This window comes from Diabrotica virgifera, chromosome 9 (genome assembly GCF_917563875.1).
Source record: "Diabrotica virgifera virgifera chromosome 9, PGI_DIABVI_V3a".
NCBI classification, from domain to species: Eukaryota; Metazoa; Arthropoda; class Insecta; order Coleoptera; family Chrysomelidae; genus Diabrotica; species Diabrotica virgifera.
Window position 1 is genome coordinate 125,201,565 of NC_065451.1, and position 72,089 is coordinate 125,273,653.

At 32.9% G+C, this 72,089-nt stretch overlaps 4 protein-coding genes across 5 annotated transcripts; 2 read left to right on the forward strand and 2 right to left on the reverse strand.

The window, feature by feature from the left end:
- Window positions 1-5,937: 5,937 nt before the first annotated feature.
- On the forward strand, window positions 5,938-16,362 carry LOC126892676 (uncharacterized). Of its 2 annotated transcripts, none has more exons than XM_050662316.1 (2): window positions 5,938-6,189; window positions 15,820-16,362. In XM_050662316.1, the coding sequence occupies exons 1-2, from the start codon at window positions 6,095-6,097 to the stop codon at window positions 16,295-16,297; spliced, it is 573 nt and encodes a 190-aa protein (XP_050518273.1). In that variant the 5' UTR covers window positions 5,938-6,094; the 3' UTR covers window positions 16,298-16,362. The 2 variants fall into 2 exon arrangements, with proteins under 2 accessions (XP_050518273.1, XP_050518272.1); XM_050662315.1 differs by lacking the exon at window positions 5,938-6,189 and adding an exon at window positions 15,517-15,771.
- Window positions 16,363-26,317: 9,955 nt separating this feature from the next.
- Window positions 26,318-27,544, reverse strand: LOC126891318 (uncharacterized). The gene has a single exon (XM_050660494.1). The coding sequence runs from the start codon at window positions 27,542-27,544 to the stop codon at window positions 26,318-26,320; it is 1,227 nt and encodes a 408-aa protein (XP_050516451.1).
- A 15,134-nt stretch (window positions 27,545-42,678) lies between these two features.
- Window positions 42,679-45,270, forward strand: LOC126892674 (uncharacterized). The gene is made up of 2 exons (XM_050662314.1): window positions 42,679-44,510; window positions 44,753-45,270. Exons 1-2 carry the CDS (start codon window positions 43,649-43,651, stop codon window positions 44,815-44,817), a joined length of 927 nt encoding a protein of 308 aa, XP_050518271.1. The 5' UTR covers window positions 42,679-43,648; the 3' UTR covers window positions 44,818-45,270.
- Window positions 45,271-53,305: 8,035 nt separating this feature from the next.
- Window positions 53,306-54,520, reverse strand: LOC126891319 (uncharacterized). The gene has a single exon (XM_050660496.1). The coding sequence runs from the start codon at window positions 54,518-54,520 to the stop codon at window positions 53,306-53,308; it is 1,215 nt and encodes a 404-aa protein (XP_050516453.1).
- Window positions 54,521-72,089: the final 17,569 nt, after the last annotated feature.

Here is a 72,089-nt window from a genome sequence, read left to right on the forward strand (position 1 = left end):
AAACAAATATGCCACAACAGACCAAAGGAAACAGTAATTATCATTGTTTTTAATATTAATACAAGATTTTTTATTTTTAATAAAATCAGGTAATTCTATGTAACTAGAACAACCTACTGCTATGGGTATATACTGATTTATATTTACTTTTAAATTCAAAATTTCATACAATGCAAATTCTGAATCTCTCTCCTGAAAATCTTCAATTTTTGATAATATTCTATTAATGACGTATTCCTCATACCACTCTTTTAAATTAGTAGTGTGATCAATTATTTCGTTTTTTGTTGCAAAATGTTTAATATCAGTTTCTAAATTATGAGGTTTAATAAAATTTGCTAAAAATACAGTATTGACTTTTAAAAGTGTTTGTTTTAGTGCCTCTTTAATGTTTAGAGAAAAACTTCTAAATGCCTTTTTCAAAAATGTTTTAGGATCTTTAAAATTTAAATTAATAATTACACCAGTTTTGATTCTTTTATTAAAACTTGACTCTAAATCACGCCATATTAAATTATTATTAGTTTTTTTTTTAGATTTTTGTTTTTTTGACTGTAGTTTTAATAATTTTCGATGTTTCAAATTGTGTTTGTGATAATTTAAAAGACCCAAACCCGTTTCAATTCTATTACGATGTTTAATATGGTGAGACTTATTTTGAATTGCTTTCTTAACTAAATTTATACTTATTTTGATAAATCTGATCCACTTGTTAAACTCCTCAATTGTTCGTAACAGCATTACAACTTTTTCCACTTTCTTCACCATATCCAAAACAAACATATCCAAAGTTTGTGAAGACATGGTATGTTTTATATTATTTTCAAAAATACTGACAACTCATTGGCACTTCTGCTACACTGAAGCTACCGATTCTAAATGAACCGCAAGCAGTACGTAAATGATTGTTTGATCATGTTTGTGCATAGTAATTATTTGTAAGTAGGTATGCATGGTCATTAGATAACAACAATGTTGCAAATAACCATTATTTTAATTATTCATTAAAACATTTTTCTTCACAATTAGATAGATAGCAACAAAGTAATAAATAAGGTATTTTTACAATAATTGGATTCTAATTATATATATGCAAAATTATTCATTAAAACATTTTTCTTGTCAATTAGATAGATAGCAACAAAGTAATAAAATAAGGTATTTCACAATAATTGGATCCTAATTATTTTAAAATAAGTGGAATTGCATAGATATGCTTAAACAAAAAAACAATTTGTAATTAATGACCATTAGATAACAACAATGTCACAAACACCAATTATTTTAATTATTCATTAAAACATTTTCTTGCAATGCACTTATTAGAAAAAAATATGTAATATAATTGCTTTGTTTTCCAATAAGTGCATCTCATTAAAAATGTTTTATGTAGTATTTTAGTAGGTAATAGATAAAATTTTGATATATATATATATATATATATATATATATATATATATATATATATATATATATATATCAAGCAGTGATTCTTGAGGATGCAGTCTATTTTGGCCCACAAGACAAAGAAAACTCTTTGACTTACTGTCAAGCTTTCGAATTTATTTTAATTCTTTTTCAAGACATCTGTTGACAAAAATATACAATTATAAAAATTATGTAGGTACTTACAATTTTCTTAATTACTTACTAGTCATGAGATTACATTGAAAAAATTTGAAACTTTACTAAAAGGACAATTATGCACATAGGTATGAAAAATTATTTTTAAAAACTTCAGTTATGTTGTCATGTTTGAAATATGTCATGAAATATGTAAAGTGTATACACTTTATATAGGAGGAAAGTAAAACTAGTAACAACATATTTTTTATTTTTTTTATATTAGATTTTATTAGATTGATCTATGAAAAAAAAATTAATAACATCAAACCCAATTAGTCCAGTCATTTTTTAAAGCATGTTGGATTTTAATGTTGGATTATATGATAGAAAATCAGATTATGATGTACTAATTTTTTTGTTGATATGCTAATATGTAACAATAAATGTTACTTAATTTGTCTATATCTGATTTTCTATTTATACATTTTTTATTTTTCTGTATATGTGTCATTTCTATAAATAACCTTTTCTGTTCATTTTTTACCCTCTGTAGGATTGACGCTTGTGAAAAATTAAATGTATGATTTAAATTAATCGAGTGGTCGGCTAACGCACAAGCTTGTGATTTATTTGTGTTAATATCACTTCTGTGAGATATTATTCTACTGTGCAATGTACGAGAAGTTTCTCCTATATAAACTTTATCACAGTCTGAGCAAGGAATTTGATAAACAACTTTTGAACTTTCTTTGGTCGTTAGAGGATCCTTAGTTTTAGTGTATAAATTTGCTATAGTTTTAACATTTCTAGTAGCAATTTGTATGTTTTCTAATCCTTTAAATAATTTTAGAAGTTTTGGTGTTAAGAATGGAATATAAGGTAAAGATCCAAATGTTTGTGATGTTGCTGGTACTAAGGTGTCAACTGGAGGGTTATTGTTTTGGCTATTATTTATTTCTTGGCTTGCCGTGATGGAAGGTGGAGAGGTTGCAGTACTAAAAATTAATTTATTAAGTAGGCCTACCGGATAAGAGTTTTCCATTAATATGGTTTTTAGTCTCTTCAAACTCTGTTCTCTATATGTTGGATGAGATATTTTTATTACTCTACTTTTTAGTCCCAAAATTAAGTTTATTTTCATTCTTGTAGGATGTTCTGAATAATAATTTATGAATCTATTGCTAGAAATCGGTTTTCGATACCATTCTGTTTTGAGACTATTATCTTCAGTGCGATGGACTATCATATCCAGAAAAGGGAGACTGTTATTTTGTTCTCTTTCAGCAGTGAACTGTAATTGGTTACATTGGTTGTTAAAAATATTTAAAACCTCATTCATTTTGTCATTAGGTACTGCTAGGATTAAATCATCTACAAAACGTTTAACAAACGGAATATGAAAAGGTATTATTTTTAAACAATCTTCAATAAGATCGTCAAGAGCGTAGTTGCAGATGATTGGCGATAATGAGCTTCCCATAGGAGTGCCTGATGTTTGTTTGTAATAACTATTATTAAATTTGCAGATGTTGGTATCAAAGATGAAATGTAATATTTCTTTTAGTGTATTTAAATTTAATGTACAATGTGATTGGATCTCATTCCAGTGTTTTTCTATGCTGTTTAGAATTAAATATGATGGGATATTGGTAAATAGAGATACCACATCAAAACTTACTAAAATGTATGTATCTGGGATTTTTTTATTATTTATGAAATTACTAAAAACAAAAGAATCTCTAATTACTATGTTGTTGTTAAAATTGTATGCATCTGTTAAAATAGTTGTAATAAAATTTGCCAATTTACTGTTGGGAGAATCTATTGAAGAGATTATTGGTCTCATTGAAAGAGTGGGTTTATGTACTTTAGGCAATGCATAGAATCGTGGAGTTACTGAATTGTAAATTTTCAATGATTTTGATACACTAGCAGAGATGAGGTCATTATTTGCTAATTTTGATACAAGTTTATTCGATTTTTGTTGTAATGTGCATGTCGGATCGTTTGTGAGTTGTTTGTAATATTTGACATCGTTTAGTAATTTAATAGTAATTTTAATAATAACGATTCTATGCATTGCCTAAAGTACATAAACCCACTCTTTCAATGAGACCAATAATCTCTTCAATAGATTCTCCCAACAGTAAATTGGCAAATTTTATTACAACTATTTTAACAGATGCATACAATTTTAACAACAACATAGTAATTAGAGATTCTTTTGTTTTTAGTAATTTCATAAATAATAAAAAAATCCCAGATACATACATTTTAGTAAGTTTTGATGTGGTATCTCTATTTACCAATATCCCATCATATTTAATTCTAAACAGCATAGAAAAACACTGGAATGAGATCCAATCACATTGTACATTAAATTTAAATACACTAAAAGAAATATTACATTTCATCTTTGATACCAACATCTGCAAATTTAATAATAGTTATTACAAACAAACATCAGGCACTCCTATGGGAAGCTCATTATCGCCAATCATCTGCAACTACGCTCTTGACGATCTTATTGAAGATTGTTTAAAAATAATACCTTTTCATATTCCGTTTGTTAAACGTTTTGTAGATGATTTAATCCTAGCAGTACCTAATGACAAAATGAATGAGGTTTTAAATATTTTTAACAACCAATGTAACCAATTACAGTTCACTGCTGAAAGAGAACAAAATAACAGTCTCCCTTTTCTGGATATGATAGTCCATCGCACTGAAGATAATAGTCTCAAAACAGAATGGTATCGAAAACCGATTTCTAGCAATAGATTCATAAATTATTATTCAGAACATCCTACAAGAATGAAAATAAACTTAATTTTGGGACTAAAAAGTAGAGTAATAAAAATATCTCATCCAACATATAGAGAACAGAGTTTGAAGAGACTAAAAACCATATTAATGGAAAACTCTTATCCGGTAGGCCTACTTAATAAATTAATTTTTAGTACTGCAACCTCTCCACCTTCCATCACGGCAAGCCAAGAAATAAATAATAGCCAAAACAATAACCCTCCAGTTGACACCTTAGTACCAGCAACATCACAAACATTTGGATCTTTACCTTATATTCCATTCTTAACACCAAAACTTCTAAAATTATTTAAAGGATTAGAAAACATACAAATTGCTACTAGAAATGTTAAAACTATAGCAAATTTATACACTAAAACTAAGGATCCTCTAACGACCAAAGAAAGTTCAAAAGTTGTTTATCAAATTCCTTGCTCAGACTGTGATAAAGTTTATATAGGAGAAACTTCTCGTACATTGCACAGTAGAATAATATCTCACAGAAGTGATATTAACACAAATAAATCACAAGCTTGTGCGTTAGCCGACCACTCGATTAATTTAAATCATACATTTAATTTTTCACAAGCGTTAATCCTACAGAGGGTAAAAAATGAACAGAAAAGGTTATTTATAGAAATGACACATATACAGAAAAATAAAAAATGTATAAATAGAAAATCAGATATAGACAAATTAAGTAACATTTATTGTTACATATTAGCATATCAACAAAAAAATTAGTACATCATAATCTGATTTTCTATCATATAATCCAACATTAAAATCCAACATGCTTTAAAAAATGACTGGACTAATTGGGTTTGATGTTATTAATTTTTTTTTCATAGATCAATCTAATAAAATCTAATATAAAAAAAATAAAAAATATGTTGTTACTAGTTTTACTTTCCTCCTATATAAAGTGTATACACTTTACATATTTCATGACATATTTCAAACATGACAACATAACTGAAGTTTTTAAAAATAATTTTTCATACCTATGTGCATAATTGTCCTTTTAGTAAAGTTTCAAATTTTTTCAATGTAATCTCATGACTAGTAAGTAATTAAGAAAATTGTAAGTACCTACATAATTTTTATAATTGTATATTTTTGTCAACAGATGTCTTGAAAAAGAATTAAAATAAATTCGAAAGCTTGACAGTAAGTCAAAGAGTTTTCTTTGTCTTGTGGGCCAAAATAGACTGCATCCTCAAGAATCACTGCTTGATATTTGAATATACAGTCAAGAATACCATAATCTTATATATATATATATATATATATATATATATATATATATATATATATATATATATATATATATATATATATAAAACATAAGATGTAGATCTTTGAAACACACTCAGTGATCATAAAAAATCAAACACACATAAAAAAAAAAAAAAAATTTCCCAGCCCGAAATGGTGGATGTGTGAATTGTTCGTAAGGGGATTTTTCCACATTCTCTATTTCATCTGTTTGATATATATATATATATATATATATATATATATATATATATATATATATATATATATATATATATATATATATATATACAGGTGCCTGCAAACGGATATGATATTATACCAATAACAGGTTGAAATAAGTACTAAGTGAGTAACATTTTGTCATTGTTGGTGTATTCATCGTGGTCTCATTTATTGTCACTGTTTTATTTATTGTTTATTGTTGTTCTTTTCTATATATAAAATGTCTGGTGTACCATGTACAATTTTGGTATCCATAGAAGATAGATTAAATTTCCCCACGAAAATGGCTCTAGTAGTCATAAGGCAGCTATTCAGGTATGTTTTTTTTTTTTAACAATCAGTTTTTGCATTCCATTTCAGATATGGTTTAAGAAGCATATCTCTCCGGAATGATAGAATCTTAATAGACTTAGTATATACCCCAAAGTCCACAACGCTGTCGAGAAAATTTGGTAACTTACCAGTAAAATATATCCGTATGCAAATAAATGATTCTAATGAGATAGGATTGTTTGAAAAACAATGAAGAGATACTACTTTGACTTAGAGGAGGAGACAGAAGCTCTTCCTCCTCCTCCTACTACTACTCCTTCTATTAAATCAATTCAGAAGGAACCTTTAAAGAAAAAATTGAAGAGGGGAGTAACACAGCATGTTGAGTCCATTGATCTTGATCAAAATTCACAAGTGTGGTCATTTGAAGAACACATTATAGATGATGATGATGATAAAGAAGATCATACCAGAAGAGCGACAATAAGTGAGACCAGAAATGACTACGGCGACGACGATGACGATGACTGCACCACCACATTGATACCTCCTACGGAGTAATTTTGTATTAATATATATATATATATATATATATATATATATATATATATATATATATATATATATATATACAGTGCTGTTTTTGTGACGGTACGCGCCGGTACGCCGTACCGGCACCTTTTGGGACAAAAAAAAAACAAAAAAAAACAACAAATATTTTGTAACTTTAGGTGAGCCATTATGCGATTGATGCGATGTAGAACTTACAACTTTGTATTTAACGCGAGACAGGTGGGATCACGATCGGTAGAATTCTATTTTGCTGACGTCACAAAACGAATTTTACAATGCGAGAATCGACGGTTGCTAGGCAACGTGACGTCAGCAAAATAGAATTCTACTCATCGTGATCTCACCACTGTACTTTCTTCTACCCTCCCCGCAGTCTCCGCGTCTAATTATTTTAACCAGCCCAAAAAACGAAAACTAGATGAACAATCTCAAAAATGCTTAACATCGCCAGTGATATTGAACCAAACGGCTTCACTAGTGTCTAGTTCATCCAGCGTTAATTTGTCTTCTTCTGTTATGGCGGCAAAGAAGGTGATAAGCATTGGCCAGACTGTTGGACTTTTGAACAAAGGAGTGAACATTGTAGGAAAAACGATTGGCTTATTGTACAAAACAAAAAGTTAGGGTATGACGTTTGCGGAAAAGTTGGAAAAAAATGGTATGAAAATGGCCAAGCAGTGGACTGAATGTGATGTTAGTAGTTTTGGAGAGAGTCGAGCTCAGCAGCAAACTTCACTAAGAAAAAAGATATTTGATTACAAAGTTAGTGCTGCTCATGAAGCTGCTGTTAAGATTTTTGCAGATTCACAGAAAGAAACTTAAGAAAGGTTTTTTTTAAAACAGTGTCAAAAGAAAAAGAAGTAACGGCGCGAGTTTTTCGAACTGCTTATAAGGTAGCAAAGGAAAATCAATCTTTCAACCACTTTTAGGCGGAAATAGATGTTCAAGAGCTAAACGGGTTAGATATGGGCAGAATTTTATATTCACGGAACGCTTGTGCTAATATGTATAATTATTACTCACATAAGTTCAGAAATGAAGAAACAAGTTGTACAGGAAATAGTAGAAGGGACTGATAAAATTGCGGTTATTATTGATGAATCAACAACATTAAGTAAAAAATCAACATTGATTTTGTACCATATAGTGTGCCTAAAAAAGTTTAATATGGAGTCACCTGTGAACTTGTTTTTAGACCTTGTGGAACTGGAAAATGTGCCGTCTCGTGAAATTTTTAATGCTGTTATGAAATGCCTTGAAGGACACAAAATAGACGAAAACGTTTTAAAAAGTAGACTTGTTGCTTTAGCATGTGATGGAGCAGCAGTGATGCTTGGAGCGAAGTCTGGGGTTGGTGTACTGTTGAAAGAGAAGTTTCCATCTATTGTTATTTGGCATTGCTGTAATCATAGATTTGAGTTGTGTGTGAGTGACGTGGTAAAGAAAATGGCAAGTATAAACCGGTTCAAGGGATTTATAGACAAACTATACGTACTGTATCACGCCTCGTCCAAGAACAGTCGGGAGCTGCACGTATGTGACGATGAGCCTGGTGTACAACTGTTAAAAATCGGTAGAATTTTGAACACGCGGTGGGTCGCATCAAAAGTTTTCGCACAGATTCGGCCGTTTGGGAAAATTATGAGGTCTTAGCCAACCATTTTGCAGCAGCCAAAGTAGATCAGACGCGTGGTCCTTTGGAAAGATCCAAATACGAAAGCCTACACAGAAAGTTTCATTTTGGATTTGGGACTGATGTGCGACGCACTGCAAGAACTGTCTGATGTTAGTGAGGAGTTACAACATGGAGACCTTGACCTATTTCGAGCTAACAAGAAACTTCAGATTTTGATTAACACGTTTGTTTCTTGGAAAGGCAGTCCTGGAATGTTGTATGCGCAAGCTGAGACAGCTGTCAACAACAGAAGTTTTATGTAAAATCTAAAGAAGACCCCATCAATGCTGTTGTGTTTTATGACCACCTTGCTCAATCAATCGAAAAGAGGATGCTCAGTGGAAACGATGCAGTGTTGGCCAATTGTGCCCGCATAGTTGACAGAAGCACGGCCCAAAAACATTAAAGACAATACTTTTGGGGAAAGAGACATTGAAGCGCTCGCAGTTCGTCTACAAGTGAACAAACGAGAGGCAATTAAATCCTTCAGAAAATATGTTTTTGACAATTGTAGAAATTTGGATAAAATTATGAGAACAATTAATAGCTACCCAGAAAATTTGCTACGTTTGACAACAGCTTTAAAGACAATACCAATATCTTCCAGTGAGTGCGAAAGGGGATTTTCCCAAATGAACCTGATAATTACTGTTGGCAGAGCTTCCCTACTCACAAAAACTGTTTCTTCATTAATGTTTGTGAAGTTAAACGGCCCACCTCTTACTCGATTTGAACCCTCGAAGTACGTGAATTCGTGGCTGCTTCGGGGACGGCACTCAGCATTGGACACAAACAGCAAGGAAAGAGGCAGAGAAGAGACTTACGACAAAAACTTCTCCAAACTTTGGACAGTTCTATAAACTGTAAGTTATCAAATTTATTGCTTTTTCTTGTAAAATGTAGCTATGATCTAAAAACTTACACTGATTAATTTGTTACTGAATACTGACTAATTTGTTACTTTTGAACTGTTATTTGGAAAATTATGCAATAAAACATGTAAACTAAGATTTTGTGCGTTTTTTATAATATGCCCTTGAAATGTGTACAAGATTAAATTCCTACAATAGGCCAGTTAGCAAATACAGTTTTTTCCAGTACAAGCAGACATACCTGTTAAGAAACCACAAGTTTAATAGGAGTAAAAAATTTCAAATTTTCTGAGAAAAATAATCTTTGTACTCTTATTTTATCAATGATGTAGCCAAGTAGAGATGGTCTTAGATTTTTTATAGTATTCAGGTCAAATTATACACAAATTCTTAAATTTGTTCTTGTTCCCAAATAGCTTTAAATGCCCTTTTTGAGGCTAAATTTACAAAGATTTCCCGGGGCCTGACCCCTCTTCTGAATACCCCCAGGCTCCCGGAACATTGCGTACCGGAACCTATATTGTTACAAAGACAGCACTGTATATATATATAACTGCAATTTATTTTTTGGTTTTTTTTTTTGTTTTAGAGGTACAGTACTGTGTGGAGTAAAAATTGTAAAATTTTTTTTTGTTTCTGCAAACTTTCCTTAAGAATTCACTTAACTTCATTATATTGTGAGGAAACACTTCCAACAAGTGCAGAATGGTAAATGCATCAGAAACTGAAGAACGAGCTAAAATTCAGAAAATAGCAGTTGAGATTATAAAGGCACCTATGATAAGACATATTTTTATAACACTACTGGCAGTCTGTAAAAATCCACGAACGTTAAGCCCTAACGATTTAAGTAGGATTATTAATCACCACTCACATCGTGTACTCCCAAGTATTGTAACAGATGCATTTTTTCGAAACTTCAACTTACCAGTTGAACCAGAAGAGTCCGATTATGATTCTGATGAAACAATTTGTGAATAATAATAATGATAATTGCAGCTATATTATACATATATATATATATATATATATATATATATATATATATATATATATATATATATATATATATATATATATATATATATATATATATTTGTTTGCGTTATGCTTTGTACATGAGGAAAAAAAAATTAAAAAAAATTTTTGACAATATGAGTTTTATTTGTCACAAGTAACATTTTCAATATTAGTAATAAATTTATTCATTAACCAATCATGTATTACATTTACAATTTCTAGAGAACAACTTAAGGTATTGATAGTATGTACATTGCAATGGATTAACATATTGCATGAATTTTGTTTTAATACACATAATTTTGGACAGTTCATTGTAGCTTCTATATCTATAATTTTATTACACAAAAACTTTTGGAGTGTCTTCTTTTTCGGACTTCCTTTGACTACAATTGTATTGGTTCCAATAATATTTTTAATGTACTCACTAATAGTTTCCATTGAAATATTATTGGGATGTGAACTATTCCAATTTATTCCATGTATATTGTCGGTTATCCACTGAAGATGGTGTTTATGTTTTTCTGCAAAACAATCCAAACTCACAGGATAATTGACAAATGTATGATGCCACACACGTGTATATATATTAAATATACATATTTCTTTAATAAAGAACTCGCTGTCTTTATATTGGAAACCTTGGATATCTATAATAAACATTATTGCACTTTTACTAAATTTGATAATGGATTGTAGATAACAGTACGATCATGAATTATTAAACAGTATACTGAAGTGTTGTCTGGAAAGTTTTCTGATGATTCTAGTTCTAATCGCACATCTATAGCACCACCTTTTACTGCTTCGTTTTGGTGACTACAATCTATGATGAATATCGGTGCTTTTTGTATGAAATTGGTTAAGGATAAGCAAGGTTCGCTTTTACCTTGAAAATAATATGATTCTTGAAACCTTGCATACATTTCATAAGCAATGGCATAGTGTTTCTTTTTAAAATCAATATTTAAATTATCATATGGATAAACCTCAGAATTCAAATACACTTTTAAATTAGTCAAATTACAATGATCAAAATCGCTATTATCTCGTGTTTTACTATTTTCTCTATCTGTCTGAAAACCTACAATCATGTATCGAGGCACTTCGCTTTGTTTAACTGTCATGATGGTCCAATCGTAAGATTTTGTTTTTGGTAGAACTGGTAACTTTTGTAAAGACCAATTTCTGAATGAAATTATTATTATATAAGAAAAAGTTAACTACTCTACACACCCTCCATTTTACAAAAATGGAGGGGAATACCCCTTCTCGGGGGTGAAAAATATAGAGTTATTTGCGAGTGAATATATTCATTTTTAACAACAAAAAACATGTTTTAGACGGTTTTTCGCAAATAACTCAAAAAGTAAGTATTTTATCGAAGAAGATATTCTTAGTAAAAATATAGCTTATAAATAGTGAAAAGAATGGAGTACGCATGAAATCTGTATACCCAGTAGAAGCGGAGTTGTAACTAATGAAAAGTAGGTCCTTATTCGCCCAATTCCAAATCGAATATTTTAAAGTGAAATAACCAAAAAACGGAGAACTTTCCGGGGAAAACTTATTAAAAAATTTTTTAAAGTGTTTAAAAACAGGCTTATTTTTGTTTTTTTTTAACTTCTAACATTAAAAGTAAGTGAGTTACGCTCAAAATATTTTTGCTCCCTTTTATATTTTGGTAAAAACAATCGCGAAAATCACCCCCTAATTAGCATCCCAAATAAAATGAATCGTTACTGCTTCACAAGGTATTTTGTTTATGTATTCTTTATAATGATCTATAAGTTTTATTGGTTCAAACTGTTCAATTTTGAAAAAAATTGGTTTTAAAATAAAACATTTTTTCTGATTTTGAAAAAAATTCCTTTTTTTTTCAAAATAACTGAAAAATTATTAGTAATACCAAAAACCTCAAACAGTAATAAAATGTACGTTTTGCTTTTCTGATTATTTTGGATTTTTTGTTTTCCTGGTAGACAAAAATTGGTTACGCTAAGACTGTTCAAAATTTGCATACACTCGTGATTAGTGACTTGTTCAAGCCATTTTAACTAAAGCCATTTCAAAAAGAAGCACTTTGAACCGATGAAACTTACAGATCATATAAAGAATACATAAGAAAAGTAAAGTGTGAAGCGGTAACGATTAAATTTATTTGAGATGCTAATTAGGGGGTGATTTTCGCGATTTTTATACCAAAAAATAAAAAGGGTTTAGCCCTTTTATTTGCGTAACAATATTTTGAGCGTAACTCACTTTTAACGTTAAAAGTTCTTTTAAAAACAAAAATAAACCTTTTTTTAAACACTTTAAAAAAGTTGTAATTAATTTTCCCTGAAAAGTGCTCCGTTTTTTGGTCATTTCACGTCGAAACATTTGATTTGAAATTTGACGAAGAAGGACCTACTCCTCATTAGCTACAACTCTGCTTCTTCTGGGTCAACAGACTTCATGTGTACACCATTTGTTTCACTTTTTTTATAAGCTATATTTTTGCTAAGAATACATTTTTCGATAAAATACTTACTTTTTGAGTTACTTGCGAAAAACCGTTCATAAGCATAAAAATGAACATATTCACTTGCAAATAACTCGAAAAGTATTGACTTAGTGAAAAAACTCTATAGAACAAAAGTTGCTTAAAATTAGTTATTTTATCCAATTCCGGACTTATTTTGAATGTATATTTTCAACCCCAAGAAGGGTGTATTCCCCTCCATTTTTGTAAAATGGAGGAGATGTAGAATTGTAAACATTTTCTTATATAATAATAGACAATTTCAACTACCTATTCCCAAATTTTCATCCTTAATTTATTTTTTGGAAGTTTTCGATAAGTTTTGTATTCCTTGATCGGGCAACAGATCTTTACACGAGTGATATTTGATATTAGGTATGAATACTGTTTACGCTATATTAATTATGTAATACAAATCTGTTCACATCTTTTAACTGTTAGCAACGCAAGCAAAATTTTAATGTGTATGTCGATCCATGAAAGAATTGCTGACCCCATTATTACTCTGATAATAAATACCTCGATAAATTTTTGTGTTTTGACTGAAATATGAATCTTAACTTAATTGTCGAATGAAGATATTTGAGTTCAATAGACGTCATTGTATTAATTTGTAGGTCTTAGCGTTTTGGTAAAAATTTCGTAAATTATTTTCGGATTAAATTTCACAATAAATTTTGTGCATGATCTGAGCCATCAACCTATATGTACATATAATTAAAGTAACTGAAATAATTTTAGTTATTAAAGTTATTAAAAATTTTAAATTAACATATTCATTGTTGTTCTGAAGCTATTTCCTTGTGGCATTTTTATATTTGTCGTTGTCAAAATACAAAATATTACTCTAGTAATACATTGTTACTCTAGTAATATTTATTTTGATGACACCCGACTTGGGCGTCGAAACGTTAATGAAATAATTTTTTTTAGTAAAATTGTGGCTTATTTCTCATTAAAAATAATTAATTATATCATATTTATTTTTCCCTTAAACGGACGCCTGCCTTAAACGGACAGATTATGCGGATCAACTACTGTCCATCCAAGGGAGAGTTCACTTTATAATAGAATAATTGTATCTAATTATTAAAAGTTTTTTGCTTTAAACGTGTGCAGAAATACATCATATTAACAGAGCTCGGCAAATTCTTAATTTTCTCCCTGTCTTATCCCATTGCCAGCTTCAATTGGGTCAGTTAGTTCTTTATCTACTTTTACTCTGATCGTGTTGTTCTGATAGATATTTTCGATCGTTTTAATTATTCCTAGAGGTACCTCTCTTGCGTACAATAAATGGATAACGTCTTTTAATTTGACTCTGTCAAATTCCTTTTTAAAATCGACGAAACATAAGTATGCCGGTTTGTTGTATTCTACTGATTTCTCTTGAATCTGCCTCATTATAAATATAGCGTCGGTACATGATCTTCCCGACCTAAAACCTTGTTGTTCTTCTGCTAATCTTATAATTGTATTCAGTGTGTTTGTTATCACTTAGTGTTGTGTTTAATAAATTAATTCCTCTGTAATTCTCCGGGGGTCCGAATTACAGACTCATATTCATTCACAGAATTATGTTCATTAATAGCTGTAATTGACTAATGCATAGTTTTAATTATTGTAACAATTATTATTACAGTTAAACTATATAATATTAATGATATTTTATATATAGAATTAAGCCTTTTAACCAATTAACCAATTAAACCAATTAACCAATTTCGATTTCCAATGCGAAAATGACATGTAATGAGAAATCAAGAACGTTACCGCCTTCTCCAACGGATTTTTCAAGGGAAGGTAAGTGGTAAAAGAGGACGTGGTAAAAGTGGTAAACTTTACGAACGTGGTATAACATGACTACCACTGAACTGTCCCGCGCTGCGGTAAACAAAGTCAAGATAGCCATGATGATCGCCAACATCCGGAACGGGTAGGCACTTTAAAAAGAAGACCTTCTTATTGGAACGCTAGATACCAATGAATTCCACTGCCAAGTGTGAGACTCTAAGATAACAGATCACGCTCAAACTACGAGGTAAATTTGGCAGAAGAGACGCTGTGACTTCCAAAAACATGACAACATCGCTGGAAGTGACAACGCGACTTGAACTACCCTATTTACAGAAGCCACAACGTATTATGTCCGCTTCCGTATATACCTATATATATACAACATTTATTATGGTAAATCCTTTCCCCTCAATATGTAGATCTATCGTAGCACCCCCCCTCTTATCAAATATGCAATTTTTAAAAAATAATCCCAAGTAGAAAAGCTGGAAGCCAGACAGCCTCTTCTGTATACCGGAAGTCACAACTTAACGTGCATCAATATATATATATATATATATATATATATATATATATGTTTAAAAACATGAGATATAGATCCTTGAAACACACTCAGTGATCAAAAGATCCAAGGTTAATGGTTTGACGACCACTCGTACGAAATCAAACAGATGAAATAGAGAATGTGGAAAAATCCCCTTACGAACAATTCACACATCCACCATTTCGGGTTGGGAAAAATTTTTTTGAATAGAATCAAAGATCCAAACACCAGGGCGAAACACATTTCTAAGAACTGGTGTTTGGATCTTTGATTCTATTCAAAAAATTTTTCCCAACCCGAAATGGTGGATGTGTGAATTGTTCGTAAGGGGATTTTTCCACATTCTCTATTTCATCTGTTTATATATATACAGGTGCCTGCAAACGGATATGATATTATACCAATAACAGGTTGAAATAAGTACTAAGTGAGTAACATTTTGTCATTGTTGGTGTATTCATCGTGGTCTCATTTATTGTCACTGTTTTATTTATTGTTTATTGTTGTTCTTTTCTATATATAAAATGTCTGGTGTACCATGTACAATTTTGGTATCCATAGAAGATAGATTAAATTTCCCCACGAAAATGGCTCTAGTAGTCATAAGGCAGCTATTCAGGTATGTTTTTTTTTTTTTTTAACAATCAGTTTTTGCATTCTATTTCAGATATGGTTTAAGAAGCATATCTCTCCGGAATGATAGAATCTTAATAGACTTAGTATATACCCCAAAGTCCACAACGCTGTCGAGAAAATTTGGTAACTTACCAGTAAAATATATCCGTATGCAAATAAATGATTCTAATGAGATAGGATTGTTTGAAAAAGCAATGAAGAGATACTACTTTGACTTAGAGGAGGAGACAGAAGCTCTTCCTCCTCCTCCTACTACTACTCCTTCTATTAAATCAATTCAGAAGGAACCTTTAAAGAAAAAATTGAAGAGGAGAGTAACACAGCATGTTGAGTCCATTGATCTTGATCAAAATTCACAAGTGTGGTCATTTGATGAACACATTATAGATGATGATGATGATGATAAAGAAGATCATACCAGAAGAGCGACAATAAGTGAGACCAGAAATGACTACGGCGACGACGATGACGATGACTGCACCACCACATTGATACCTCCTACGGAGTAATTTTGTATTAATATATATATAACTGCAATTTATTTTTTGTTTTTTTTTTTTGTTTTAGAGGTACAGTACTGTGTGGAGATTGTAAAATTTTTTTTGTTTCTGCAAACTTTCCTTAAGAATTCACTTAACTTCATTATATTGTGAGGAAACACTTCCAACAAGTGCAGAATGGTAAATGCATCAGAAACTGAAGAACGAGCTAAAATTCAGAAAATAGCAGTTGAGATTATAAAGGCACCTATGATAAGACATATTTTTATAACACTACTGGCAGTCTGTAAAAATCCACGAACGTTAAGCCCTAACGATTTAAGTAGGATTATTAATCACCACTCACATCGTGTACTCCCAAGTATTGTAACAGATGCATTTTTTCGAAACTTCAACTTACCAGTTGAACCAGAGGAGTCCGATTATGATTCTGATGAAACAATTTGTGAATAATAATAATGATAATTGCAGCTATATTATACATATATATATATATATATATATATATATATATATATATATATATATATATATATATATATATATATATATATATATATATATATATATATATATATATATATATATATATATGAAAGGAAACGGCAATTGCATTTTATTTCACTTCGACCACCACCGATATTCTACACGACGTGTTTCGAGCTCATGTCAAGCTCTCGTCAGGAACATCTAGGTGGATGGTCGAGGTGTAAGAAAATGCTTTTGGCCTTTCTGGTAATAATAAAATAACCAGACTTCAGTACACTTGGTACGACATCTATATTAATTAAACGAAAAGATTTCTCTGGTATACAGAAGAAATCTTTTCCGTAGCGGACGCGAAAATGTAAATTTCAAAGTCTTCATAAAAGACGATGAACGACAAAAGACACCTCTTTGTGTCACAGATTTGTCTACAGAGCCACGTTATTCGCTACACATTCGTCCATAACGGAGAAGAACCGTGATATGAAAGGAAACGGCAATTGCATTTTATTTCACTTCGACCACCACCGATATTCTACACGACGTGTTTCGAGCTCATGTCAAGCTCTCGTCAGGAACATCTAGGTGGATGGTCGAGGTGTAAGAAAATGCTTTTGGCCTTTCTGGTAATAATAAAATAACCAGACTTCAGTACACTTGGTACGACATCTATATTAATTAAACGAAAAGATTTCTCTGGTATACAGAAGAAATCTTTTCCGTAGCGGACGCGAAAATGTAAATTTCAAAGTCTTCATAAAAGACGATGAACGACAAAAGACACCTCTTTGTGTCACAGATTTGTCTACAGAGCCACGTTATTCGCTACACATTCGTCCATAACGGAGAAGAACCGTGATATGAAAGGAAACGGCAATTGCATTTTATTTCACTTCGACCACCACCGATATTCTACACGACGTGTTTCGAGCTCATGTCAAGCTCTCGTCAGGAACATCTAGGTGGATGGTCGAGGTGTAAGAAAATGCTTTTGGCCTTTCTGGTAATAATAAAATAACCAGACTTCAGTACACTTGGTACGACATCTATATTAATTAAACGAAAAGATTTCTCTGGTATACAGAAGAAATCTTTTCCGTAGCGGACGCGAAAATGTAAATTTCAAAGTCTTCATAAAAGACGATGAACGACAAAAGACACCTCTTTGTGTCACAGATTTGTCTACAGAGCCACGTTATTCGCTACACATTCGTCCATAACGGAGAAGAACCGTGATATGAAAGGAAACGGCAATTGCATTTTATTTCACTTCGACCACCACCGATATTCTACACGACGTGTTTCGAGCTCATGTCAAGCTCTCGTCAGGAACATCTAGGTGGATGGTCGAGGTGTAAGAAAATGCTTTTGGCCTTTCTGGTAATAATAAAATAACCAGACTTCAGTACACTTGGTACGACATCTATATTAATTAAACGAAAAGATTTCTCTGGTATACAGAAGAAATCTTTTCCGTAGCGGACGCGAAAATGTAAATTTCAAAGTCTTCATAAAAGACGATGAACGACAAAAGACACCTCTTTGTGTCACAGATTTGTCTACAGAGCCACGTTATTCGCTACACATTCGTCCATAACGGAGAAGAACCGTGATATGAAAGGAAACGGCAATTGCATTTTATTTCACTTCGACCACCACCGATATTCTACACGACGTGTTTCGAGCTCATGTCAAGCTCTCGTCAGGAACATCTAGGTGGATGGTCGAGGTGTAAGAAAATGCTTTTGGCCTTTCTGGTAATAATAAAATAACCAGACTTCAGTACACTTGGTACGACATCTATATTAATTAAACGAAAAGATTTCTCTGGTATACAGAAGAAATCTTTTCCGTAGCGGACGCGAAAATGTAAATTTCAAAGTCTTCATAAAAGACGATGAACGACAAAAGACACCTCTTTGTGTCACAGATTTGTCTACAGAGCCACGTTATTCGCTACACATTCGTCCATAACGGAGAAGAACCGTGATATGAAAGGAAACGGCAATTGCATTTTATTTCACTTCGACCACCACCGATATTCTACACGACGTGTTTCGAGCTCATGTCAAGCTCTCGTCAGGAACATCTAGGTGGATGGTCGAGGTGTAAGAAAATGCTTTTGGCCTTTCTGGTAATAATAAAATAACCAGACTTCAGTACACTTGGTACGACATCTATATTAATTAAACGAAAAGATTTCTCTGGTATACAGAAGAAATCTTTTCCGTAGCGGACGCGAAAATGTAAATTTCAAAGTCTTCATAAAAGACGATGAACGACAAAAGACACCTCTTTGTGTCACAGATTTGTCTACAGAGCCACGTTATTCGCTACACATTCGTCCATAACGGAGAAGAACCGTGATATGAAAGGAAACGGCAATTGCATTTTATTTCACTTCGACCACCACCGATATTCTACACGACGTGTTTCGAGCTCATGTCAAGCTCTCGTCAGGAACATCTAGGTGGATGGTCGAGGTGTAAGAAAATGCTTTTGGCCTTTCTGGTAATAATAAAATAACCAGACTTCAGTACACTTGGTACGACATCTATATTAATTAAACGAAAAGATTTCTCTGGTATACAGAAGAAATCTTTTCCGTAGCGGACGCGAAAATGTAAATTTCAAAGTCTTCATAAAAGACGATGAACGACAAAAGACACCTCTTTGTGTCACAGATTTGTCTACAGAGCCACGTTATTCGCTACACATTCGTCCATAACGGAGAAGAACCGTGATATGAAAGGAAACGGCAATTGCATTTTATTTCACTTCGACCACCACCGATATTCTACACGACGTGTTTCGAGCTCATGTCAAGCTCTCGTCAGGAACATCTAGGTGGATGGTCGAGGTGTAAGAAAATGCTTTTGGCCTTTCTGGTAATAATAAAATAACCAGACTTCAGTACACTTGGTACGACATCTATATTAATTAAACGAAAAGATTTCTCTGGTATACAGAAGAAATCTTTTCCGTAGCGGACGCGAAAATGTAAATTTCAAAGTCTTCATAAAAGACGATGAACGACAAAAGACACCTCTTTGTGTCACAGATTTGTCTACAGAGCCACGTTATTCGCTACACATTCGTCCATAACGGAGAAGAACCGTGATATGAAAGGAAACGGCAATTGCATTTTATTTCACTTCGACCACCACCGATATTCTACACGACGTGTTTCGAGCTCATGTCAAGCTCTCGTCAGGAACATCTAGGTGGATGGTCGAGGTGTAAGAAAATGCTTTTGGCCTTTCTGGTAATAATAAAATAACCAGACTTCAGTACACTTGGTACGACATCTATATTAATTAAACGAAAAGATTTCTCTGGTATACAGAAGAAATCTTTTCCGTAGCGGACGCGAAAATGTAAATTTCAAAGTCTTCATAAAAGACGATGAACGACAAAAGACACCTCTTTGTGTCACAGATTTGTCTACAGAGCCACGTTATTCGCTACACATTCGTCCATAACGGAGAAGAACCGTGATATGAAAGGAAACGGCAATTGAGGACCTTGCTGCAAGAAGGGGGCAGCTCCATTTATAATAACTTTTGGGAAAATAGAAAAAATGTTTTAAAAAAATTTACTCATGTATTAATTAAAATAAAGCAGTTAAGTTAAAAGATAATCATATTGGTACACCTGCCAACTTTTTCCTTTATTTATATAAGCTTCTTTTTTGCTGAAAAAATGCAAAAAAATTTGGAGCTGCCCCTCTCTTGCACCAAAATTACAAAAAAATAGTATCCATTGTAGTTATTATTGGAAAATAAAAAATAACTTACTGCAAAATCTGTTTATTATTATTAAAAACTGACAAAAAAACGTTTTTTCTTTTATATTCAAACAGAAAATCAGTCTATTCGTCTACTTGGTCGTCGTCATCCGTGCCTGAAATCTGGGAAGCATGGTTGTCATTACCAACGTCATCACATTTAAGGGATTGGTAAAACTCCATTTCGTTGGCTGGAACGTAGTTGGTAGCTAACTGCATTACGTCTTTGTACTTGGCCTTTTTTATGGGTATTGATGACTCGTACACCATTAAGTTTGTTTCAACTGAAAGATTATCTTTATTGTCCCTCAAAATGTAGTACGATTCAAAGATAGGAATACCAGTTGTAACAGACACATTAACTGTATCCATGTGGTCCTTGCTGTATTCAAAAATCCGGTATTGAGAAATCTTAAACCTCTGTTTCTGAGAATTCATTATAACTTTTTTAAAATGGTTCTCAAAATGACTGCTAAAGTTGAAGATCATATCTTGATGAACCATAATGGGTATGAAATATTTGGATGTCTGTTGAATAAACTGACAGTATTGTGTAGGAGAGAAAATATAATCTTTTTTTCGTAAAAACTTTTCTATAACACCAAAACAACGGTCACACGGTAGGAAACTGTGCCCTGGTTCAGGAAAACGATGTTGAATATTCTCCAAATACGTGGTTCTTACAAGAAGATGTAGAAACTGTAGTATCGTTGAATTTTTATTTTGAGCTGCAGCATTATCAGAAAAGAGGTACAGTTGTTTGACATTTTTTGGAAGGATATTTTTTATGTAGTGATAAAGAAAAGAAACAACTTCATTCGGTGATTTTCTAGCGGTTGTTTCATCGTAAATGTAAAAATGAGCTTTGCCGGTTTTGCCCGAATGTATCCAAAAATTGTAGACCCATAGTTGACGTTTGTAGAAGGCTTCGCCGGCCGGAATTTTCGGAAGAGGAAGATTCTGCTGAAAATCAAACGTTAAAATTTCTATGTCGTTATTTTGTTGGCTCAGTTTTGTCTTTTCTTTTAAATCTGTAAAAAAACGACTTGCTTTAACCTCATGTACTTTCTTTTCAAGTCGTAGATTTTCCTTTTCAGTATCATCAAGAGCTGGATCTTGAAGGCTATTGTGTAATATGTCACATCTTTTACAGGTGTCTGAACGAGGCGCCCCAAAACTATAATTAAAATTTGCTTTAAAATACCTAAAATAAAAATCGTAGGTTACTTTAGGTTTATAGTTTTTATCAACAACATTTCCCGGTTCATTCACTTGCAAATAAAGTTCATGCATCTTTTTAACATTGAGATCAGGAGACAAATAAAAACGGGACGTTTTCACTCGGCTGTAGTGTGACTCACGTCGTGGACAACTTTTTATGTGATTATCTACCTTCTGCAGTAAATCTTTTGAAATGCGGTTTTTTCTATTTTTATGTTTACCTTGTTTGCTGTTCGGTGGTGTAATGTTGTTACTGCGAAAAGTTTTAGCAATATTATCCACTCGTTTTTTGGATATCCCGTGTATTGCTCCAAATGCACTCCTACAAACTCGTATTTTTTCCATACCCAGCTTAATATAGTACTTGTGAGCACAACTACGCCTCTCTCTCTCACCAGTTTTAGCTCGAGTTCTGGCAACATTGCTTGTTGTTATTAAACCACCCAAGTAGATAGTTTGAATCTGTTTGTCTCCTATTTCATTAAAGTTTACTAAAACTGCTTGCCTCTGTTCTTCGTTCACCTTTTCAAAACATTTAAACTTACATTCACAGTTACGTCCAGTTTGCCTAGGTCCCACACTACTACCTTTCCAGTTAACATAACTTTTTCTTTCTGCAATACACTTTTTCTTAATGTTCCGTTTCCACTTAGCTGGATCAACACTTTGTCTGTTCTTCGCAAACGAAACACTCTGAACCTCGTTTTGAACTGTATTGACTGGAAGCTTGTGTTTTTTTACACGCCTTCTTTTCACTGAAGGCCCTGCTTCATCAGGATCAGAGCTTTTTTCCGATTCGGATGGATTATACAGATCAGACGAACCTGTACTAAACAGACTAACATCATCAAAATCAGATTCTGTACCACTCATGATACAAATAAATAATAAAAAACACTTAAAAAATAAATAAACAGTTGTATAGAAACACACGTGGTCAACTTTCGTAAAATGCACTGCGAGAATACGTTAGACCGTTATAGCAATGGACTTCAATCGACTGAATCATAGACTGAATACTAAACTTAAACTTCCGTTAATTTCATTCGAGGCCAAGCTAACGGTTACAGCCGAAGCGTCTCGATGTTTGGCGAAAGAAGGGGGCAGCTCCGGAGCTGCATCTTTCTTGCAGCAAACAATTTCGGAGGCAGGTACATAAACAGTTATAGGTTTGCCATTTATAAATGGATCTGCTTCTTTCTTGTACCAATCGATTCAGCTAATTTTTTTACATAATATGCATCTTTAACCCAAATTTGACCAAAAATGGAGCTGCCCCCTTCTTGCGGCAAGGTCCTCAATTGCATTTTATTTCACTTCGACCACCACCGATATTCTACACGACGTGTTTCGAGCTCATGTCAAGCTCTCGTCAGGAACATCTAGGTGGATGGTCGAGGTGTAAGAAAATGCTTTTGGCCTTTCTGGTAATAATAAAATAACCAGACTTCAGTACACTTGGTACGACATCTATATTAATTAAACGAAAAGATTTCTCTGGTATACAGAAGAAATCTTTTCCGTAGCGGACGCGAAAATGTAAATTTCAAAGTCTTCATAAAAGACGATGAACGACAAAAGACACCTCTTTGTGTCACAGATTTGTCTACAGAGCCACGTTATTCGCTACACATTCGTCCATAACGGAGAAGAACCGTGATATGAAAGGAAACGGCAATTGCATTTTATTTCACTTCGACCACCACCGATATTCTACACGACGTGTTTCGAGCTCATGTCAAGCTCTCGTCAGGAACATCTAGGTGGATGGTCGAGGTGTAAGAAAATGCTTTTGACCATCCACCTAGATGTTCCTGACGAGAGCTTGACATGAGCTCGAAACACGTCGTGTAGAATATCGGTGGTGGTCGAAGTGAAATAAAATGCAATTGCCGTTTCCTTTCATATCACGGTTCTTCTCCGTTATGGACGAATGTGTAGCGAATAACGTGGCTCTGTAGACAAATCTGTGACACAAAGAGGTGTCTTTTGTCGTTCATCGTCTTTTATGAAGACTTTGAAATTTACATTTTCGCGTCCGCTACGGAAAAGATTTCTTCTGTATACCAGAGAAATCTTTTCGTTTAATTAATATAGATGTCGTACCAAGTGTACTGAAGTCTGGTTATTTTATTATTACCAGAAAGGCCAAAAGCATTTTCTTACACCTCGACCATCCACCTAGATGTTCCTGACGAGAGCTTGACATGAGCTCGAAACACGTCGTGTAGAATATCGGTGGTGGTCGAAGTGAAATAAAATGCAATTGCCGTTTCCTTTCATATCACGGTTCTTCTCCGTTATGGACGAATGTGTAGCGAATAACGTGGCTCTGTAGACAAATCTGTGACACAAAGAGGTGTCTTTTGTCGTTCATCGTCTTTTATGAAGACTTTGAAATTTACATTTTCGCGTCCGCTACGGAAAAGATTTCTTCTGTATACCAGAGAAATCTTTTCGTTTAATTAATATAGATGTCGTACCAAGTGTACTGAAGTCTGGTTATTTTATTATTACCAGAAAGGCCAAAAGCATTTTCTTACACCTCGACCATCCACCTAGATGTTCCTGACGAGAGCTTGACATGAGCTCGAAACACGTCGTGTAGAATATCGGTGGTGGTCGAAGTGAAATAAAATGCAATTGCCGTTTCCTTTCATATCACGGTTCTTCTCCGTTATGGACGAATGTGTAGCGAATAACGTGGCTCTGTAGACAAATCTGTGACACAAAGAGGTGTCTTTTGTCGTTCATCGTCTTTTATGAAGACTTTGAAATTTACATTTTCGCGTCCGCTACGGAAAAGATTTCTTCTGTATACCAGAGAAATCTTTTCGTTTAATTAATATAGATGTCGTACCAAGTGTACTGAAGTCTGGTTATTTTATTATTACCAGAAAGGCCAAAAGCATTTTCTTACACCTCGACCATCCACCTAGATGTTCCTGACGAGAGCTTGACATGAGCTCGAAACACGTCGTGTAGAATATCGGTGGTGGTCGAAGTGAAATAAAATGCAATTGCCGTTTCCTTTCATATCACGGTTCTTCTCCGTTATGGACGAATGTGTAGCGAATAACGTGGCTCTGTAGACAAATCTGTGACACAAAGAGGTGTCTTTTGTCGTTCATCGTCTTTTATGAAGACTTTGAAATTTACATTTTCGCGTCCGCTACGGAAAAGATTTCTTCTGTATACCAGAGAAATCTTTTCGTTTAATTAATATATATATATATATATATATATATATATATATATATATATATATATATATATATATATATATATATATATATATATAACAAGGTTGAAATATTGGGGTAGCAGCAATCTCAAAGAAAACTCTTTATAATAATTCCAAGCTTTCGATAATGTTTATTATCATCTTCAGGAAAATTATTTGAGGATGTAGAGCCTAGTTGTTAAATACTGACATAACAATGAAATTTTGTCTTGGTAAATAGTAAATAATATAAATTAAAGTAAAAACTATATAAAAACTTATAAAAATCTGAGTATAAAGCGATAAAAGCTAAAATATTTTTTAAAAAATTATGTATGTCTAATTGGCATTTTACAAAAAAATTATACTATATAAAAATTATACTTTATACTCAGATTTTTATAAGTTTTTATATAGTTTTTACTTTAATTTATATTATTTACTATTTACCAAGACAAAATTTCATTGTTATGTCAGTATTTAACAACTAGGCTCTACATCCTCAAATAATTTTCCTGAAGATGATAATAAACATTATCGAAAGCTTGGAATTATTATAAAGAGTTTTCTTTGAGATTGCTGCTACCCCAATATTTCAACCTTGTTTCCTAACTGTTCAGCAAAGATTATATACCTGTTATATATATATATATATATATATATATATATATATATATATATATATATATATATATATATATATATATATATATATATATATATATATAGTTTGCGTTATGCTTTGTACATGAGGAAAAAAAAATAAAAAAAATTTTTTGACAATATGAGTTTTATTTGTCACAAGTAACATTTTCAATATTAGTAATAAATTTATTCATTAACCAATCATGTATTACATTTACAATTTCTAGAGAACAACTTAAGGTATTGATAGTATGTACATTGCAATGGATTAACATATTGCATGAATTTTGTTTTAATACACATAATTTTGGACAGTTCATTGTAGCTTCTATATCTATAATTTTATTACACAAAAACTTTTGGAGTGTCTTCTTTTTCGGACTTCCTTTGACTACAATTGTATTGGTTCCAATAATATTTTTAATGTACTCACTAATAGTTTCCATTGAAATATTATTGGGATGTGAACTATTCCAATTTATTCCATGTATATTGTCGGTTATCCACTGAAGATGGTGTTTATGTTTTTCTGCAAAACAATCCAAACTCACAGGATAATTGACAAATGTATGATGCCACACACGTGTATATATATTAAATATACATATTTCTTTAATAAAGAACTCGCTGTCTTTATATTGGAAACCTTGGATATCTATAATAAACATTATTGCACTTTTACTAAATTTGATAATGGATTGTAGATAACAGTACGATCATGAATTATTAAACAGTATACTGAAGTGTTGTCTGGAAAGTTTTCTGATGATTCTAGTTCTAATCGCACATCTATAGCACCACCTTTTACTGCTTCGTTTTGGTGACTACAATCTATGATGAATATCGGTGCTTTTTGTATGAAATTGGTTAAGGATAAGCAAGGTTCGCTTTTACCTTGAAAATAATATGATTCTTGAAACCTTGCATACATTTCATAAGCAATGGCATAGTGTTTCTTTTTAAAATCAATATTTAAATTATCATATGGATAAACCTCAGAATTCAAATACACTTTTAAATTAGTCAAATTACAATGATCAAAATCGCTATTATCTCGTGTTTTACTATTTTCTCTATCTGTCTGAAAACCTACAATCATGTATCGAGGCACTTCGCTTTGTTTAACTGTCATGATGGTCCAATCGTAAGATTTTGTTTTTGGTAGAACTGGTAACTTTTGTAAAGACCAATTTCTGAATGAAATTTCCAAATTATTTTGCATTTCCAAGTGTTGTAATAATACCAATTTTTGTTCATCAGAAACAGATATATGAGGTACTTTCCACATAATTTTTGTAATTTTAACTTTTGGAGTATCAGTAGCACCATCTGTCGTTATAGTTGCGTTAAAATCAGTATGACTGCGAACCAATACGAGTTCCTGCTGTAAATTAATAATAATTTTTTTAAAATCTTCTCCAAAGCCTAAAATTTGTTTCAGTGGAATGCAAACGTTAAAATAACCCGTTGTCGGTTCAACAATTTTAGGATGCTCCGTTATGGACCAACCAGAATTGGCATTTTTAATACAATCATTGGGAGTAAATGATGCATATCCTTTTAATGTTGATGTGATTCCAGGAAATCTAGAACGCGCAATTATTGTTCCTCCAAGTTCATATCTACATTCTTCAAATAAATGAAGAAATCCATTATTGATAAAACTGAGTTTCGTACTGTAATGGCCTTTTTCTTGTGATATCAAATTTCCCTCCAAAATTATATAACTCTCGCTGGGATATGTATAAATATTTTGTGATTGAATTGGTATTCTAATCTCATCATTATTGTCTAAAGATGTAGCTGAATATGGAAGATGTGTATGATATTCAGAGTTAATTATAGATTCATCTACAGGTACAGTTTTATTGACATTAAGTATACTACCGTTCATTTTTTTTGTATGTAACTGTACACCTACAAAAACACTTTATAAAATATTCTTTGATAATAGTAAATAATTTACAGCGACACAAAAATCTTTGCTTCTTCTCCTTCTTCTTCTTCGTTTTCTTATTCTGCTTCTGTTTCGTAATTTTTAACTTTTAATCCTAAGGATATTAAGAATAAAATATTTTTCTGTGTTAATGGTTTGTACGTTGTCTTTAGACTAATAGGACTCAATATTTTTCTTTCTTTTATATTGTTCCACTCAATAGGATGTACATTATATAATACAACCATGTTTTTAAATCTTTTTTAAATGTAGTCTTATCGTTACCACCTCACCATTAAAATTGATTATATTTCCATCTTGGTCAACTATTTTAAGGTTAATTTCTTCAATATGACTTGTATTTATTGGTAAATAAATGACGTTAGCAGGAATTTCCACAATGCGGTGTCCAGGTGGAACTTTATGAAAAAACATATGGATCATATGAGTACTCTTTTCATTATTATAAGTATTTGTAACTAAATTGCACTCAACCCCTATAGAATTTACTCTTGTAATATTTACAGGATACTCTGAAATATGTTTGTCTGGTTTTGTATGTAAGAGTGGTTTAAAACCGAGAAGAGAGCCAATGTTATTGGGTTTTTTGAAATCCACGGTCCTGTTACATTTTAATTCACTTCTTAACGTATTTCTATTTGCAACTAACGTGAAGATTGTTTTATCAGTTGCAGGATTATTCCTTTCAAGCCATTCAATGTGTTCTTTTAAATATTTTTCAATATCTTCAACCTCGTATGCTCCATTTGGAATCGTAATTTTTTGAGATTTACCAAAATAAAATGTGTTATTACTTTCATCAACATTCGGAATAGAATTATAACTTACGAAATCAATAAGACCTAACACATATTCATTTTGATCACTTAACGTTATAGGAGGATTGATTTTAACTGAAAGGATAGAACTTCTCCCTGAAACAGTGAAAGTATATGACATCGTGACGACTTTCGTTCAAATGAAAACACACTGGTAAAATTATTATTTTTATTGGCATAGAAATGATAAACATAACTGACCACAATTATAACTATTATATGATTGATATCTATCATGATTATATAGTACTTTACAAGGTCCATTTGATAAAAAGTAATCTCTTACTTCCAGAGGAGGACGAAGGTTGCCAAAACTATCAAAATAAATAACTGTTTTTCCAAATTTTTTGTATGCTGTCCAGTGAGTTCCAGAACCTGTATCATCATCTAAGTTTATAACAGCACATTCATTATTTCGTATTTTCTTTGGTAACTGACTTTTCATACATACACCACGAAAGTATGGAATTTTAGCACTAGTAGCAAAATATTTTATATCAATATTAGTTAAAGGACGTTTAGGCATGTTTATATTACAGTTTTTCCTAAAAAAAGACCCATTCCATTTTTATGAGGTTTAAGATACGAGTCCTTTTCCCATTGCTACGGCTTCCATGGTTCTGTTGTGTCTTTGTGATTCTTCTAATTGTTGTTTAGCTGCACGTGCCTCATTTATGACTTTTGCCACTCCTGCAACGCCTCCTGTAACGGCTCCTAACGCTGAGAGACCTGCAAAAATGGGAATCAAGGGAAGAAAACCACCACTTTTCGGTACTGGAATCACACGAGCGGGCAATACTTTTTTCTTAAATTTTTCAATAACTTTAAGAGCAAGCGAAATACCGCTATATAAATCTCTTGGTTTATGTCTAGTTAACGCTTTTCTAATTTCTCTTAATAATACATTAAATTTTATTTTTTTTGTTCTTTTTTTAACTTTGACATTTTTACGTTTTTTCGTCTTAGCACTCGTTCTTCCTCTTTTAATGTTTTGTACTGCAACCATTTCTATACGATGTTTCAATATATACTACAACATTGTTCTACACAAACTATCTTATATATTTTTTTTTTCGTTTCACATTCCTATTGAAGTCATGATCCTCACGTTTTCGCTTTTTTGCTACTGCTAGCACTGGATATGTGCTAATTTCATTCAATTTTATTTTTTTATCTCTTGTGCTTTCATTATTATTATTATTGTCATCATCATCGTCATCATCTGATACCGATAATTTTCTTTTTAAACTTGTATGAACATGTTTTGGTACAGTTAGAGATTTTTGTTGGGCTTCTTCTTCTCCTTTATTAATTCTAAAATTAATTGGTGGTGGTCTAATTTTAGGCATAATAATTTTTTTAGGTTTTCTGTTGATTCGTTTTAATGATTTATTAGCCTTAAAATCATCAATTTGTCTTAAACAATGTTCCATAGTTTCCATTGATTTATTCATTATATTTCTAACAGTTGATATTGACTTATAACAACTTTCAAGTACTTTTGGACAACTTTTTGTATACCCCATTCCTAATTTGACTTTTGCATGCATAGCCCCACTTACTCCTAGAGCTGCAATTTTTTCACCTAAAGAAGCATCTTTTGACTTATATCTACCATAAGCATTTTCAGCTAAAATTTTATCAGCTTGGTGGCGTTCGTTTAAATCATTTGTAGAACTATAGGCTATATCATGATTCTTGCAAAAATCATCAAGAGGATTTATACCAACATCTCCACGTTTTAGTCGTTTTCTAAGCTTAGTACCAGGTCCACAATATCTGTATCCTCCTGGTATATGAAGTTCAAATGGTAGTTTATTAATTAAACTGTTTACAACACCAGTTCCTGAATAATACTTCATTATTTGACCAACTTCTACATAATGATTATAAAACTAGTGTATTAGATATTTATAGTCATTTTATAAGTTAGTGTTTGACGATATCGTTGTCTCTTATGAACAAATTTAAAATTATTAAACAAAAAACTAAACTAAATATATGCAATCATGATGTTCTAACAGAAAATACACCGAAACATGGGTTACTTCTTCCAAATACAATTCAATGTTTAATTGTCGGAAAATCTAATTGTGGAAAAACAAATTTGATGATTAGTCTATTAGAACATGAAAATGGGTTAAAGTTTGAAAACATTTATTTATATTCAAAATCTCAAGACCAACCAAAATATTTATATTTACAAGATTTATTAAAACCAATTAAAGGTATTAAGTTTTTCACGTTTACTAACAACGAAGATATTATACCAACCTGTAAAGCGAGACAGAATTCAGTTTTTATATTTGATGACGTAGCTTGTGAAAAACAAAAAGTAATTCAAGAATATTTTAGTATGGGTCGACATAATGGAGTTGATTCATTTTACCTAAATCAATCATATGCCAAGATTCCAAAACATTTGTTACGTGATAATGCCAATACTATACTTACGTTTCGACAAGATGAACGAAATCTTAAACATATATTTGATGACCACGTAAGCCCGGATATTACTTTTGAAGAACTAAAACAAATCTGTTCACTGTGTTGGCAAGAACCGTATGGTTTCTTTAGCATTTTTAAAGATAAACCAATCAATAATGGACGATACAGAAAGGACCTTGATCATTTCATACAAATATATAATTAACAATTTGAACAGATCAGATCAGTACCCTTTAAGAGAGGAACCGTTCAAAACAGTTCAAAGCAGTTCAGACACTTGTTATGATGACAGATCGTATTTTGAAAAAACAAATTATTGCAAAACGTAAAATTATTAGAAATAAATTAAAACTTTTAAAACATGGAGAAGTTATAAAAGAAAAAATTTTCTCACCAATAACAAGACACTTAAAGGTTATTGAAACAAAACTTAACAAACCGAAAGATCCATATAAAGAAGAGGAATTTGGAACCAACTATGATGAACCATTAGATCGAATTAACAACGAAGAAGAAGAAGGAGAAAGCGAAGAAAAAGAAAAAAAAACGAAGAAGAAACCGAAGAAAAAAGGAATGATGTTGATTTAGAAAATTTTCATGCACTACCTAGAAAATATTTACAAAATATGCAATCTGATAATAAAGAATTTGATTCTAAATATGGTGTGAGATAGATTAATGATAAAAAACAATTCTTTATAGGAGATTCACAAATACATTTTGACAATTCCAATATAGTACTTAAACATAAACAATATAAAGGAACTCCCGGATTATTTGAACTTATCTTTAAGAAAAATCCAAAGAATTATTTAGAAACAGACCTACAAGTATATAAAGACATAGTATCTAAAACTCATGCCCATAAAAGACACTACCATCCTTCAAAGCAGATTGATGGTAATAAATCCGAAAAATATAAAAACATTATAGCGCCTATGTTTGGATTGGGTATGTTAATGGAATCCACTAATACTCCAATACAATATGTATATTTTGATGACCCAAACGAGCTGGTTAAACGATTAGAATTGCTTATAGCTTCAACACAAGCAGGACATACTGGTCATACTAACGAAATAAATTCGATTATCGAGGAATTACGTGAACTTAATATAATTATCTAACAATGTCTTCTAACCAGAATGATACAAAAAGGAAGGTAGTAAACGAAATACATAAAACAGCACGAATTAATTTTAAACGTCGTAAAGTTATCTTAAAATCAATTAGTGATTTATTTCAAGCAGACCTCATTGATATGCAAAAATATCAAGATGTAAATAATGGATATAAATACATTTTAGTGATAATTAATTGTTTTTCAAAATTTGTTTGGACATGGCCGCTTAAAAATAAATCTGGCAACAACGTTGCAATTATGTTGGAAAAAACTTTCAAAAAACAGCATCCAAAAAATTTACATACTGATATGGGTACTGAATTTTATAACCCACATGTCAGAAATGTAACTAAAAAATATAAGGTTAACCATTACAGTACATACAGTGAAAAAAAGGCATCAATAGTTGAAAGAGTAATTAGAACTTTAAAGAGAAATATATGGAAAGAATTTAACTATCAAGGACATTACAAATGGATTAATATTTTAGATGATATTGTAAATAATTATAATAATACAAAACATACAACGATTCAAATGAAACCAGCTGCTGTTACTAAACAAGATGAACCACATCTATTACGTACAGTATTCAATCGAATTAAAATAGCACATAAGAAGAACAAATTTAAATTAGGAGATCACGTTCGCATATCTAAACATAGAGGTGTATTTGATAAACACTATACACCAAACTGGAGTACAGAAATTTTTACAATAAACAAAGTTCAACTTACAAATCCTACCACCTACCTTCTTCAAGATTTTGAACACAAAGATATCAAAGGAGGATTTTATACTGAACAGCTCCAGAAAGTTGAATTTCCTGATGTATATCTCGTCGAAAAAGTTCTCCAAAGAAGAGGTGACAGATTATTTGTAAAATGGTTGGGATTTTCCGACACACACAACAGTTGGATACATAAAAATGAATTAATATAAAAACATGTATACATTTTATTAAATAAAAGAATAGAAATGTTAGATTTTTTTTATTTACAAAATTACATTAAATTTTCATTACATGATTATTCATTACCATCTTTCTTTGCACCTTCTTCTTCTCTACTAAAAAAACTGTAATCATTTTCCACTGGCACTGAGTTATAATTTTCATGATTAATGAAACTAGGCCATAGGTTATTACAATATGACATAAATCTCAAATAACATAATTTATCATATAAAGTACTCAAATTAATTTGATCTTGAAGGAATCGATTACAAAATTCTACAGCTTCATCATAATCGATTGCTAATAGTTTATATACATGGGTATCTTTTTTGAAATACTGCTGCCATGTTTGTATTGATAATTCTGAAAAAACTTTACACAATTCCAATACTCTATCTTGCACTACCTTTTTGTCTGTCATTTTTGGTGGGCTACACATAGACTTAATTTTTAATAATACTAAACTGAAATATTCTTATGTTTCTGCTAATAAACCAAATCCCCCACCACGAGCCTCACCGAGCCTCACTGAACCTCGACGATATGTCCTAGAGAGAAAAAGCATTGAAAAGTCCTAGGAATTCTGGGCCCGATATTTTACATTGAAAAGTACTAGGAATTCTGGGTCCAAAAATTAACATGGAAAAGTCCTAGGAATTCTGGGCCCGATATTTTGGGCCCAGAACCACTATAGCTATACTACTTATGTTGTTTAAGAAATGGAGTGCCAAGTATAAATGTAACTAACGAATATGAAAAAGAATTAGCATATAAACGTAAATTAGATCATAATGATAATAATGCCTCTTGTTCTAAATATTCCAGGTGGTAAGATGTCGAACTTAACCGTCGAATTCACTTCAGAATATGAAAATAATAAAAATAATAATAGAGAAATATTAATAGTAGATCAAGAAGGCACAAGCATTTTTGAATTTTTTGTAAAAAATAATACAATTGATAGATATGGACATTGGTTAGTAGATTGTGGTAATATTCGTGCAGATAGTGAAACAGAGTGTATTAATTTAGCTAGAGAATGGACATGCAAAAGAATGATTTGTTTAGTATTTACTATAAATAATTTATGTAGTGAAAAATATGAAAATATTTCCAAATGCGTTTTTGATCGCATTGTACGCTATATTATTGAACATTATAAAGATTGCGATCTTATCGGTGTTATGGAGTACAAGGCTAATAGGGGAAATCATTTACACTTATTATTGATAACAACTATGGTAACTACTAATAAAAAACTTATAGAATTTGAAACTAACTTAAGTAAACTTAAACTAAATTTGACAGCACATGATTCGGTACAAAATAAAACTGATAATATTTACAAAAATAATCTAAGTGTTATGTGTACAGCTCAAATAATAAAATCTCCAGCTAGTTATCTCCATTATTTGCAAAATGATTTAAAACGTATTTGGTGTAGTAGCTTTGAATTAGCAAAAATGTTCACCACTTTCAAACGTGAGTTTATATATCAAAAAATAAGTAATTCTCAATTATATTCTTCAGATGAATTAACTACACTCTTTTTCAACTTATTCAACGAAGGTAAATTAGATTATAGTGATTGTATCAAAGATGTTCGTATTCAATCTTATTTAAGTAAACCTACACTTCGTACAGTATATAATAATTGCTTTAGGGGATTGATCGCTTGTACCTGAACGTGTGAAGGTCGTTCTGTACTCTGTGAATCGTTATTTTAGTTTTAAAGTGGATATTTGGATTGTAAATTGACTAATTTTTGGACATTTAAACATAAAGGTGTAGTGCAATTGGAAGCTGATATTTACTGCCGTCTGCGAGTAGGCGAAAGGTAGATATTATTTAAAATTTGACTACAATTGTTGCATCGAACTGTTTATTTTGTTTAGCTCTGAACTTTTTTGTGATCATTAGTGAAACATTAATACCTTTTAAATCACCTCTCGCTTAACGACAATTTTATAAGCAACCAGTAATACGCCATGGTGTGCTGTTGGTATCTGGATACTGGTCAATAATTACAATAATCATGAATAATCCTGAATATGTTGCTTATGACTACAAGGGCAACAAAATTGAGCAAACTACTTCAACTGTAACAAAATCCACAATGTCAACAAACAACGAAGAAAACAATACACCTACAGCTTCTTATCTTGCCGCAGCTAAAGCAAAACCAAAACCTGTTAATCCAAAAAGAGAGCAAGCAGTTATCATCGATTCTCATCCTAATATTGTGCTACTAGACTACGTTAAAGCAATCGGAAACATCGTTAGTCCCAAAAATGTTTGTTTTGCATCGAAAATCTCAAACAATCGAGTGTGTATCTACTTATCAAGAACCGAGCTTGTAGATCAGCTTATATTGGAGTAACCACAATAACTGTAAATTCCGTTGAGCTGAGTATAAGAAGACTAATTTCTCCAGCTAAGAGAATATTAATATCAAATGTCGATCCATCCTTACCTCATTTCTCATTTCAAAATGTTCTATTTTGGCATTAATTTTCAAATATATCGTCCATCTCGATCTTTATTTGTAGTTCTGTGTTTAAGGTCATGTCATTATTCCAACAATGATGCCGCATTTTAAATAAATATTGGTTCTTACAGATTTTTTTAAGAATATAAATATAACTGACAAATTTCCAGTTTCCGTTTCCTGTTGGCCACGTTGCCGTCTAATTGATTAGGTGCATTGTTTTATTTGGTACTTCATCGTATATTTATGATTTTTATTTCTTAATTCATCGTATATTAGCTTAGATCATTTTTTTAAAGATTGGTGTTTTATTAGATTATGTTAAGAGTTATTTGCTTTGGCTAGATAATAACGCCAATGAAGTCCTCCGAAATTGGCAACAATGTGACAACTGTCACATGTGTTTATTTTACCATTTAAATTCAGTTTAATATCTCACTAAAGTATGTGGTTTTTGATAATTACGAAAAGTAATGTCTAAAGACGACTATGGTCTAATAATCTTTCTAAGAACATTTAAACTTGGCAACATCCTAATAATCCCTTATTTTACCGGAAATGTCCGAAAGTTAAGACCGAAGGGTTGGGTCTTCATCCTTCTAAGTTCTTTCTGACTCAACTTTCACAGGTTGCAGTTGTCTCGGTCGTGCTTAGTTATTCCAAGTGAAGCCTAGAAAATGGCGTCGTGTACCGCGTGTGAAATAACGTTCCTGGATACTAGTGTTATGGCAACGGATAGGGAGAATATTCTCGACTTCTTATATTCACACGGGGTACTAAAAAAGACTAGGAAATGTGGTGGTTGTGGCAGCATATTAAAAGTGAATACGGAAGGAAAATTTAGATGTGGCAAAATGGTCTCCAAGCATAAACAGGCGAAAAAGCGTTGTGGCTTTACTGTATCGGCAAGGAAGGGGGCTTATTTTGAGTCAGCTAAATTGCCGATGGAGAAAGTTTTTATCTTGGTGTCGATTTTGTTATGGATAAAATCTCCTAGGTATGAATTTATTCGGGGTAACTTGAAAATTGCTCAACAAACTGTTACCGATTGGTACTCTTTTTCACATGAGGTCTTCGTGAGTTTCGCAATGAAACACTCATTGAGATGGATGAAGCAAAATTCGGCAAGCGAAAATACAATGTCGGTGGAATCATTGAACGGCTTTGGAGGGAAGTTCGATCCTCCGTTCCCAAGTATGGTGTACGACGAAGCCACTTCGTAGGTTACCTTGCCGAATTTTACTTTAAACGCAAATTTCCAAGTCAGTCCGAAAGATTGCATCACTTTTTCATGGCTGCCGCAGAGCTGTATCCACCAGCCGATTAAGGGTAAGTTTATCATAAATACTATATATTATCATATCAAAAGCAATTTACAACGTGGCAACATTGTGCATGTATGTCAAATTCCAACTACAGTCGACTCGCGTTAATTCAAACCTGCGATAATTCGAATCTCTCTATAATTCAAAATTATAACGAATTCCCTACAAAATCTCTTTATATTTCGAAATAAATCAATACATTTTTATACACTTGGTAATTCGAATGAAAAATATCATTGCTACAAACAAAACGACGCGTTAATTCGAACTCATCAGCGTCCAACACTCGACAATTCAAAGTTACAGAGATTGTCACAAGCAGCTAACTGCAAATATCACGGTTCTGACAGTTATTTTACTGATTGACAAAGCATGGAGAGGTGTTAACACTCATAACTATTCTCAACTGCTTCAAAAAATCCGGGTTTTTAAAAGAAGATCAAGAAGATCTTCCATTACTTATGGATGATGAAGAACCAGCAATAAAACCATTAGTTGACATCAGCGGTGTGAGTTTTTCTGACTTTGTTCAAGTGGATGAAAATGTTGCTGTCTCAGTTTCACTAACCGATGGCGAAATTTTATCTGCGACAGATACGAATGGAAAAAGTAACTATGAAGATGAGTACGATACATCAGAACCTTTGGCAGAGGTGTCAGTTAAGACAGCAAGATCCTCATTTGATACCTTACAAACCTTCTGCCTACAAAACGAAAGTGATGAGACAGCATTTCAGGCACTTTTTCTCTTAAAAAAAATTATTGACAGGCTGAGCAGCAGCAATGTGCCTTGAAGCAAACCAGTATAATACAGTTCTTTCCAAAGATTGATTAATTCACATTAGGAATACATACATGTATGTATGTACACGAATGTACCTCTAAACTTTTTTCATCGTTATAGAAGATGTAGCAGTTAATAAATAATCAACACTTAATAATTCGAAGTTTTATTTATTTTCTCTCACAAATTTCGAACCATTTGATATTTCAAACACTCAATAATTCGTAATGTTTTAAGAGCCCCTGGAGTTTTGAATTAACGAGAGTCGACTGTATTACGCATCTGCGCGGAAGTTCGTTTTGCAATTTGAAGAAATTATTTCTTTTTGGGATATTTTTTATTTTTCCATGGTTTAATAGTATAAATACTGGTATTTACGTTTATTTCAATGTGTATTATATTATTTTGTAAGCAGTTTTATATTTTTATAAGACTTTTTTATGTAATTTCCGATTTTTTCATGAATTTTGTTGATTTTCAAGGATTTTTGGTCCTTATTTCATTTTCCGTAACAAAATTCATGAAAAAAACACGTTTTTCCCCTTTTTTGGCTAATTCCAAAAAAATTGCAAAAAATAGCGTTTTCCCATCATCTAGATTTTTACCGAAAATAGAAAAGCCCATTCGAAAAGTTCATGAACTAACAAACATTGCACGCAAAGAAAATGACAAACTTCAACGCACGCGGTGTAATGGATGTTATAAAAAAATAAATCTAGAACACAATCGTAAAAGAGCCCTGAAAGAAGCAAAACAAGTATCTACGGAGTGTAGGATTTGCGAGAAACCATTCTGCCCACCATGTTTCAATGAAAATCACGAAAAATAATTTGAATTTTTGCTTTTTATTTTTTAGTCTTACGAAATATATTTAAGATTTCTTTGTGTCGCAAAATTTGGAATTTTTATACATTTTTTTAACTAATAAATAATCTAGAAATCGTTTTTTACTTTCTTTTAAATAGTAGTATAAAATATCAGCACAAATTATAAATACTTTTGATTTCATGAGGTAATATGGAGATCGAGTTTCCTCTCTCAAACTTAACCTGTACAGCCAATATCATATACTTGGTCGTAAATATACTTTTAAATGACACGATTAGCAGTGCCGAATGAATATATCTCATGCGCTTTGAAGAAATATTTCATTATAAATATACTATTCCCTGAGCATCACATATAATGCACAGACGTTTCAAAAATAATCCCCGTGTATCACATGTAATGCACAGGACAGGGAAAGGGTTAAATAATTTATAATGTAACTTAACTTGTTTCATTATTAAAAAAATTGATATGTATAACATTATTGTAAAAATATAATCAATTTTAGATCAACAATAAATTGTATACATGTACCTATTTATTTATTTATTTATTTATTTACTGATATACCATTTATAACATCAAACTGTACAAAACACAAGTTGCGTTAAAACAAACAAACCAAAATTTAGAAATTTTAGAATTAAACAAAATTAATTTGGAAAGTTAACTTATTAGAAAATCATACTCAGAACTTCAACTGATTTCTTAAAGGTTGTAGATATTTGAAATACCCTAAAATATTGCTGTGCTCATTTGCAATTCTTAAAATTCTTGTAATGGGTTACTTTCGACCAGAGTTTGTAGCATGAAACAGAATGTATTTACAATTGCTCCCATAACAATAATTGTACTGCAAGACAACGGCGCAGACGACAATGCATTGCTGATGCCTCCGCCTACAGAAGTTCCTGTGGCATCATCTAGCAATGTACGTATACCTGGGCATTCCAATACGTACTCAATAGCCAAACGTACCAGGAGAGTGGATACATTCACTGTTGGTGACATGGTAGAAAGATGCGACCAAAGTAGTGGGCAAATGAGAGTTCTGGCCGCACAACCCCCACCCCTTTTTGTACCCCCCACTCCTACCCTGTATACCCCCACCCCTAATTATACAAAGGTGGGGGGTATACAGGGTAGGAGTGAGGGTACAAAAAGGGGTGGGGGTTGTGCGGCCAGAACTCTCATTCCGCCATTTTGTACCCCCACCACTTTATACCCCCACCACTTTATACCCCCCACAACTTTATACCCCCACCACTTTATACCTCCCACCATTTTGTATACCCCCTACCACTTTATACCCCACCACTTTATACCTCCCACCATTTTGTATACCCCCTACCACTGACCACGTCAGCAGTTAAGAACTCAACGACCGGTCAAGAAGTCAACGGCTGTTGGGGAATAAAGGGTTGGTAAGATAAAAAAGTCTCCCGGTAAAGGTAACAAGAATTAGTAACAACTTTAATTTTATTTAATACATTTATACCATCTACACCCAACAAGGTAGTTTCATTTATATAGCTTCATTATTAAGAATATGTGGTGGGAGTTCACGTCATTAAAATAAAACAATTATTAGTACAAAAAATGTTTTTATTAATTACTATCGCTGGTACAATAAAATCTAATTATAATATTATTACGTTTATGATTTACTTGAACCATCTTCAGGATCATTAATGTCTGCGTCAATATCCTCATTACTACAAGTATCACCTTCGTTATTTTCTTCTTTCCCGTATAAAACAGATGGGAGAAATTTTTTTATTCGAATTAAATAACCATCCAATTCTACAACTTTTAGTAACGATACAAATCCATATAAGCAGATTTGGTTTTTAAGATACAAGTCACAAATTTCAACACCTTTTTCATATTTTCTAGCTAATTCTGTACAATATTCTGAAGAATAAGGTGATGGACGTACTGCACCATAAATGGCTTCATGAGAAGCATCAAATTCCAAATTGGAAAAAAGTTGGTGTAAACTTTCAACTCCACTCTTTAAATCCATAACTTCGATTTCGGTAACGTAACACATCCACATTGTAAATACTAGTTACTAGCAGTGAAGCTGAAGAACGACTGTATAACATATCTCTACAACGTGTTATAAACTAAAACCCCCACCAACATATGGTTAGCACCCCACTACGATATTATAATAAATCAATTTCAAAATTATTTACATGAAATTCAGACCCATCATTATTTTCTTGTTCTGGGAGAAGTAGTCTAGCTTGTCCCCCACTCACAGATACCTCCTACCCACAAATACCTCCCACCCCACTCACAGATACCTCCTACCCACAGATACCCCCACTTTGAGACACCTTCTACTTATTAACTAGACGTAGAGAATCAAAGGTTAGCTAACCCGTGTATCGAGTGAGTAAACATGTCTCAATATAACTTTAGTGGTAACACACCCGTTCACAAATATGGTGTGGAGAATAAAAAAGATGTAATAATAGCAGAAAGAAGCTTTCAGTTAAATAGATCAAAATGTAAATTTGTATCTATTGGGTTAAAGTATAGTGCGGAGTGTATACCAGTGATAACTCTATGTGGTAATCAAGGGCAAAGGGTAGTATTCACGGAAGAAGATTGGAAAGATTTATTATACTACCAAGGAGTAATTACAAATTATCTGTACACAGTGGGGGATAGTGTGTCTATAGACAGAAAAAACTATAGTGTAGAATTTGAAAAGGTGCAGGAAGCTAAAGTAATAAAAATATCTCAAACTAACTCCTACATATATTTGGGGTATGAAAGCATTTGCAAATTATGGGAAGTGTTACCGCTTATACAACATCATATTAACCATTTAAAACAAGGAAATTTCACTGAATATTTGAAGAGCCTATATCCACGATTACGAAACAGCACAGGTAATTTTTATGAAAACGTGTTAAGAAGTGTTGACGCAAGCACCCACATATGCTTTGAAGATTTAAGTAATATCTTGGAATTAGTGTATGTGTATCCAGAAGTACTAAAAGATGTCTACACAAACTGGGAAAAGAGTAACTTTTAATGAACATCTCAACAAAACACATGTTCTACGAGTTTGGAAATACACCTATCATCAAGCACGACAAAGGTACTGGGAAATGTTTGTAATAGATACAATAAGGTTTAAAAAAAAGGAATTGAAAAAACTTTAAAAGTAATATCCCCGATTTTTTAAGTTTAAATCTTAGAATGTATGTATACAATAACAGATTTAAATAAATATTAAAACATAAAAGTCTTTTATTTATAAAATTTATTACACATAAAATGTTTAACATGTCTAATAATCACATTTAAAAGTAGAAAATATCACAAATAACTAAATACCAGGATAATCAAATGTTTGATAAATATTCTCCCTCAAATTGAGTATTACCTGAACAGCTATACATTTGACGCTATTCTGTTTAAATTTAGCATAGATTTTTTTTACACATTTCGTGAGGTAACGCTGTCGAGATATATTTATTTTTATGCTTATTTGGTGTTAAGCAATAATAAATATGATGATTTTCACCCTTTTAATACAAAAAAATTTCGTTTGTTTGACTTCCGAGTGATACCAAGAACTCTGAAATCATTAAAAATAAAAACTCGACAACGTTACCTCGAGAAACTCATAAGCTAATAAGATCTTTTTGAATTGTTTGGTTGGCATAATCCAGTTGTGAGTTCTGACGTCCACCACAAAATCCATGTTTTTGAGATGTCTGTAAAAATTTACCACCGTTGGTTTATTTTTCCTTGAAATTTTTTTGAATATTCTTTAAATTATACTCAATATGCTTATTTAATTTAAAAATAAAACAATTGCACCATAGTTTCAAAAAAATCACAAATATATGCTTGAAAAGTTTATTTCAAACCATACCTCCTCCTTAAATACAGTCGTACCCGCTTATTAGAATGCTGGTTAAAGGGATAGAAATGTGAGGACCCAAAACGTTTCTACTAGTCACCAATGATCGGTTATTAGAATACCCCGGTTATAAGAATACTTTTGCTTGGCATGAAGGTTATTTCGACAAGCGGGTTCGACTGTATCAGATTAAAACCTACGAAACCTGTTTTTGCTTAGACCGTCGAACCATTTAAAACTACGACACAACCATTTTACTTGAAAGAGAAAGATGTATAAAAATATTTCAATTATTTATTACTGAAATAAAAAATAATACACATTACCGGTTTTAAACTGGAAATATTTATCCTCGTTATTTTCAAGTAATAACAGATTAGTATTCCCGACATTAAGACCTCATTAGAGTGGATGGAATGTGGAGGTAGGATGAAAAAACAGTTTTTACCGCTTTAACACCGTACGGAGGATTTTTAAAAAATTAATGATAGCTTCGCGCTCTAGACGTCAAGACCTTTTATTAGAGTGGTTGGGATGTGGAGGTAGGATGAAAAAAACAGTTTTTACCGCTATATTGCGCTATGAGTCATTTTTTCTAAAAAATAATATTAGCTTTGCTTTCTAGACGTTAAGACCTTTTATTAGAGTGGTTGGGGTGTGGAAGTAGGATGAAAAAAACAGTTTTTACCGCTTTTCTCGCTATGTGTGTTTTTTATATAAAAATAATGATAGTTTTGCACTCTAGCAAGCTTGGTGAACGTATGACGCAAAATAAACAACGACGAAAGAAGTGTGATGTATAAATATAAACCGGTTTTCGAATACCGGTTTTGAACTGGAAATACCAGTTTTAAACTGGTAATACCGGTTTTGAACTGGAAATATTTTTTTATCCTCGTTATTTTCAAGTAATAACAGATTAGTATTCCTGACTATGAGGTAGGATAAAACAGTTTTTACCGCTTTATCGCGATATGTGTGATTTTTTCTAAAAATAATGATAGCTTCACATTCTAGACATCAAAACCTTTCATTAGAGTGGTTGGAAGGTGGTGGTAGGATGAAAAAACAGGTTTTACCGCTTTATCGCGTTATGCGTGATTTTTTCTAAAAAATAATGATAGCTTTACACTCTAGACGTCAAGACCTTTCATTAGAGTGGTTGGAATGTGTAAGTAGGATAAAAAACAGTTTTTACCGCTTTATCCCGGTTGCGTGATTTTTTCTAAAAAATAACGATAGCTTTGTACTCCAACCGATAAGATCTTTCTGGTTTCAGGAGGGCATCCACCTTTCTTTGTTTCAGAACTGGTTTCAGGACGGGTTTAAGAATCTACCCTACCACTTCGTTGGGTTGAGTTCTCTTATAAATTTCAGTTTAAGATGTTCGCTCAATTATTTAAGTCTTGTTTTTCAACCGCTTCCGATCCTGAAATGGATTTAGATTGTCATGAAAAGTGTGTAATCGCCGCAAAGCGTGTAATTTGTGAAGAGTCGCCGGTACCGAGAAAAAAAAAACGGTGTGAATTGTTTGATGTCGTTCCGTCGGTCATCCCTCCAGCGGTGCCGGAAGTGAGTGGGAGAGAGAAGAGAGCGTCGTCAGAAGACAGTATCATATATGTGGGGTGTGAAACACTAACCCCAAAAACTATAGAAAGGGAGCGCTTAATTTTAAAAGTTAAGAAAAATAAAGCGGTGGTGACACCCCAAACTATTACTGTAGCAGTGGAGGTGCACGCTCCTCCAAGCACTTCAAGTGACTACGTACCTGTTATCGAGGATATCTCCGAGCCCGAAGACGGTACACCTGTGCTAACTTACTCCAAACCCTCTGTCGAGGATGAAATATTAAATATCGCTGATTATAAATGGGAAGAAATTGAGAAACCCATGACAGAGGTAAAAGTTTTAGAAAAAAAAATAATCTCGGAGTCACAGCCGTCACTCAATACTGTAGTGGCGGATGTTCTACAAATCACAAATAGCGATGAAGCCCACCACATCGCGTTTTGTGATGATTTCAAAGGAGGGTTAGTGGCGGCTCTAGAACGCCATCGGGACCGCCTCAAGAATAGGTTGGACGAAAATACCAAGGATAGCGATTTACTTGAGGAAGCTGTCCAGAATATATTTTCGTATGCTAAGAAAATGATGGAGGCATTTCATTTGGAAAAAACTCGCCTAATCGTTGATCTTAACAACACAAAAACTCTCCTAGCGAATGCTGTAAAATCAGATTCTCGAGGTAAGAATTTTTGATTATAATATATCATAACAATTTTATAGTCGGTTCGCTAAACTCAGACACAACTAGCTAGTGATTTTAGTAGGTAATTTTTTGTTTTTTACCAATTTCACCAAAATTGGTAAAATTACTAACTATTTATTAATTATTAACTTAAGTAATTATTTTTTTACCAACTTGTTAAAATTACTTACTAAAATAATGACAATTACAATACTGATTATGTTTTTCGTTTGTTACAGACTTATTCAGCAAAAATGCCGCTGGTGATATCCGGAGATGCGGAATGACGGATGAGGGTGCATAAAGCGGTATATATTGTGTGAGTTTTTATACATTTTTTTATCTAATCTAACTTTTACTTTTTACGAGCATAATAAAACAGTTTTTCACGAATTTTTACAAATTCTCTATTACGGAATTTTATTTCGTTCTTCTATTAATGCTATTTGTATATTAATACAACTTTTTACGTATCTAACTTTTACTTTTTACGAGCATAACAAAACAGTTTTTTACGGATTTTTACAAATCATATATTACAGAATTTTAATTTGTTCTTCTATAGTGTTTATAGTGTCTTATACTGTTTTCTATAATGTTGTTATTTCTTTGTTACAGATTTTACCCCGTAGGTGGCCCCCTGCAACCCTGTATAGTTAGTATGCATGATTTTTAAAAGTGTATATATTGAATCATAGTTTGTATTTATGTTTATTTTTAGTTAGTATTAATTATTTTTTAAGTGTATATATTAAATTTTATATTTATGTTTATTTGTTTATTTTCTAATAAAAACGTATTTAACAATATACATGAGTTTTTCTTACTTTAAACTTAGAGAAGTATTTAATTTTTATAAAATAATATTTATGTTAAAGGGGGTAAGAAACAAATTTACTTTAAAAAAAGTTAAAATATTATTTTAAATCAAGCTTTTATACCTATCAAGTTCATAATTATTCTAGCATAACTTTATTATCATTTTGAATCAACTTTTTGTGAACCAAGTTCTATAGTTCGTCCAGTCTAATTTTTATAAAATTTCTTCTCTCCATCTTAGTAAGACTTATATCGTCATTTACACCATAATTCGATCGCTTTAAAAGTAGTTTTAAATAAAAAGCAAAAAATTGTAATTTGGTATCCATCTTAACCGCTTTCAACATAAAGAGTAAAAAATAAGCTTTTTATTATCAAACAGTTTAGTATTAATTTTATGTTTGGGTAGTAAAATATAACTTAGCAGGTTGCAGTATAACATTTAATTTAAACATTTATTTAAAGTTCTATTAAATCTAGTTTTAAATGAAAAAACAGTAAAAATTGTGGTTTGCAGGTTGTAACAAAAGGGTGGAAATAAGTTTGTAAATAATTTATTATCAATTACATTTTCAGATGGTATATAAGTATACAAAGTAAATTATAATTTAACATGTTACAAATTATTATAAAAATTAATTCCAACATTTACTTAAAGTTCTATGATTACATCGACAAGATCGGGTGGTACAATCATAGGTTCCCAACAGATTTCTTCTATCTCACACACGCGCCCGTTTTCTATAACCATATTATCATCAACGTTATTTTCTTCATCTATTTCATCCTCCACCCCGTCATCCTTTGAAGAAGAGTCCTCCGGGATTGTTGAGAGACTCCATGCAGATCGCAGCAGGTTTGTTGTAGAATCGCATGGGCCGGGATCAATAGTGCCGCTACTTACCACCCAGTCCGTGCTAGAATCACATACGTCACTATTAACATTTACTAACATGTTTGATGGAGAATAGATTCCCGTAATCAGTACACCTCTCGTACTCTTCTGTGCGACTATTTTCGATTTCTATCACAGGTAGCACCTCCACCACCAGACTAATAAGGGTGGAAGTTGGGTAGGTGGACAAAAAATGATTATCCGGTCACGGACAGATCACTATACCTCTCAAACTCTTGAGTGTAACTATTTTCGATTTCTGTGGCAGGTACCACTCTCCACTACCAGACCAAACAATGAGGGTGGGAGGTGGGTAGGTAGATAGTGAAGAAAGGTGAATATCCGGTCACGGGTAGTTAGGTAACAAAAAGTTAAAAAAGCGGTCAAAGTTTTATTGGTTTTATCTCTTATTGTTGGTTTTTTACTTTTTTGGTAATACGGGAGGTTGGTAGGTAGACGACAAAGGTGAATATCCGGTTACGGATAGTTAGATAATAAAAGGTTAAATAAGCGGTCAAGGTTTTATATTTTATTGTTGGTTTTTACTCTTTATTAATATTATTAACTTTTTCTGTTTTATAGCGTAATTAGTGTTATTATGTGGTGAGTTTAAAAATATATGGGCTTATACCCCCCTCCATTCTAATTTTACATTATATAAATTATATTCCCGTATAACTTTTTTAGTCAAACATGTGTCTTGACGATGGTAACTTTGGTAGTATGCGTTCGTTTGAGAATCGTTTACTATCATTTCAATATTGGAGAGGTCTAGTCGACCCCGCGTTGTTAAGCAAAGCTGGGTTCTACCATACAGGGGTTGCTGATGTAGTTTGCTGTTTCTACTGTAAAATCGAAATACACAAATGGGAATCATACGATATACCTATTGATGAACACATAAAGTATTCAACATGTCTGTTTGCAAGACTAATTTTTTTTTTTTTTTTTTTTTTTTTTTTTTTTTTTTTTTTTTTTTTTGTTATGCTTTATTTAACAATCAGAATACATTGGCATCCTATAAGTTAAAGTGTTGGCTTGGGAGCTGGGCCCCTCATTGGCGTGAAGGGACTCCCTCCAATGAAGGAGTCCTAGATAGTCTTCATGTCAGCTGGCCATAATCTCTTCAACCTTCTGGCAATTGGAGCTTGTACTAGCGGCTGTAATACTGCGTTGGGGTGTGTTTCCATTTTCTCGTGGTGTTTGTTGTACCTATCTTTAATGACATCTGTGATGAATGGAACCTTCAGGTCTTCATGTAATGTTAAATTCGACACGAACCAAGGTGCATCTGTGATCATGCGTAGTATTTTTGACTGGCTCCTTTGGATGATAGCAATATTAGATTTGCTTGCACATCCCCAGACTTCGATACCATACATCCATATTGGTTTGATTATGGTGTTGTATAACAGCAGTTTATTTTCCAAACTTAGTTTTGATTTTCTACCTATCAACCAGTAGAGTTCTTTGACTTTCATGTCTATTTGTTTTCTCTTCTTTGTTATGTGCACTTTCCAAGTAAGTTTAGAGTCTAGATGTATGCCGAGGTATTTGGAAGAGTTGTTTTTAGCAATAATTTTGTTATTTATGTATAGTGATGGACACTGATCTTTTCTTGTAGTAAAGTTGACATGTACGGATTTAGCCTCATTTATCTTAATTTTCCATTTTTTTACCCAATTTTCTAGGTTTGCTAAGTCATTTTGTAGGATGTTGCAAGCTTCTACTGGATCTTGGTGAATTGCTAAGATGACGGTGTCATCCGCAAAGGTTCCTATGACAGTGTGTGGAGACGTAATAATATCTGATGTGAATAATACATATAGAATGGGACCCAGGACACTGCCTTGCGGAACTCCGGCCTTGATTGGGAATTTTTGCGAATATTCATCATTCACTTTTACAAGAAACTGTCTGTCGTGAAGATATGATGCGAGCAGTCGATAGAAGGATAGTGGAAAGATTTTAGATATTTTGTATAAAAGTCCATCATGCCAAACCTTGTCAAAGGCTTGGCTAACATCCAAGAATACTGAGGGACAGTATTGTTTTTGTTCTATTGCTAAATTTATTGAATGTGTTATTCTGTGTATTTGCTGAACTGTTGAGTGGCCTTGTCGAAAACCAAATTGGTGTGATGGAATCCAAACCTCAGGGAGTACTTCCTTATTTATTCTTTGAAGTATGAGTCTTTCTAGTAGTTTTGACATAACTGGCAATAAGCTGATTGGCCGATAAGATGAAACTTCGTTTGGGTTTTTGCCTGCCTTCAGTATTAAAATTATTTCTGCTGTTTTGAGTTGCGTCGGCCAGTAGTTTAGTCTCAGGATAGCATTGAAAATGTACATCATGAGTATGACTCCTCTGCGTGGCAGTTCTTTTAACATTTTGGAGGTTATTTTATCGATCCCTGGAGATTTTCTTGGATTTAGGAAGTTAAGTTCATTTTGAACTTCCTTTACAGAAAGTTGTTTGGTTGCGGGTATGTTGTTTGGGATATTTGAGAGATGTCTAGCTATTTCGTCATCAACTACATCACAGTTTGGTGTGAATACATTGGATAAGTATGCACCAAATAGTGAAGCCTTTTCTTTATCGCTTCTTGCCCATATAGCTGCAGGATTGCTGGTGTCACGTACAGGAGAATTCTGCATTTGAGGCTTGTTTTTGAATTTGCATGGTTTCCAGATGGAGTTATCACTTCGGTTAAGACCCTTCAAATATTCATTAAATGAACTTTCACGCAGTTCTTTAATTTTTGCTTTTAGTCGACTACTGGCTCGGTTGTACACTGTTCTGTCAACAGGTGCTTGCGTGCGTTGTAATCTAGCTCTTGCTTTTCGTTTTAGAGCTATGAGTTCCTTCACTTCTTTAGGTACAGAAATGTCTTTCTTTTGGATGGTGGGACGAGGAGTGGCTTGTTGTACTGATTCTATTAGGAGGTCATTAAAAGTTGTGATCGCCCCTTCGACTTCATTGGGCTCCTTTAGTCTGATGTCGAGTTTTACTTTTTCTTCAATTCTGGTACGATATTCTTCCCATTTGGTTTTCTTATTATGTAGTCTTGTGGGAGTTTTTCTATGTAACGCTGCTGTTCCTATTGAAGCTATTATAGGAGAGTGGTCAGAAGAAAGATCATAGCTTGGTATTACGTCTAAGTAAGGAGCTGGTAACCCATTTGTCACAAAAAAGTCAAGTAAGTCAGGAGTCTTAGCAGGATCAGTTGGCCAGTAAGTTGGAGTTCCTGTTGACAGGTATGCGTAATGCTTCTCTTGAATCACTGATGCCAATTCTCTACCTTTGGTTGTTGTAAGCCTAGACCCCCATAAAATGTGTTTGCTATTGTAATCACCGCCCGCAATAAATTTGGATCCTAGTGTATCGAAAAAATCACTGAAATGTTCCTTTTTTATGTTGTGTCGTGGTGGACAGTAGACGGCGGCAACTTTTAGATTATATGAGTCCATGCAGACGTTGACAGTTGTGGCTTGTAGAAAATTTTCAGCATATTTTGGCATTTCATGGTGCTTTATTGTGTTTTTTATTAGGATAGCAGTACCAGCATGTGCAGTGTTGTCTGGGTGATTGCTGTGATATGTTGTGTAATGTGGAATGTAAAAGTAGGATCTGTCAGTGAAGTGTGTTTCGCTGATGAGAAGCAGGTCTATGGAATTGTGTTTTAGAAATATTTCAACTTCTTGTTTGTGATGTAGAATGCCGTTGGCATTCCACAGTGCTATTCTAATGAACTTAATGAATTTTATTTATTAACGTAGTAAGCATATTCATCACCATGGTGTTTTGATGAATAAGTTGCTGAAACATGGCTTTGAATTCATCTAAGAATCTATGTAGCATATCTGTTGTGGTGTCACATTGATTTTGCTGAGTATAATTGTTGGATGCTACATTTGCATAGGTCACATTATTTCTTACCGGCGTTGTTGTTGGCTTGGTGGTAAGATTAGGATGGGCATTTGGGCAACCCTGACTGCTGACTGGCTGTACATTTTGCCTATTATTTTGATTATTAGGGCGTCTCATTATGTTGTGATAGTAGCTACAACCTTTATAGTTGGCTGTATGGGCACCTCCACAAAGTGCACATGTTGCTGGAGTGTTCCTTGTTTTTGTGCAGGTTGATGTACTATGGGCTCCCCCACACTTAACGCAGACAAAAGGTTTATAACAGTAACCCTTGGTGTGTCCATATTGTTGGCATCGCGTGCATTGAGCTGGTCCATAGTTAGGTTTTGGAGGTTCTACCTGTATGATTAAATTTTGCATTTTTTGTATTTTATATACGTCTTTGTTATTTACCGCAGGCTCTAAATCCACAAAGAACAGATTAAGAGGCTCCTTAGTTCTTTTGTCCTTGGCATTGAGGATATTTCTGACTTGATGGCCTTTTGCGTTGAGTTCTTTCACTATTTCTTTTGTATCCATAGTGTGGTGAAGGTGTCTGATCACTACTCGGAATGCACGTTCTTCTTTGAGTTGGTATGTGTGGTGTACAATTTTTTTCTCACGCATATACGTTACTAGATGCCTGTAAGTCTCAACAGTATCACTAATTATTTTAATTGTATTATCTGCAAGTGTTTTTGTACTGTAGTGCACATCATCAATGGCATCTCTTAAACTTAGTATCATTTTCTGGTAATCTGTTACTCCGTACACAAATATTGGAGGAGGTTTTATAGTTTTAGCTTCGGTGATATCTATTTGTTGGTCTGTTTGACTCTCTTCTACAGTTTCTTCTACAGGAAGCTGACTATATCTATTGCTTATATCTATGTCGGAGTTTTGTGAGTTGCTTCTTCTGATCTTCCTTCTTTTTGTATTCGTTACTTGTTGCCATTCGTTCTCGTTGGCTGCGTGTTGTTCTAGCTCCTCATCGTCACTTGTAGAGGACAATCTGTGATAATATTTCTGACTGGTTGATGGTATATGTTGTGATTTTTGGATCATTGGTACCTGATGTATGTAATTTTGTTGATTAATTGGTACCTGCTGAGAGGAATTTGCTTGAGAAGCATCAAAATGTTGTTGAGATAAACAAGAATTATTATTATTCAATGCTGCTTGAGTTATTGGTTGAGAATTAATAAATTGTTGTACTTGCATATTTGTATCTGCTACACCCTGTATGTTGGTTTGCGAAACTGGCTGGCTAAAAGAATCTCCAGGTCCATTACTAGCTGGTAACACATTCATGTTTTTATTTCACTTAAATTAGCACTGGGTTCAAAAACTCATTAAATTTCAATGTAAATGAAAATAAATATTTCATTAATTGTTTTTAAATTGTAGGTATCGGTTTTTATCAAAAATTCTGGTTCGAAATTTTTATCGTGGCGTACGTTGCTTGATGATTAAGGCAATACATCCGCACAGCACGAGAGGCGATTCGGTACTGCAAGACTAATGAAATCGAAAACATTTGAACCTAATGATAAACCGAATATGTTGGTTAAATCAAAACCGAAACTTGAAAACTTTAAAATTTGATTGTTTTTTAACTGTAATTGTAATTCTAACTGTTTTATATACAATTTGTAATGAATTATAAAATATTTTTGTACTACTTATTAGATTTAAATTTACATTGGGAACAAAGAAAGTTGGTTAACCTCTAACTTTGCTAAGAAAACTGGTTCACCTCTAAAATTTGTAGTTAGCGATACAAGTTTTAAAACCTGTTTTGATGCGGTGGAGTGGGGGATTGATGGTATATAACTGTATTGATGTAATCATAAAATCAGTTTATGAGTAAAAATAACTATAACCATGCATCAAGAAAGTGTTGAACTTATTATGGATAAAGTGAATAAATTAGTTACCAGTGAAACATCGATACCTAACTTAACATCTATTGGATATTACACCAACAAAAAAAAATTAAATAAAATTTGTGTAAACTGTTGGGTGGAGGTACTTTGTGAACTCGGACAACACAACATGTTTGATGATGTGTGTCTAAGCATAAAATTGCGTGTGTACGTTAACAGATACCCGACAATGCGTTATCTATTAGACACAGCTTTGCAAAGAATTTTTGAACTTTCCGAAGCTTGGTTTTGTGTGGAACAATTCCTAAAAAAGACGTCAACTTTTGATGACCTTTTCGCAAAACTTGTTCAATATCAACAATTGGAGCGTCTTAAGCCTATAGAAGACCTGCTACCACCAAGGGTTGTAAAACGATTGAAGGGTGCGCGGTATCAACATCCTTGCAGATGTGAAGGTTGTTTTGGTAACATCCTGTGAACTGTTAAGCTCATGGAACACCTGCTACCACCAAGGATTCCATGATTCATGCGTACGTGGTGTCAACATTCCTACGAGTGTGAAGGTTGCTTGGCTGTACAAGTAGACTATAGATAGAATTTATTATTGTAGTTTGAGTTTAAAAATAAAAAAGTATAAAATATAAATTTTTTATTAAAATTTACTCCATTACAAAATTATCATATATAAAAAATACATTTGAAATAGCACATATACATTTTTTTTCAGAGTGGTAAAAACATTTTGCTTCCGATACTGGTAGTGGTGGAAATTCACCTACTTCGACTACAGGTGTAGTAGAATATTTTCTTATGTAATTCGCTTTTTCCAATCCTTTTACATAGACTATTTCAGCTTTCTCTGTTATTTTCCTTATAATTTTTTAAACTCATACAATGGGGTATAACCTTCATTCCAAGAAATGCAGTGATGGTGTTTACTTAACCATGTCACCTGCTGGATTAAATTGGGAGGTAACATTCGTAATGGAAAAGGAGGCTTAAATATATATACTATAACTTTATCTCCTGAATAACACGCTAATTCTTTACAAATAAACTTATTATTCTCGATTTTAAAACCTTGAATGTCAATAACAAGTTTCATATTTTCAATTGTTTAAGTTTTCGAATAACCTGTTTTAGGGCTTCGTACTGCTGAATTTGTTTTTTAAGTTCTTTTAAATGGTCTATAAAGTTATTTAACGTGTTTTCATGTGAGCGATACATCGTAAACTAACATTTATAATTGTTACTATCAAATAATATACAATTACACCTGTTTATTAATACTGCTTTACTATTTTTGTTAGTGGATTGTATGTAAATTCCTTCTCATGTAAAATTAAACAATAAGCAGATACATCAGTTGTTGAAGGTGTATTTGTTTCAAATTCGATACGGAGAACGACGGACCCATTTTGGATCACTTCTTTCTGTCTAGAGCAATCTATATGTATTAGTGGTGTCTTAGTTTTAAAATCTTGCGGGTTAAATATCGGTTGGTTTAAGTTTAAATTATAATAACTTGTCTGAAAACTTCCAAACATCTCATAAATTTGAGCGAATTTGTTAGTGTCAAAATCTATTTGTAAATCATTATAAGGAAATCGTTCAGAATTCAAAAATACCTTTATATTTTTAAGGTCTTTATGATCAAATTTGCTCATATCTTTAGTAATCTTTGATTTTCTCCCTTTCTGAAATGCGATAATATGTCTCGGTGTTTCAATGTTAGTACTGGTTTTTACCGCCCACGTATGCCGTGTCGCATTATTTAATGATGGGTATTCAATCATTTGCCACGAACGAAATTTAATTGGTAGCTCAATATTTTTATGAGCTATACTATTTAATCGTAGTTGTTCACGCATGCTTGGGCTAACATGGGCTACATTCCACTGTAATTTTGTAATTTCGACTTTGGGACGTTCGGTTTCGTCAATACTCACAATTGCATCGACATCATCGTTTGATCGTATTAAAATAAGCTCCTGCTTACAATTCATTATAATTCGTCTGAAGTCTTCAAAAAAACCTGATAATAATCGTAATGGTATGCAAACGTTAAAGTTACCATGAGCGTCCACTATTATTTTTTCATTTCCTGATTTTGGAAACCATCCAGCATTTTGGAATAGAATACTTTCGTTTTCGTTGAGACTTAGATAGTTTTTAATCGTTGATACCAGTCCAACCTCTCGAACAGAATCTATAATAACTCCATTTAATTCATACCGAAGCTCGCGAAATAAAAAGGAAATAGCGTTATTTATAAATTTTAGTTTTGTTGGCTCCTTATCATCATGTGTGAGTAGCTTCCCCTCTATGTCGAGATATGATGTTGAAGGTAACGTGTACGCGTCTAGATCTTGAATGGGAATTCGTATTTCATCGTTATAGTTCAATTTTCCGGGAATATATGGTGAATAGGCGTGAAATTGGTAGTCTTGTATAGTCGTGTCATTATAAGGTTGCGCAGTTACATGTAACACCTCCATCACACTAAAACTTTGAAGCCAAGCTTTTTTAATAATAATCGATTAGATGGTGTTAATATTGCAACTGTTTTTTTTGAAACTGTTAGATTTTTGCTTTCGGTTGTCTCTTTTATAGTTTTTTATGTAATGTGGTTGTTGGTAAGAAAAGTTTAAAACCATTATAATCGCTGTGGTAAATGTAAATTTAAAGTAATCTCTTCTTGTCGAAAATTAAGTAATTTACCGTTTTGATCAACAATTTTTATACTAATGTTGTTGATCGTCTTAACGCTGATGGGGTAATATAAAATATTTTGAGGTGACTCAACTATTTTATACCCGCTCGGTACGGTAGGGAAAAACTGGTGGATTATATGAACTGGGTTCCCATTTAAATACGAGCCTGAAGCGATATTGCAGTCCACACAGATTGCATTTGTCACTGAAATATTTACTGGTTCATCAGAAACATGTGTTTTATTTGCTTCCAGTTCTCTTTTCATGAATCCAAAAATTTTACCTATAGTTTTCAGTAGTGAAATATAGTGCACAATTACTTTCAATAGATACTTTAGATGTGTTTTTATCTGGGGAGATATTAATATAAGCAGTTTTATCTCGTTCTTTCATCAACTTCCTTAAAAGCTGAATTATATCTTCTAATTCATATGAGCCTAAGGGGATATTAGCTGTATAAGTGAAATTACGGCGACCAAAGAGAAATACATTATTAGATTCGTCAATGTTGGGTATGGAGTTAAAAGAATAAAAGTTTGTTAAACCAACTTCATAATCAAGACTTTCATCCAAGTAGATGGGTGGATTAAAATTATAACTTAAGGTGGAAGACTTCCCGGTCAGGGTAAAGTTGTACGACATATTTGCTAGAGGCTTGTATTGTTTATACTGATCCACAGGACCTACTTATAGTGGTTATATAGAAATTGTAATGCGTATTGACCGCAATTGTATGAATTATGTTGCAACCTTTCATAATTATAATTTATGTTCACAGAACCGCCAGTTTTAAAGTATTTGATTACATTGCGTGGTGGTGGCAAATCACCGTAAGAATCAAAGTATATAATGTTATTGTCTTCCTTTGTATAAGCTGTCCAGTGCGTACCTTTTCCACTATTTGAATCCATATTTATAATACCGCTTTCATTTGTTCGAATTTTATTTGGTAACGTATCTCTCATGAAAACACCTCTAAAATGAGGGATTTTTAATAATTTCACATATTTTCTTATATCGACATCTGTTAACGGATGATGGGGGAATATTAGTTTTTTGAATACGGTTTTAGATACATCCCATACCCTTTAGCAGGTTTTAAGTATAACCCTTTACCTCCTTTTTCCATAGCGAGATTATGCCGTTTTTGTTCAACAATTTGTTCACGGTTGGTTTTTGCGTCGTTAATGGCCTTCATAATCGAAGCTGTCCCACCCCCAACAGCCCCTAAAGCCCCGAGTAATGGTAATAGTAAAGGTAAAAAACCTCCTTTTTTAGGTGTTTTAATAATACGTTTTTTTAAATTAATTTTTTTTCTTTTTAAGGAACCACCTTTTTTATTTAACCTGCGTCTAAATCTTTTACGTAAACCCATACCTAATTTGCGTTTACCCTTCATCGCCGTTGTAACTAACCAAGCTGCTGTTTTTTCACCAAATGTAGCGTCTTTGGATTTCACCCGATCCGAAGCTTTGTTCTCTAGTAATTTATCAGCTTCGTGTCTTTTACGAAGTTCTTTATGTTGGGAATATGCAATGTCGTGTTCTTTGCAGGCTTCGTCTAATAAATTTATTCCTGAATCACCGCGTGTAAGTCTCTTCTCTAGCTTAGTCCCCGGTCCACAATACGAATAACCTGGGATGTGTACCTCGACTGGTAGCTTATTAATGATAGAATTTAATAATCCGCGACCTCTTCGTTGTACTGCTGGATCTCTACTAATCCTTTTTTGCCTCATTATACTTCCTTTTATATATAATCTGACACCCTATATATACCCACATCATTCGTAGATATAATGAAGATCGAAAAACAACAACTATCTCTCCCTATTACAAACCACGATCTAGTTGTACAGGATAATAAAATAAAAAAACATGGTGGTTTATTTGGTGGTGATTCAAAACGCTGTCTTATTATAGGGCCGAGTGGGTGTGGTAAGACGAATACATTATTATCGTTGATTGTTCATCCTAATGGTTTAAGATTTCAAAACATTTATGTTTATTCCAAATCACTTCATCAACCAAAATACGTATACCTACGTAATCTAATTAAACCGATATCTGAAATGGGGTATGAAGAATATAGTGATTCCACAAACATACCTACTCTAGAAGACATTAAAAACTATTCAATAATAATCTTTGATGATGTAGCTTCTTGCGATCAAAAACTTATTCAAAGTTATTTTTGTTTTGGTAGACATAAACTTACCGATTGTTTTTACTTATCACAAACTTATAGCTATATACCGAAACAGTTGGTGCGAGATAATGCCAATCTTTTAGTGATTTTCCAACAAGATATGACGAATTTAAAACACATATATGACGACCATGTTAATATTGATATGAGTTTTCAAAAATTTAAAGATTTTAGTTCTTTTTGTTGGAAAGATAACTATGGGTTTGTAGTGATTGATAAGGATTGTTTGTTATCTTCAGGAAAATATCGCAAAGGGTTTGATACTTTCGTACATATATAAAGGAAGAAGTGTGCCTAGTTAGTGTTAGTAAAAATGGATACTCGAATTGTTAAACAGCTGTTAAAAACCCGCCAGGCATTAAAACGTAAATACCGTAGTTTAAAAAGTGATATTACCAAGTCTCAAAGTCAGCTAGAAAAAAATTATCAACCCATAACAAAACCACTCAAGGAGTTGTTATTAAAATTAGAACCTACAAGTAATATAAAACAAGAACCTGTCAACCCTAAATTTGAATCTTCTGTATCTAATTCTCGTCGATTAAGCGCGCCGAATCTTAAAAAATATTACCAACTTTCAGCTTCATCACCAATTAAAGAATCTACTTCATCACCAAATAAAGGTTCTACTTCATCTAAAACACATACTAACTTTGGGGAACTCTCTATTATCCAGCCTAACGCGATCGAAGAAACATTCGAAACAAGTCATGGGGGAGATAGTGCAGAAAATTCAACCTTTACATCACAACATGTAGGAAATAGTAGTGAAGATTTCAATCGATTATATGAAGAAATTCTACTAGAGTTTAACAGTATGATTAATAATCCTGACGTAATGAGGAAATATTATGAAGTATTCACTAACCCTTTACCTCGGCAGTACGTTAAAAATAATATAGAAGATGTGGAAGGTGAATTTGATAATACATTAGGAGTGTATCACGATTTAGCAAACGAAAAATTCTCAATTGGTGATTCGAATATTGAGTTTGAAGGACCGGATATGATTATAAACGGTGTTAAGTATATAGGGACTCCAGGTCTCTATGAATTATTATTTAAGGCTAACCCTGTTAGTTTTAAACGTGAAGATGTTAACGAATATGTTGATATTTTACGGAGGACCAATGCTCTTCATAGAGACAATAACCCTGAATTACAAATTAGAAGAATTGAGCCTAAAATAAAAGATAAGTATCATTTTATCATACAACCAGTGTTAGAAACTAGACCACAACCTCCCCGACAAAGGTTGAGTTCTCTACCTTCAGGTCTTGGTGTAACAACTAGACAACGCACTAAAAAACTTACCGGTAAAAAAGGCGGTGCTTTAACATTGAAACGGTTAACTACGAAGCCGACAGAGTATAAATACTTTGACAATTACAATGAAATCATAAAGAGACTTGGACTGCTTGCAGCATCACAATCTTCAGGAAATAACGCTCACGGTAACGAAATCATTTCCATTATTGAGGAACTTCGAGAAGGGGGTATAATTCAATAATAATGCCTATTAATAAATTTGGGAGCCACTTTCTAACTGATTTAAAGTCTTGTGATAATTCTACAAATCCGTTATATTTTATTTGTGATCCAACTTCTTACCACAGTAAATGTATTATAGCTTTAAGTGGGGAGAAAAAAACAAGTTTGAACAAGGAGTTTTATGTATTAGATAATGGGGGTGGGTCATATATATTTACTGTGGACGGTATAATTGAAACAATACAGCATTACAGTTTTAATGGATTACTTTTAATAAATTCTACACAGTATAAATACGGTCAATTACCTGGTTTACATATAAAAAAAGGTGATAAACTTTCGTTTAAACTTGATACAAGTCCTAACGTTTTTGTTCATATTACCCTTCAGTGCCCGCTGGAAAAAAATGTCTAGTCTTAAAGAACAAGTCGTTAAAGAACTGCATAAACCTGCAAGAAAAAACTTTAAACGAAGACATGTTATAATTAAAGGTTTGCATGATTTGTGTCAGGCAGATTTAGCTATTATGTCACAATTTGTTAAATACAACAATGGATATAACTATATCCTTATCGTTATAAATACATTTAGTAAATATGTCTGGGCATCACCAGTTAAAAGAAAAACAGGGGCTGAAGTCACCAAATGTATGAAAAAAATTTTATCTCAAATGTCTAAATCCCCTAAACATTTACAAACAGATAATGGAACAGAATTTTATAATTCACAATTTAAACACCTGATGTCATCCTATGGTATAAATCATTACAGCACATATTCTAATTTAAAAGCAAGTATTGCTGAACGTGTGATACGGACTCATTAAGTCGAAGTTGTGGAAACAGTTTAGTCTGCAAGGTTCTTATAAATGGGTTAAAATACTACCGTCTATCGTTGAACAGTATAATAATACCAGACACTCAACTACGGGGGAAATTCCAAGTAAAGTTAATGATCAAAATGCAAAGTATATAACTGCTTACAACTGGTTAAAAACCGTCGATAAACGTAAACCCAAATTTCGAGAAGGGGATTATGTTCGAATAAGTAAATATCGTCACGTGTTTGCTAAATCATACACACCATCTTGGACCACTGAAATATTTAAGATTAAAAAAGTACAGTTTACTAACCCGACTACCTACTTACTTGAGGATTCCAAACAAGAGGAGATTAAGGGAGCTTTTTACACAGAAGAACTTCAAAAAGTTAAATATTTGGATGTATATCTTGTAGAAAAAATATTACAACGCAAAGCTAATCGAGTTTATGTTAAATGGTTAGGTATGGATAAAAGTCACAACTCTTGGATTAGTAAAAATAATGCCATATAAATATAGAGAACGTAACTAAACGGATTTAGTTCACGCTTAAATAATGTCTGGAGCAGGTCTTTTCATTTTACATACCGTTGTGCAGGGAGTACTTTATATTTACCAACCTTATGCTGTGAAAGATATCCATATATGTTTTGATAAAAATGGTATAAAAAATGATAGTTGGCCTTCACAGTGGGTCAACATGAGCCTCTATAAGCTAAATGGGGTGGAACTTAGATTTGCTTACATACCAAGTAACAGTACAGTGTACAAACTACGGTTACCCTTCCCAAAGTACTTAAACGATGAAACGGAATGGCGTCAACTATATAGCTGTTCAGGTGATACTCAAGTTGGAGAGAATATTTATCAAACATTTGTTTATCCTGGTATTTAGTTATTTGTGTTACTTTTTTACTTTTAAATGTGGTTATTAGATATGTTAAACATTTTGTATTTAATAAATTTTATAAATAAAAGACTTTTATGTTTTAATATTTATTTAAACCTGTTATTGTATACATACGTTCTATGATTTAAACTTAAAATCGGGGATATTATTTTTGAAGTTTTTTCAATTCTTTTTTTAAACCTGATTGTATCTATTACAAACATTTCCCAATACCTTTGCCGTGCTTGATGATGTGCATATTTCCAAACTCGTAGAACATGTGTTTTGTTAAGATGTTCATTAAAAGTTACTCTTTTCCCAGTTTGTGTAGACATCTTTTAGAACTTCTGGATACACATACACTAATTCCAAAATATTACTTAAATCTTCAAAGCGAATGTGGGTGCTTGCGTCGACACTTCTTAACACGTTTTCATAAAAATTACCTGTTGTTTCGTAATCGCTGATATAGACTCTTCAAATATTCATCGAAACTTCCTTGTTTTAAATGGTTAATATGATGTATAAGCGGTAACACTTCCCATAATTTGCAAATGCTTTCGTACCCCAAATATATATAGGAGTTAGTTTGAGATATTTTTATTACTTTAGCTTCCTGCACCTTTTCAAATTCTACACTATAGTTTTTTCTATCTATAGACACACTATCTCCCACTGTATACAGATAATTTGTAATTACTCCTTGGTAGTATAGTAAATCTTTCCAATCTTCTTCCGTGAATATCACCCGTTGCCCTTGATTACCGCATAGAGTTATCACTGGTATACACTCCGCACCATACTTTATCCCAATAGATACAAATTTACATTTTGATCTATTTAACTTATTTATCTTTCTGCTATTATTACATCTTTTTTATTCTCCACAATATATTTTTGAACGGGTGTGTTACCACTAAAGTTATATTGAGACATGTTTACTCACTCGATAGAGAGGTTACCTTACCTTTGATTCTCTACGTCCGTCTAGTTTATAAGTAGAAGGTGTCTGAAAGTGGGAAGTCTCTGTAAGTGAGGGTGGGAGGTATTTGTGGGTAGGAGGTATCTGTGAGGGGGGGGGGTATCTGCGAGATGGTAGGTATCTGTGAGTGTGAGGTATAACCAGTTATTTTTGTGTTGACTATTTATTTGACATCTAATCAAACATTTAGTATCCAACATGGGTTCTTACAGTAAACACTTTCCTGCTATTCCGTTGAGTGCATTTTCTTCTGAAGAATTACGTGATTTTCCTTTACAATATCTTCAGTATATGAAAACATCTGATTTACGAGAAATTGAACATAAACTACCAGATGAAGTGAAAAATGATCCGCATATTCGACAGAAAATTACTCGCTGTTATCATCATTGGCCTTCCACCTGTGATGGGGTGATGTATCCTCCTTCTATAAGTGACTGCTATATTTGTATTTTAAATCTAGTTGAACATAATCCTTTATTAGAGCAAGTGATAACGGATCATTACCTTCGTCGTAAAGATTTTTGTTTATTTAACAAACAAGAGATGGAGCGATTTCCAGCGTGGTACCTTCTGGATCACGTAGATGTGTTTGATTTGCTAGTAAGTGGGATGAACTTCCACCACATATTCGCGGAAATGAAGCTATCCAAATGAAACTACCTTGCTGGGAACACTGTTCTACTTCATTATTTAGCAATTACCTACCATACAAATACCAATGTCATAAATGTATTACATAAAAATAAAGTTGTTACTAATTCTTGTTTATTAAATATATTTTACCTTCCCCACCCTTCATTCCTCAATAGTCGTTCCGTTTGTTAACTTCTTGACCGGTCGTTGACTTCTTGATCAGTCGTTGACTTCTTGACCGGTTGTTGACCTGGTCAATGGTGGGAGGTATACAAAATGGTGGGAGGTATGAAGTGGTGGGAGGTATAAAGTGGTGGGGGTATAATGTGGTGGGGGTGTAATGTGGTGGGGGTGTAAAATGGTGGAATGAGAGTTCTGGCCGCACAACCCCCACCCCTTTTTGTACCCCCCACTCCTACCCTGTATACCCCCCACCTTTATATAATTAGTGGTGGGGGTATACAGGGTAGGAGTGGGGGTACAAAAAGGGGTGGGGGTTGTGCGGCCAGAACTCTCATTTGCCCACTACTTGTAACGGTCACGTTACGAAATTAGCTCTTTAATTATTATTATAATTATTTTCCCTCGGTCTCCATTTAAATTCTCTAATTTCTCGTATAGGACTACTGAGGTGACGTCATACATCGGTGATGGAACGTACTCTACCTATCGAGAATTATTTCCTGTTCGGAGAGAATTTGACGTTCACCTTGGCGGAGAAACGTCTCTCGTTCGTCACTTGGTTTGTGGCTGCTGGGTGGGTTGGTTTGGTACTTGGTACTGGTACCATGAAATGGCGGATGAGTTCCATACACCCTATTTTATAACATCGATCCAGTTTTTAAAGTAAAAAGTTACCAGCAAGGGTTGTCTGGAGTTAGGGAGACATGTGTGTGACAACTCCCGTTGGAGCCTAATAGGAATCATTCGGTGAGATTTATTTTTTTTTGTAATAATTTTTTAATTAGCCATCGTCATGTGTTTTTTGTTGTGGAATATTTAAAATATTAGTCCCATTGTTAAATTTTCTTAGTCAATCTATTAAGGGAAGGGTGTAGATGATTTCGATCTTTATATTATCTTTATATGGATCTTTATATTAATGGGGTTTTTGGTTTTACATAACCAAACATTTTTGAAGTCCTCAAATTAATATTGGAAATAATTACCATTTCTCTGTAGGTTTTAAATTTATTGAACATCCAATATTTTATAAATTCAATATATTTTTACAGATATTTCCTCAAATAAATCATTTCAATGTTATTTACTCATGTCTTCACACTTAAAATAGTTCAAGGTTACCTGAGATTGGTTTTTTGTTCCATTTTTAATGGCCGGTTTTTCTATACTACTGCTTCTAAAAAGTATTTCTTCTTCCCTTTACTTTTTGCTCATGTTTAAAATGGGAAATAAAACTGGGAATGTTTTTAGCCATTTGGAAGAAACCCTAACATGAAACCGTAGCCCTTTGACCACCCAGGGAAACCACTGCAGCCACGGCCAAGTCACCATTGGGAATATGTCTAATTGGGAGCAAGCTATGGGAGCGTTCCAGCTCAATTTTCGTCTTGGCACCTGGGCCTACAGGAGTCATGGGGTCGCACCATCCTGGTGCATCATTTTCTAGGATGCAACCGCAACCTCGTTTGGGAACATTTAGTGAGGTGTTTTAGTAACTATTGGTTTTTTTTATATTTCAGACTATCTGTTAAATACGCTATGTTTTTTTTCCAGATTTAGGTTACCTCTGGTTTTTTTTTGACATATTTGTATATTAGATTATTTGGTTCCCAAACTTTGTATCTATGGTAACTTGTGCACAGGAATAAGCCTAGAGAAAATTAGGTTTTTAATACTTTATTAGTGCTTTGATATTGGTTTATGTAATTCGGGTAAATTTATTTTTTAATATTACTAGCTTGTTTCCCAAATATTTTACTGTTATTTGCTTTCTTCCGTTTGTTCGGTTAATTTAGGTCATCGTCGGTATTTATCTCAACTTCATTTCTACTTTAGTCAATTGTATATTTAACTTTATTTATTCATTATTGTATTTTCCCTTAGTGAGGCTTGGGCCTATTTATTTGTAGTATTTTCATCTTTGTCAGTTTCATTTAGTTGTACGTAGCAGGCGTACTATAACCATTTGGTAGAAGACTTATGTAATTTTGTACCCTATATGTTAGTGAGAGGTACTTATACCTGTAATTTTGTAACAAATAACATTATTGTTGTTATCTTAGAGATAACTTTTTGTATAACTTATGTCATTTTAGAGTCACATGATATACACTTTGTGTAACTCAGAGATTGTCAAAAATCTAGTAGTTATTTTTAATAAATATGTATTTATTTTGTATATCAATTATTTTATTATTCCTTTATGTTCATTATTACAGGTTTGATATATTTAATATTTGACAGCAGTATAAGATACCTGTTTCATGGCGCCCATGATTTGTTAGATTTATTTATTTTGTTCGTCTTTAGCAATTATCCATCTTCATTCAGTTTCAGTACATTATTCTTATTTTATTATTTCATCTTTTAGTCATCATTACTATCTATATAGAGCTACTGTTCTTCGACAGGCATGCAAACGAGCCGTATCCATCCTTGAGTGTCAAGTGGTTTTCTTGCATCTCTTGCTAGCCAACTCTATTCAGTTTGCCTCTGTCTCTTCCCACTTCTACTTCTATCCCTTCTAATCCCCCTTTCTTCAGTACTACTGAAAAGTAGTAATTTTTATTACTTCGGCTTCAACGCTGAAGCCCCTTCACTTTTATTTTCATAAGAGCCCGAACTATTTAGTTATATTTACCTAGTCTTTTCTTTTTTTTCCTTACTTCTGTTGGAGTATATCTTTCTTTTTACTTTCACTCCAACAGAAGTTTTCTTCTTTTTGTTACACTGGCTGCCCAATGCGTGGTGCCAACCGTTTTATGGTTCTAAGACAGTAGTTCTTTTAGTTCAATTTTCTTTTGTTGGAATTTTCTGTTTTATTAACTTTTTGATATCTTTGTATACATGTTACTTCTGATTTATTTTTGGTCTTTAAAACTTTACGAATACTAAACAGGTAGACTTATGCTGCTTTTGGTTTTGATTAGTTGATTTCGATACCTCATTTTTAGTTTTAGTGGTACAGCTCATATTTTAGTTTGAATTTTGTATTTTTATTGGAAACTTATTTGTGTATTTAGAATGAGTATACATGACTGACATTATGTTCTATTATTATGGATTTTTAGTCCTTCTACCAATGGTAGTATGTTTGCACGTACAATTAATTATTGACTATGCATATATTTTTTTTCTAGTGTGATTATATTTTACACCTAACTAGAAATTATTTTCAGTATTTAGGTATTTTATTTACTTTATTGATTTGATTTTTTATATATTTTGCTGGCATTTTTGATTTGTTGGTGTGTCGCTAATATTTTCTCCATATGTATATTTGTCTTACAAACTTTAGATTATATTTTATATTTGTTATTTTTGATATTTGGGTTGTTTGGTAAGACAGGCACACACCACAAAGCAATATCAGTCCAGAACATTAGCTTCTACACATGATACGTTGAATTCGCATGGTTCGGATGATTACAGATGTTCATCCATAATTTATTTTCTTTAATTGGTAGTGTTAAACATTACAATGATAAATTGTATAGTTAAGTAGTTCCATTATCCATCTCAGCTTCTAGTTTTGTTAATTTTGAGAATAATATATCAACATGGGTACTATATACCGCTTATATAAATCAGACAGATACTTTAGGTTGAGATTTTAATATAAATTCTTTATTAGTTAGGAACATTGATTCTATTTTTCTATTAAGTTATAGAACAATCTTTAGAAGAAGATTACCTTAACAGTGTTGTTCAAGCTAAACTCTTCTTCTGTTTGTCTTTAGCTTAGCTCAATCTTTAGTATGGTTAGAAATTTTAGTCTGATATTTTTTTTGTCATCTGATAATGCAGGTACCTACATACATTGCTTGATTTCATCTTTGGCTTTGTTGTTGATGACTTTTAATTTATTACTCATTAGGTTAATTATTAGTAGTACTTTATGTATGAGTTTATTTTTTTTTTGGTATTATACATGATGCATTTTAATTACTAGTATGAGTCAATATTATTGATTGCTGATCCTGTCAGTAGGATTACACAATTAATAAGAACTTCACTTGTATTTTTGTTTAGTTTTTTTGCACACCTAACCCCTGAAGTTAGAAGGGTTGTTGATTATTATGATATTTAGGTATATATTGGGATAGGTAAGCTCATACAAGTACTCTTGTTTAATAATGGATATTATGATGGAACTATGTTAACTACCATATCTCAGGTTATGTGTTATATTATTTTGAATATTTGATTACTTACTAATTTTTTTATTATTTTTAAATCTTGTTATTGAATTTGCCATATGGGAAAGATGTTGTGGTTTAATTTGTTATTAGGTTACTCTATTGACATTTGTCTCCAATATGTATCTTAAATACTTCATAATAATTCAGACCCTTATTTCCTATACAGTATGATTCTGGAATTAGTTTGGAATTTTGATGTATACCTATATGAATTCTTGAGTCTTTCATATTTTTTCTTATGAACCAGTCTGTTAATGCTCAAAGTTGGTGAATACGTGGGTTCGAAGTTCAGCAGTTGGCCATTGCTCTCCGATTTCGCAATCTATGTCTTTCATTGCAGAGTAGACAGATGTTTATCTATCATAATATTTCTGGTCAGGAAATGCCTGCAGCATGTCCTAACTATTCTTGTCTAATTAGTCCAATTATTCCAGTTACATATTTACAATTTGATAGGGAAGTATTTAGTTTATATTTTATCTCGTACTTCATAGTATGTTTGTTGTTGACTATCCCTATACGCAGTAGGTTTGTTAAGTCAGTATTTGGAGTGTTTAGACAAATGAGTTGTTCATCAGAGTATATTCCCACTTCTTTCCTTAGGCATTAGTTGCTATTCAGATTCTGGAATATTTCCTGAATAATTCCACGTATGTGAGAACGCATGAATTTGAAGTTTTATTTAAAATTGTGCTCGTTCTCGTCAATTTTTTTTCCCTATCACTTATCATATTTTTTTTCTTCCTATTATTTATCATAGTGCCATAGACCTTGTAAGTTCACCATTCATTCTGTTTTCTTTCTTACTTATTCTTATATTAGTACCTTATCTGAGTCTGGTTATTCTCATACATCTGTTGTAGTAACATGCTATAGTTCGCGAATACCAGCACGAATTAAGTTTATGTAGTTTCTATAATATCTTAGTCAATACACTTTAGGTATTTATCTTACTTTTGATTTAGTTAGGTTACATCTCTGTTACTTAGTCTGTTAGCAATATTTATTCTGACTTATTTTGATTACTTAGTTTGGATAGGTTCATATTACCGGATGAGGGTGTATGTAGACCTAATTTATTTATTTTGTTCAGTATTAGTTACCATTGGATCCAATAATTTAGTTTATTTAGTATTAGTAAGAATTGGTCCATAAATTTGCCTGATCGTTCTTCTTTGGATATACTCCTATATAAATCTGGTGTCCATTGATAGTCCGATTCTGGATAAGTGTCCGATTCTTCATTTATTTTGTGTATTTGGTTGGATAGGTTCGTATTACCGGATGTGGGTGTACGTAGACCTGATCTGTTTATGTGGTTTGGTGTTGGTGTGAATTGGTCCATAAATTTGCCTGGTCGTTCTTCTTTGGATATGCCTTTTATGAATCTGGTGTCCACTGATAGTTCGACTTTGGATTAAGTGTCCGATTCCACATCTCTTTTGGTTATTGAGTTTTGGATTCCTTTGGTATGTTTATTATTGGTATTATTTGGCATTAGTGAGAGTTGTTCCATAAATCTTCCTGATTGTTCTTCTCTGGATACACTATTATGAATCTGGTGTCCATTGTTAGTTCAATTTTGGATTAAGTGTTCAATTCTTTACTTATTTTAGTTACTGATTTTTTTTATTCACTTTGGTACATTTACTTTTGATATGGTTCGAATTGGCTCACACCCTTTTCCTGGTTGTTCCGTCCTTGGATATACCCTTTATAAATCTGATGTCCATGGATAGTTCAATTTTGGTTTTGGTGCCCAGTTCGACACTTAGCATTATTATGAACTTTAGTGCAATATTTATTTCTGTTTTGAGTTTTAAGCAATATTATGTCAATATTTGGTAGCAGAGAGTAACATAGTAACATTTTAGCATGAGTTTGAGTCATATATTTATTTATTTCTCCTTGATCATTAGTTTATGCTTATTGGTAATCTTGCGAATCAACGTGGATTGGTAGACCATTGTAAATTTAATTGTTAATATTTTGATATTTAGAAAAAAAAATTTTATGGATAAAATTTTTTTTCCCGAGTAGAAGGGGATTGTAACGGTCACGTTACAAAATTAGCTCTTTAATTATTATTATAATTATTTTCCCTCGGTCTCCATTTAAATTCTCTAATTTCTCGTATAGGACTACTGAGGTGACGTCATACCTCGGTGATGGAACGTACTCTACCTATCGAGAATTATTTCCTGTTCGGAGAGAATTTGACGTTCACCTTGGCGGAGAAACGTCTCTCGTTCGTCACTTGGTTTGTGGCTGCTGGGTGGGTTGGTTTGGTACTTGGTACTGGTACCATGAAATGGCGGATGAGTTCCATACACCCTATTTTATAACATCGATCCAGTTTTTAAAGTAAAAAGTTACCAGCAAGGGTTGTCTGGAGTTAGGGAGACATGTGTGTGACAACTCCCGTTGGAGCCTAATAGGAATCATTCGGTGAGATTTATTTTTTTTGTAATAATTTTTTAATTAGCCATCGTCATGTGTTTTTTGTTGTGGAATATTTAAAATATTAGTCCCATTGTTAAATTTTCTTAGTCAATCTATTAAGGGAAGGGTGTAGATGATTTCGATCTTTATATTATCTTTATATGGATCTTTATATTAATGGGGTTTTTGGTTTTACATAACCAAACATTTTTGAAGTCCTCAAATTAATATTGGAAATAATTACCATTTCTCTGTAGGTTTTAAATTTATTGAACATCCAATATTTTATAAATTCAATATCTTTTTACAGATATTTCCTCAAATAAATCATTTCAATGTCATTTACTCATGTCTTCACACTTAAAATAGTTCAAGGTTACCTGAGATTGGTTTTTGTTCCATTTTTAATAGCCGGTTTTTCTATACTACTGCTTCTAAAAAGTATTTCTTCTTCCCTTTACTTTTTGCTCATGTTTAAAATGGGAAATAAAACTGGGAATGTTTTTAGCCATTTGGAAGAAACCCTAACATGAAACCGTAGCCCTTTGACCACCTAGGGAAACCACTGCAGCCACGGCCAAGTCACCATTGGGAATATGTCTAATTGGGAGCAAGCTATGGGAGCGTTCCAGCTCAATTTTCGTCTTGGCACCTGGGCCTACAGGAGTCATGGGGTCGCACCATCCTGGTGCATCATTTTCTAGGATGCAACCGCAACCTCGTTTGGGAACATTTAGTGAGGTGTTTTAGTAACTATTGGTTTTTTTTATATTTCAGACTATCTGTTAAATACGCTATGTTTTTTTTCCAGATTTAGGTTACCTCTGGTTTTTTTTTGACATATTTGTATATTAGATTATTTGGTTCCCAAACTTTGTATCTATGGTAACTTCTTGTGCACAGGAATAAGCCTAGAGAAAATTAGGTTTTTAATACTTTATTAGTGCTTTGATATTGGTTTATGTAATTCGGGTAAATTTATTTTTTAATATTACTAGCTTGTTTCCCAAATATTTTACTGTTATTTGCTTTCTTCCGTTTGTTCGGTTAATTTAGGTCATCGTCGGTATTTATCTCAACTTCATTTCTACTTTAGTCAATTGTATATTTAACTTTATTTATTCATTATTGTATTTTCCCTTAGTGAGGCTTGGGCCTATTTATTTGTAGTATTTTCATCTTTGTCAGTTTCATTTAGTTGTACGTAGCAGGCGTACTATAACCATTTGGTAGAAGACTTATGTAATTTTGTACCCTATATGTTAGTGAGAGGTACTTATACCTGTAATTTTGTAACAGATAACATTATTGTTGTTATCTTAGAGATAACTTTTTGTATAACTTATGTCATTTTAGAGTCACATGATATACACTTTGTGTAACTCAGAGATTGTCAAAAATCTAGTAGTTATTTTTAATAAATATATATTTATTTTGTATATCAATTATTTTATTATTCCTTTATGTTCATTATTACAGGTTTGATATATTTAATATTTGACAGCAGTATAAGATACCTGGGAAAATGATCGAAGATCATTTTCATGGCGCCCATGATTTGTTAGATTTATTTATTTTGTTCGTCTTTAGCAATTATCCATCTTCATTCAGTTTCAGTACATTATTCTTATTTTATTATTTCATCTTTTAGTCATCATTACTATCTATATAGAGCTACTGTTCTTCGACAGGCATGCAAACGAGCCGTATCCATCCTTGAGTGTCAAGTGGTTTTCTTGCATCTCTTGCTAGCCAACTCTATTCAGTTTGCCTCTGTCTCTTCCCACTTCTACTTCTATCCCTTCTAATCCCCCTTTCTTCAGTACTACTGAAAAGTAGTAATTTTTATTACTTCGGCTTCAACGTTGAAGCCCCTTCACTTTTATTTTCATAAGAGCCCCAACTATTTAACTATTTAGTTATATTTACCTAGTCTTTTCTTTTTTTTTCCTTACTTCTGTTGTAGTATATCTTTCTTTTTACTTTCACTCCAACAGAAGTTTTCTTCTTTTTGTTACATACTCACTACACGGCTCAAAGTTTTACAAGAAAGAGAGAAAAATATGCTGTAACAAAGGAAATGCTGTGCTGCCACCATTAGAGGAATATCCAACGATTTAAAAGTACAACTGCTTTCCGATAGGTCGACTTCCAAGTTGGATTTGAAAAACATTATGAAGTAACACGATCCTAAGTTTCGCATCAATTTCGTCGACTTTGCGAACTGACTTACCTACTGGAGTCGATGTGTTCGTAATACAAGGCAACATGTATCACAAGATGATACATGTACACCAAAACGACGCAAGACCAAGTTTCTGACAATTTGGATTTGGGACGCGCCAACGACATTCGCAGCGCGAATACAATATTTACGGTAGAAATGTCTGCGGAACTAATTGCCCAACTCGAATAGAAGTAAATTCATACGCTGGTCTACATTGCACCATGAAACAGCACGAATGAAAGCCGCGCAAAATAACGCTGCAGTGCCCGAGATTTCATTGGTCTTATTCGATGATTCCGGAATCTATAGGATCGTCTACAATAGACCAACAGCCAGTGAGGAAATAGGAGCTGTATACATATCGAGGGGTGGGGAAATGCCCGCAAATATCGAATTACAGCTCTATCTCCGACCGGAAGTTGCCGACAATCAAACACATTATTAACAATTTCACATTTGGCACCGTTGGCCGATCCGTTAAGTTATGTGCTATTGAATCCAACTGGAGGTCGTGGTTGGTGCAAGGACATATTAACACGCAAAAGCGCTACCAGAAAACGTGTCACATTAAGAGCTTTTTATGCGTACAGGTTTGTGGTTCGTGGTACGTTCAATCCACTTTTAGAAAGTGCTAAATTAACACAACAATATATTGTTCATTGCTATACGAAAATAGAGAGCAACAATATGAATTATTTACGAATAAACCAGAATAAGCTAATGGTGACAAACTATTCCGGATTATAAGATTATTTGGGCAATACGAATGAAACCGTAATGTCCAATTCGGGTACCCAATTATTCTGCCTTCCATTACTATGGGGGTAAGAGATTTATCATGGAGCACTACATGATAAATCTCTTATGCTTGACGACATTGTCGTCAAGCATGTTTTAGGTGAAGTGAGCACATTCATGTATGCTGTGGAATTTCAAAAAATAGGTTTGCCACATGCACAAATATTGCTGGCATTCAGAGTAGAAGATCGGCCTGTAGAAGCAAACGACATAGACAGTGTCATATGTGCAGAAATTCCCGATCCGAACATCGAACCGGAATTGAATGATCTGGTACCTAAACATATGATGTATGGACCATGTGGTATTAAGGATCCAACATGCTCATGTGAATCAGTAAAATAGCAACCAGGATAATACGTGCAGCAAAAAAGATCACGAAACAACCCTACCGAATATCGGTCGCTACGCGCAGTATTGGCGAAGAAAAACCGGTAGAAGTGGAAATGTCAAACGAGGCCTACGAATATACGA

Bases quoted from the DNA above. Each gene is read 5' to 3' on its own strand.
- LOC126892676 (XM_050662316.1), top strand. From the start codon at position 6,095: ATGTCTGGTGTACCATGTACAATTTTGGTATCCATAGAAGATAGATTA. The intron at 6,190-15,819 runs GTATGTTTTTTT...ATTCTATTTCAG, and splicing joins GTCATAAGGCAGCTATTCAG to ATATGGTTTAAGAAGCATAT.
- LOC126891318 (XM_050660494.1), bottom strand. From the start codon at position 27,544: ATGAACGGTAGTATACTTAATGTCAATAAAACTGTACCTGTAGATGAA.
- LOC126892674 (XM_050662314.1), top strand. From the start codon at position 43,649: ATGTTCGCTCAATTATTTAAGTCTTGTTTTTCAACCGCTTCCGATCCT. The intron at 44,511-44,752 runs GTAAGAATTTTT...CGTTTGTTACAG, and splicing joins TGTAAAATCAGATTCTCGAG to ACTTATTCAGCAAAAATGCC.
- LOC126891319 (XM_050660496.1), bottom strand. From the start codon at position 54,520: ATGGAGGTGTTACATGTAACTGCGCAACCTTATAATGACACGACTATA.